Below are 71,465 nucleotides of genomic sequence, written 5' to 3' on the forward strand. Positions count from 1 at the left end.
AGAGAGACAGAGAGAAAGAGACAGAGAGAAAGAGACAGAGGCAGAGAGAAAGAGGCAGAGAGAAAGAGGCAGAGAGAAAGAGGCAGAGAGAAAGAGGCAGAGAGAAAGAGGCAGAGAGACAGAGAGAAAGAGACAGAGGCAGAGAGAAAGAGAGACAGAGAGAAAGAGGCAGAGAGAAAGAGGCAGAGAGAAAGAGGCAGAGAGAAAGAGGCAGAGAGAAAGAGGCAGAGAGAGAGGCAGAGAGAAAGAGGCAGAGAGAAAGAGGCAGAGAGAAAGAGGCAGAGAGACAGAGAGAAAGAGACAGAGGCAGAGAGACAGAGGCAGAGAGACAGAGGCAGAGAGAAAGAGGCAGAGAGAAAGAGGCAGAGAGAAAGAGGCAGAGAGACAGGCAGAGAGACAGAGAGAAAGAGGCAGAGAGACAGAGAAAGAGGCAGAGAGACAGAGAGAAAGAGACAGAGGCAGAGAGACAGAGGCAGAGAGAAAGAGGCAGAGAGAAAGAGGCAGAGAGAAAGAGGGAAAGAGGCAGAGAGAAAGAGGGAAAGAGGCAGAGAGAAAGAGAGAAAGAGTCAGAGAGACAGAGAGAAAGAGGCAGAGAGAAAGAGGCAGAGAGACAGAGGCAGAGAGACAGAGGCAGAGAGACAGAGGCAGAGAGACAGAGGCAGAGAGAAAGAGGCAGAGAGAAAGAGGCAGAGAGAAAGAGGCAGAGAGAAAGAGGCAGAGAGAAAGAGGCAGAGAGACAGAGGCAGAGAGAAAGAGGCAGAGAGAAAGAGGCAGAGAGAAAGAGAGAAAGAGGCAGACGGAAAGAGGCAGACGGAAAGAGGCAGACAGAAAGAGGCAGACAGAAAGAGGCAGACAGAAAGAGGCAGACAGAAAGAGGCAGACAGAAAGAGGCAGAGAGAAAGAGGCAGAGAGAAAGAGGCAGAGAGAAAGAGGCAGAGAGAAAGAGGCAGAGAGAAAGAGGCAGAGAGAAAGAGGCAGAGAGAAAGAGGCAGAGAGAAAGAGGCAGAGAGAAAGAGGCAGAGAGAAAGAGTCAGAGAGAAAGAGTCAGAGAGAAAGAGAAAGAAAGAGGCAGAGAGAAAGAGGCAGAGAGAAAGAGGCAGAGCGATAGAGAAAGAGACAGAGAGAAAGAGGCAGTGAGAAAGAGTCAGAGAGAAAGAGTCAGAGAGAAAAAGACAGAGAGAAAGAGAAAGAGACAGAGAGAAAGAGGCAGAGAGAAAGAGAGAGAGAGACAGAAAGAGAGAGAAAGAGGCAGAGAGAAAGAGGCAGAGAGAAAGAGGCAGAGAGAAAGAGACAGAGAGAAAGAGGCAGAGAGAAAGAGGCAGAGAGAAAGAGACAGAGCGAAAGAGACAGAGAGATAGAGACAGAGAGATAGAGAAAGTGACAGAGAGAAAGAGGCAGAGAGACAGAGGCAGAGAGAAAGAGGCAGAGAGAAAGAGGCAGAGAGAAAGAGGCAGAGAGAAAGAGAGAAAGAGGCAGACGGAAAGAGGCAGACGGAAAGAGGCAGACGGAAAGAGGCAGACGGAAAGAGGCAGACGGAAAGAGGCAGACAGAAAGAGGCAGACAGAAAGAGGCAGAGAGAAAGAGGCAGAGAGAAAGAGGCAGAGAGAAAGAGGCAGAGAGAAAGAGGCAGAGAGAAAGAGACAGAGAGAAAGAGGCAGAGAGAAAGAGGCAGAGAGAAAGAGGCAGAGAGAAAGAGACAGAGCGATAAAGAAAGAGAGAAAGAGGCAGAGAGAAAGAGGCAGAGAGAAAGAGTCAGAGAGAAAGAGTCAGAGAGAAAGAGAAAGAAAGAGGCAGAGAGAAAGAGACAGAAAGAAAGAGGCAGAGAGAAAGAGGCAGAGAGAAAGAGGCAGAGAGAAAGAGAAAGAGACAGAGAGAAAGAGGCAGTGAGAAAGAGTCAGAGAGAAAGAGTCAGAGAGAAAGAGACAGAGAGAAAGAGGCAGAGAGAAAGAGGCAGAGAGAAAGAGGCAGAGGCAGAGAGATAGAGACAGAGCGATAGAGAAAGTGACAGAGAGAAAGAGGCAGAGAGAAAGAGGCAGAGAGAAAGAGGCAGAGAGAAAGAGAGAGAGAGAAAGAGGAAGAGAGAAAGAGACAGAGAGGCAGAGAGAAAGCGGCAGAGAGAAAGAGGAAGAGACAGAAAGAGAGAGAAAGAGGCAGAGAGAAAGAGACAGAAAGAGAGAGAAAGAGACAGAAAGAAAGAGACAGAGAGAAAGAGAGAAAGAGGCAGAGAGAAAGAGGCAGAGAGAAAGAGGCAGAGAGAAAGAGGCAGAGAGAAAGAGGCAGAGAGAAGAGACAGAGAGAAAGAGACAGAGTGAAAGAGACAGAGAGAGAGGCAGAGAGAAAGAGACAGAGAGAAAGAGGCAGAGAGATAGAGAGAAAGAGGCAGAGAAAGAGGCAGGGAGAAAGAGGCAGAGAGATAGAGAGAAAGAGGCAGAGAAAGAGGCAGGGAGAAAGAGGCAGGGAGAAAGAGGCAGAGAGAAAGAGGAAGAGAGAAAGAGGCAGAGAGAAAGAGACAAAGAGAAAGAGGCAGACAGAGAGACAGAGAGAAAGAGGCAGAGAGAAAGAGGCAGAGAGAAAGAGGCAGAGAGAAAGAGGCAGAGAGAAAGAGGCAGAGAGAAAGAGGCAGAGAGAAAGAGACAGAGAGAAAGAGACAGAGAGAAAGAGACAGATAGACAGATGGAAAGAGAGAAAGACAAAGCAGGTAAGAGGCACAGAGAAAGAGGCAGAGAGAAAGAGGCAGAGAGAAAGAGAAAGTGAGACAGAGAGAAAGAGGCGGAGAGAAAGAGACAGAGAAGTGTCTCTCGCACCTGAATGGATCCCCTGCATGGGTGCCAAGTTTAGTTGTTTCATGAAAAATAAGTATTGATGTTCTTGTGAAGAAAACTGCAGTATAATATATTTGTTTAAAATAATGTATTTCAGCAAATGTTCAACAGTTCAGTTAATCAATTACACATCTCTAACATTGTATTCAGTCTTGCATTCTGGCTATTCTGTGTTTACTTGATTTCTTTCCCCCACCCCTAAACTCATTGCCTAATTAAAGCCAATTACAAGCTCCACACAAACTGATATTCACTACAACACAAATGATTGAAACATGTCGTAGATAAACAAATTATTATTTTGCTACTACCAAATAAACACATGTAAATTTTACACTGGCTTGGCCCATGCTCTGACAAAAGGTCCGTTTTGATAGTTGACCAACAGGCAAATAATTGGTTGATGCTGCCTGAGATGGTCAGGGGGATGACTGTGTCAAACAGCTTGTGCTCCTTTACTCTGCAGATCATTCTTTCAACATGTACTCTCAGCCTGGCAATGGATTGGGTCTCCCTAACCTCATGCGCTGGCATCTGTGTGCGTCTTGACAGAAATGCTGGCCGGTAGACCTTGCACGGAACAATGTCATCTACGAGAAAGCCCTTATCCACCATAATGGCCATGTCATGGGGGAGTAAGGAAATAATTCCAGACTGCTTGAAGATCTCCTTGTCAATCACAGATCCAGCACACAACGATGACATAAAAGTGACAGCTCCATGTGGTGACATTCCCAACATGCCCTTAAAGGTACAGTGTGACTTGTAGGAAGAAAACACCTCACTCTGCAGTAGTAGTGAAGATGTTGTCTGGCAGCGGAGTTCAGTGCAGTCGATCACTACCTGGGTGTCTGGATAGTCCTTGAACTCGGGTGGCAGGTGGGCTTTGATGGTTTCCCTGGGGATCCATATCCGTGCTGATCCAAGCAGACAGTAGAGGAAGTTGGCCCAAGAGATGATAATCTCACTACCAATGGGCCAAATCCTTCTGCTTCAGACCCAGCGACAGATGAGTCATAAACAAGAAGAACTCGTCGATTGATGGCAGTGTCTGAACGTAAAGAAAAATGTTTTAGTACAATATAGTCCTTATATTCGGTCCATAACAAAAAGTAAATCATGTTTTGAAATTACAGTAAGATCAAATAATATTCTAAGTATTTAATGAAGTTGTCCCTTACCGGTTTTCTTCGAGTAACACTTGTTTCAGATGGATTGGTGCTTGTGACTTATAAACTTGGTCTCTGCTGCCCGCTCAGTCAAGTGCCAGAAGGCCATCAGGTGAGTGTAGATTGCAAATCTAAAGACAGACCCAGAGTATTTGAATACCAAAAAAGCTCATTACTATTATTGCCCATCTTCTCTAAGCATCAAGTAGCACTAGACATGACCAAGCTGCTATTGTAGCCTGTTTTACTTGTTACTGCAATTCTACTGTAATTCATAGCAGCTATCATCACAGCAGTGAATTTGTTTTAAATGTTCCATTAGTTAACCTGGGAAGTGGACTAAGAACCAAATCTTATTTGCAGTGACGACCTGGGAGCATTTTTGGGGGTTAACTGAAATCTAATGTAAAGACAATTTACAGTTGAAGTCGGAAGTTTACATACACTTAGGTTGGAGTCATTGAAACTCGTTTTTCAACCACTCCACAAATTTCTTGTTAACAAACTATAGTTTTGGCAAGTCGGTTAGGACATCTACTTTGTGCATAACACAATACATTTTTCCAACAATTGTTTACAGACAGAATATTTCACTTATAACTCACTGTATCACAATTACAGTGGGTCTGAAGTTTACATACATGAAGTTGACTGTGCCTTTAAACAGCTTGATAAAATCTAGAAAATTATTCCATGGCTTTAGAAACTTCTGATAGGCTAATTGACATCATTTGAGTCAGTTGGAGGTGTATCTGTGGAAATATTTCAAGGCCTACCTTCAATCTCAGTGCCTCTTTGCTTGACTTCATGGGAAAATCAAAAGAAATCAGCCAAGATCTCAGAAAAAAAAATTGTAGACCTCCATAAGTCTGGTTACTCCTTGGGAGCAATTTCCAAATGCCTGAAGGTACCACGTTCATTTGTACAAACAATAGTACGTAAGTATAAACACCATGGGACCACGCAGCCGTCATACCGCTCAGGAAGGAAACGAGTTCTGTGAACGTACTTTGGTGTGAAAAGTGTAAATCAATCCCAGAACAACAGCAAAGGACCTTGTGAAGATGCTGGAGGAAACAGTTACAAAAGTATCTATACACACAGTAAACCGAGTCCTATATCGACATAACCTGAAAGGCCGCTCAGCAAGGAAGATGCCACTGCTCCAAAACCGCCATAAAAAAGCCAGACTACAGTTTGCAACGCACAAGGGGACAAAGATCGTACTTTTTGGAGAAATGTCCTCTGGTCTGATGAATCAAAAATATAACTGTTTGGCCATAATGACCATCGTTATGTTTGGAGGAAAAAGGGGGAGGCTTGCAAGGCAAAGAACACCGTCACAACCGTGAAGCACGGGGGTGGCAGCATCATGTTGTGGGAGTGCTTTTATGCAGGAGGAACTGGTGCACTTCACAAAATAGATGGCATCATGAGGAAAGGAAAATTATGTGGATATATTGAAGCAACATCTCAAGACATCAGTCAAGAAGTTAAAGCTTGGTTGCAAATGGGTCTTGATGACCCCAAGCATACTGCCAAAGTTGTGGCAAAATGGCTTAACGACAACAACGTCAAGGTATTGGAGTGGCAATCACAAAGCCCTGACCTTAATCCTATAGAACATTTGTGGGCAGAACAGAAAAAGTGTGTGCAAGCTAGGAGGCCAACAAAACTGACTCAGTTACACCAGCTCTGTCAGCAGAAATGGGCCAAAATTCACCCAACTTGTTGTGGAAGGCTACCCGAAACATTTGACCCAAGTTAAATAATTTAAAGGCAATGCAACCAAATACTAATTGAGTGTAAACTTATGACCAACTGAAAATTTGATGAAAGAAATAAAAGCTTAAATAAATAATTCTCTCTCCTATTATTCTGACATTTGACATTCTTAAAATAAAGTGATGATCCTAACTGACCTAAGACTGGGAATTTTTACTAGGATTAAATGTCAGGATTTGTGAAAAACTGAGTTTAAATGTATTTGGCTAAGGTGTATTTAAACTTCCGACTTCAACTGTGCATTCAATGTGCCTACTTACGCTAAGATACGCTAGCCTAGTTTTAAATAACAATGAACACGTTCTTAAAGGTAAGATGGACTTTGGGATAATAATAATAATTCATAGTAAATAAAACAATAGTAATGCTGGATAACAATAAATCGTTACTGTACCTTGTGTAAAAACGCATATCCTCGTCAGAACCAGAAAATCGCACCAAAGCCGTGTTGGGCGGTCAGTTTCTCCAGCTTGGCTCGAAGCTCCTCAATTTCTCTTACGTGCTCATGATTTGCCATTAGGGCCGTGTCCAGGGCTGCGGGTTCAGGGCTGCACAGTAATCATGTGTCTGGACCTGATCAGAGGTGGCACAGTCCATAGGCAGTGCACCTTGTTCTTCATCCTCCTCAGTCGGAGCAGGAGGTTTCAGTCTTCTTTCTCAAACACCAGGTCTCTTTTCATTGTGCCAGTTCCATGAGAAGACTGTAGGAACAAAACCTATTTTTAGGAATTGTCGCTCCCCAATTTTTCCTTCAACAAAGTCACTCTCATTAGCACCTCATTCGCGGGGCTGTAATTTAAACGTAGCCATTGCAAACTATTTCAGTCAGAAATGCATCAACAACAGTTAGATAGCTATCAAGCTAATGATAAAAACAATAGCAGAAATCGCTGCAGGAAGTCATCAACCCTGTAGGAAGTAAATTAGAACATTGGAGGCGGTATAATGCACAGAGCCTATTGATTGTCTCATCTCTCTTCAGTCACGTGCCACATCCTGTTGTTATGTGAACGACTGGCTGAGCCTTGGATACATCCAGTATTGCCCCAAACGCGCATTACTTGTTCACTTACAGCCAGTAGTGATCATAACACCCCCACCCCCCTTGTTGAGGCTGGGCAGGGAGTGTTGAAGCTGGGCCTGGTGCTGCCCCTGTTGAGGAAGGTCTAAGGATGTTGAGGCTGGGCCTGGGACTACCCTTGTTGAAGCTGGGCTGAGGGTATTTAGTCTAGGCCTGGCACAACCCCTGTTGAGTCTGGGCTGAGGCTTTTGAGGCTGAGCTTGGTGTGTGGAGGCTGGTCCAGGTGCTGCCCCTGTTAAGGCTGGTGCTGGTGGCCCTGTTAGGCCCTGTGTGCTGGGGCCTAAGGCTCTCCTGCCCTGAAGGGTGAAAGGAACCACTTACTGTACATACAGTACACATATATAGCAACACAAGAATATAGATGAAGAGAGTAAGCAGTACCTGAACATATAGAAAAGCAGGTAAGCACTCCGGGCTCTGGTCCTCAGCACAGTGGCTTCATTGGACATTGACACTTGGCTGTCATTACAGCAGAACCAGTTTCCACTGGCATTCAAGATGTCACTAATGTAGTGCCCTGTGGAACAAAGAAGACAGACTCGAGGTCAAGGGTCAGGCTCTTGTGGGTAATGGAGTGTGTTATAACAGTTAAACAGTTCATTTGGAAGGTATTTTATCTGTTACAAGTGTCAAGTTTGGAAATCAGAGATAAACACATACACGTAGCATGCCTCCCCATTCCTTTGAATTAAATTGCGCAAACTCTAAACATATAGCAGTGCTTGTCGGGATGGCACTTCGCTCTGAAGCCTTGCTCGCTTGGTGTAAGAGGCTATCGGAGGGTCTAATTATCCCCTACACCAGGGTTCCCCAACTGGCGGTCCGTCGGATGAATTTGGCCCACAGGTGATTTTATTTGGCCCACCCCATGTTTTATGAGCAAACAATTGTAATTGTTAAAAGACTGTAAAAACACCAGCAAATCAGTTCCAAGTGATTTTCATTTTGGAAATCTGATCCAAAGTCTTCCTACGCACAATAAAGAGATATACGTGACTGTACACAAATGTAAGCAAGGTTTGAAATTAGTCAAATATATGATATCTGTTTGGGCTTCTTACGGTCAATTTGCAGTCTACAAATTATTATTATCCCCGGCCTTCAACCCTCGATCATTTTCACTCCCTCAGCTTTGGGATACTTGTTTAAACGGCAGAGGCGCACGTGAATACGCAAATTGAAAGTCGAGGAGAAAGGAGTGATTTGGGATTCAGCCTATGCCATATGTACTGTTTATCTGCATGTGTGTGTTTTAAGGTATTTACTTACCGGAGTTTGCGGAGCCTCCCAAATGAGAGACTACGCCAGTCAGCTGGTAGTAGCCAATCACTGACTTCACTGGCTGCAGCTTCTGTAAGAAAACACGTGATCATTGGATTCTCATTTCCCCTACAGTCCACCACACTGTCTACAGTCCACTACACTACTCGTCTACTGCAGGTCTACTATATCATGCACTCCTCATAACTATCTCAGTGTTCTGTCATAACTTATATTTCACTGGTTTCACTCTCTATCTCTCCTCACCACTGAGGCTGTCCACAGCACTTTCCCTAGGTCCTGGTCATTTGAATCTGAGGGGTCAAATATACATATAAAGAGCTGTGAAAACGTGGTCGCTTGTCTGAATTGCTCTGGTCTAAAACAGCTTCCGTACATCACTGAAGATGTCTGAGAAACATTTTAATTTGCAGCTTCTAGCTTCTCTGTCTGCAGGACCGTTTTGGGAGTGGGTGGCTTGTGTGGTGTTGGAACAAGAATAAAGTTGTGATGCCATGACCTACCTGAACAGCAGATGGCGCTATATTTGGCCTCTCCGAGTGGGTTGGGGACTTGGCTGGCGAGGGTCTGGGGGATGGACACCTGGATATTGGGGGTCTGGTTGGTGAGGGCCTGTGGGCTGGCACTGTGCAGGGGTGGCACCGTGTCCCCACAGAAGTTGGAGAGCCTCAGCTCTGAAGGAAACAAAAGAGGAGCCTCCAGCTTCTCCAACCCCCCAGGTCATCCAAACCTCTTCAGATGCAGAACCAGCACACTGCCCAGAGACAGAGACAGACAATGAAACCAGTCAACAAATAACAGATGAGTGAAATTTGTTTGGTGGTGCTCATCCCTAAGTCCTACAATCTAATGCTCAGGACACAATGACCACACATTTCATTAAATACTGCCAGTTCTATGAGAGGTTATAAAGGGGCAACTCACAGAGGCAGTGTGTGGAACTGCTCCACCTTTGAGGCGTGGAGGCCCTTGCAGCCCGCACATGTGAATTCAACCTTTTCTCCCTGGGTTAGAAACAAAAGCATTACAAAATGAGTGACACCACTACAATAATAAGATACCGTATTCTGAGACAGTGGGCAGCTTGCCCTGGGTGTTAGTCTCTACACCCAGGGCTAAACCCTACGTGCTGACTTTGAAAGTGAGTGCTAGGCTGCTTAGCAAGGTGCACTCAGAGCTGAGTCCAATGAGAGGTGATTGTAGTCCTCTCTGGTGGACGACTCACGCCCACAGCTTCAGAAGCAGGACAAAGAGAAGAAAAATGCATCAGGTTTCTGTTTCAGGTCTTTGCAATGTTATGCCATGTGTTTTGTAATATCATTTGAAGAAAGATCATGTTACCAGTAGATACATTACAACCAATGGGAGCTCTTACCTGGTACATGTGCGCACTGAGACAAGCTGGAACTCCAGCTGGGAAACAGGGCAGGTATAGTTCACCCCGAGTGTCTTCAGTATCATGCCCTCCTCCTTCAGCTGGCACAGCATATTCACAAGTAACTCGTGTGCGTCCTATGATGAGAAAGAAAAATACCAAGATAAAATCTAATTATTGAGAGAAAATGAACCCCTGCAAAAAGAGTGCATGTTCAGAAGAGAGTAGTGCCTCAGTTACCTGTTGCGTGTCCCCCAGATACTTCAAATCATATCCCGACAAGGAGTACTTGACATGAGGAGTACTTGACACCTCCACATGAGGTCTGCTTTTGAGGCCTGGTTTGCGCCACTGTCAGGTAGACCCGAACGGTGCACATCAGACAGACACCTGTAGGGGAGAAAGAGAGTAAATTAGCAGCTGACTGGATGGTGTCAACCTACTGGCTTACGGCTGAAGAGGCAGATGAGTATATCCATATATTTTATATCTAGTGGCACCCCATCATTAGAAATTATTAATTCGATTCAATGCAATATCACCTTTGAGGACTGACAATGAAGCAAAACAAAAATGTTGTTTATTCTCCTAAGATATTTGGTTTGGATACTGCTCTCATTTCCAGAGCATTTTAAAAGCTACCAAATGTCCCATACTAATGTGGAATGTTCAGTCAATGACCTGTATGGGTAATGTAGTCATTCTACAGTTTCCACATTGGCCTACAAATATCTACATCATAATCATTGTGTCATTGTTGTTCCTCTGGGTTATGAAGATTCCCGAAAACAAAACAAAAATGGAAATAAATAAATAAATGCAGCGGAATATGAAGTGGTTAAGGTTAGGGAAAAGGTTAGCAAAAATGCTTTCCTAACCTGCTACGAATATCACTTTCTATAGAAGTGGCATGAAGAGTGTGTCCCTCCTTGAATTTATGAACACAAATAATGGGTGGGTGCGGGTGTGTCTGCTTTTGAGCCTTCCCTTACCTGAGCAGGTTGGAGAAGGGGGAGGAGCTCCAGAGTTGTTCCTGGCGTAGGATTTCCTTTGAGAAGGAAGGCAGGACCAGGAGGCACTGCAGGGTGGCGTTTAAGAAGCAAGTGTTGCCAATGTTAGGCAACCTGTGAAGAAGAACCAGCCATCAGTACACACATAGAGATACAATATCCTAGAAACATTGAGTGGCCTATGTCATAAACCTTCATAACTCTAGAAAGTGCTGACAATGGCAGCCATCTTGGTCAGGGATAAGTTCTATGTCACTCTATGAGTACACAAAGAAGTGGATGTCCTTTAGACCAAGATGAACATAATTCATGGGTTTATAAATATCTAATAAAACGGACATGCTTGATAGTAAGCCCCATCCCCATAGTATATCAGACATTGACCTCTAAACAATAAAGAGCTTATTTTCAATGCATCTGCATTGTGTTGTGGTTGCATTTGCAGTGTGTTTTGGTTTACCCAAGAAGTTCCATGTTGACCAGGGCCCCCGGTTCTCCTCTGGCCCCCGGGGTCTCCTCTGACCTTCTGGTGGCTGAGCTGGCCCTGGGAAGAGTCTGGCTTCTGGCACCTGAGCCTGACCTCTGGGGCCTTGGGATAGAGTGGTCCTGAAGAGACAGAGGTATGAAGGAAGGAGAGAAACAGGTGTAAAGCTTTCAAAGCAGAGATAGTATCACTCTACACAGTATCTCTCGTAAATACTACACTGTACTATAAACACAGTCCGAGTAGTCATGCATGTTTTGATGTCCATATAAATGCAGTGTACTAAGTAGACCAGGGCAATAGGTTAGTATTCTATTTATCCACTAGATGTGATTAGAAGAGCCTAAAACTACAGTTTGAGGAAAGTAACTTTCTGGGACTGTGTTATCAAGCGTCTCAGAGTAGGAGTTTGATCTAGGATCAGTTTTTCCTTTCAGATCATAATAAATCAGATTATTATGGATAGAGAGGACCTGATCCTAGATTAGCGCTCATACTCTTGATTAACACTGGCCCTAGTCTTGTAGCTCTAAAGCCAACTCTTCAAGGGGACTCTAGGATGGCACTGTACTCGTTTTATTTTTGTTTGAATTACCTGACTGTTGCGCCCTCTTGGCTGGTGTCTCCATGACCGTCCAGGGGGTTGGTAGGAGAGGGAGAACTAGGGCAGGACACCACTGGAGAGAATTTCACTGGGGAAGGGTGTTTGGCAGGTGACCTGGGGAGAGAGGGCTGTTTAGCAGGAGAGCAAGGCTGAGAGGAACAGTTAACAGGAGAGAGAGGTGGATAGAGGGAGGAGAGTTGGTCAGAGGGTGAGGGGTCAGAGGTGGCGGAGGCATTCCGTTCAGAACGGTCAGTTGGAATTGGAGAGGAAGTGCTACTCCTCTTCTTATTTCTTGTCTTCTGCTCCACATCAATTGAATTGGCTTTCTGCTGTTTTTTCTGTTGACAAGAATATGTGTAAGTGCAAAATAATTTTTCCCCGATCCCCAGCCAATGTAGAAAAAAAAATGTGTGTGGGGGGGGTCATATTAATAGGAACAGGTAGGCCTAAATTAGAGGAACTTAACTATCTATCCTCAACCTCAAATAACACAGTATAGACAAGTTACATTGAGTGACATTTGCAAAAGCTGAACTTCATATACATTTCATGTACACTTTTTATGTATTCGTCCATCAGAATCTACTTTTACTTCATTCTTCTCACTAGGTCTAAGAGAAAAATACTACTCCAGAATTGAAGTAGTTGTTAATTGATTAAATGACCTGATTTCATACCTTTTTGCACCAGCAGAAACAAGCCATGTCGATAACCAATTAAGACTGATACATATCCACATTACATCATTTTTCAAATTGGCTTTAAGACCATTGTGATGTCATCGGTCATGTATGACACCACCGTCTGGCAACCCAATCTAGAATTGTTTAAAATATAGAGTTCAATTATCAAATATGTTTTATTGAAAGCAAAGTTCTGCAGTATACATACAATATTGTAGATATGCTCCATTGTTTTCTTGTTCCTTTTTTTACACACAGTTTTTATATATTGTTTAATTGAACATGCCACCACAATAAATGCATTTTAAGTGCCTACGTCTTCCTTGTTTTTTGATAGCTTCCATGTTGTTTGTGGGGTGGTCATCGGTTTATTGAAAGGCTAAATGCTTTTTCTCATATTCCCCAGCAGATGGACAAGGGTTGGTCAAAAGAATGTGAACAGGTGATAGAGATTCAGCCTAAACCTCAAATAACAATCCAGATTGGTTAGGGACAGTTTTCCATATTCAATCTTGCCCCGAGGGCAGCTCTGCCTCAAGGGCAGAATGAATGTGATTGGTTCAATTAAAGCTCAATTGTCACTGGCAATCTGATGGAGCTTAAGAATTTTGAAAAGACTAAATGGCCAAATGTTGCACAATCCAGGTGTGGAAAGCTCCTAGATTTACTCAGAAATACTCACAGCTGTAATCGCTGCCAAACGTGCTTCAACAAAGTATCGACTTAGGGGTGTGAATACTCAAATTGAATATTTAATTTTCAATACATTTGCAAACATTTCAAAAAATATGTTTTAACTTTGTCGTTATGGGGTATTTTGTATAATTGGGTGAGAGAATAAATATATTTACTCAATTCTAAATGCACGCTGTAACACAACAAAATGTGGAAAAAGTCTAGGGGTGTGAATACTTTCTGAAGGCACTGTATGTGAAGATGAATCCACTAATTAAGTTACTCTGGTTAGGAGCGTCTGCTAAATAACTCAAATGTAAACGTAATAGAAATTAATTGTAAATAATGTATTGTGTCACGGAGTCAATTATTGTAAATAAGAATATAATACCATGATTAAAGATAGTCATGAATGAATCGTGAATAACGATGAGTAAGAAAGTTTGAGGTATAAATATCATACCCCCCCAAAAATGGTAACCTCCCCGATGTAAGAATATTTTAAGATAATACACAACGCAGAGGACTAGAGGTCAATAGGGAATTAACGATCAATGGAAATAGTTGTTTTTCAGTTGAACATCTGTTTAGAATCTGTGTAGGAATTTCAGTCCTGTACTCATAGCTACATGTGTCAAGTTGTCATTGGTCCAAATACATTGAGCCTGAAACAGGATACTTGTTATTTGCAGGAATGCAATCTGGTGAGGGCCCAAAAAGGTGACTTTCATTTTGTTGCACTGAAACATGCAAAAGAAATCCCTGCTAGTGTCACGCCCTGACCTTAGAGATCCTTATTATTCTCTACGTTTGGTTAGGTCAGGGTGTGACTCGGGTGGGGAAGTCTATGTTTTCTGTTTCTTTGTTTTTGGCCGAGTGTGGTTCCCAATCAGAGGCAGCTGTCTATCGTCGTCTCTGATTGAGGATCATACTTAGGCAGCCCTTTTACCCACCATTAGGTTGTGGGATCTTGTTTTCTGTTTAGTTTCTGTAGCCTGACAGAACTGTGCGCTTTGGTTTTTTTGACATTGTTATTTTGTTTGGTGTCATCAATAAAGATACGATGTACGGCTACCACGCTGCGCCTTGGTTTCCTTCTACCAACGAGAGCCGTTACAGCTAGGGAGAAGTGCAGGTTTTAACTAATTAAACAACAAAGAATACGATCTACATGATAATTCTCCATGTGTAAAATAAAAATTGTTTAATGTGAAACTACAGAAACTCAAAGCTAAAAAATATATATAAAGAAAGCAGTCCAATGTTATTTGTAACCTTGACTTTACTGCAAATGACACTCAAGTCTCGAGAAAAAACAATACACTAATATTACAGTTAGCCATGACAGCCTTTATAATGCAACACTTATGACCACACACACATCTAAATATTGCACTTGGGAAAAAAAACATCTTAATAACCCTTGGATGCAATGCTGGTCAAAATTACCATTCCTAATGTTTTCTTTGCTGTATTAACCACCCCCCCCCCCCAAATGACATCATCTAATATTCCAGGAAATCCTTAAATAATGTGTCTTTAATGTTCTAACATCCTAGTTTTGTTTTTTAATTTCTTATTTTTTAAGTAAAAAGAGTTTTTGCATCACTACCCCAAGTTTTAAAATGTAGGGTCAAATATGACCAATATGTATTTCCTATGGAATTCACTGCATTGCGTCGTCAAACTGACCTTTCTTTTTGCTACAAAAATAAAATCCAAGTAATTAATATAATATTTATTAAATATCTTGTTTTTAATGTTCATTAATCACAGTTTTCATTTCTCCTTTTTAACTAATTGAGTAAAAGGAGTTTCATTAGGAGGCTCATAGGAATGTTGCCAGATATACAACCAAAATGGTTTTACAGATGCCAATCTGAGGTATCCAATTCAGATGACACAGACTACAGTTGAAGTCGGAAGCTTACATACACCTTAGGCAAATACATTTAAACTCAGTTTTTCACAATTCCTGACATTTAATCCTAGTAAAAATTCCCTGTTTTAGGTCAGTTAGGATCACCACTTTATTATAGGAATGTGAAATGTCAGAATAATAGAGAATGATTTATTTCAGCTTTCATCACATTCCCAGTGGGTCAGAAGTTTACATACACTCAATTAGTATTTGGCAGCATTGCCTTTAAATTGTTTAACTTGGGTCAAACGTTTCAGGTAGCCTTCCACAAGCTTCCCACAATAAGTTGTGTGAATTTTGGCACATTCCTCCTTACAGAGCTGATGTAACTGAGTCAGGTTTGTAGGCCTCCTTGCTCACACATGCTTTTTCAGTTCTGGCCACAAATTTGGAATTGGAAGTATGCTTGGGGTCATTGTCCACTTGGAAGACCCATTTGCGGCCAAGTTTTAACTTCCTGACTGATGTCTTGAGATGTTGCTTCAATATATCCACATAATTGTCCTACCTCATGATGCCATCTATTTTGTGAAGTGCACCAGTCCCTCCTCGCAGCAAAACACCCCCACAACAGGATGCTGCCACCACCGTGCTTCACGATTGGGATGATGTTCTTCGGCTTGCAAGCCTCCCCCTTTTTCCTCCAAACATAAAGATGGTCATTATGGCCAAACATTTATATATTTTTTTCATCAGACCAGAGGACATTTCTTTTTTATGGTGGTTTAGGAGCAGTGTCTCCTCTTCCTTGCTGAGCGGCCTTTCAGGTTATGTTGATATAGGACTCATTTTACTGTGGATATAGATACTTTTGTACATGTTTCCTCCAGCATCTTCACATGGTCCTTTGCTGTTGTTCTGGGATTGATTTGCACTTTTCGCACTAAAGTACGTTCATCTCTAGGAGACACAGCTTATCCTTCCTGGGTGGTATGACGGCTGCGTGGTCCCGTGGTGTTTATACTTGCGTACTATTGTTTGTACAGATGAACGTGGTACCTTCAGGCATTTGGAAATTGCTCCCAAGGATGAACCAGACTTGTGGAGGTCTACAATTTTTTTTCTGAGGTCTTGGCTGATTTCTTTAGATTTTCCCATGATGTCAAGCAAAGAGGCACTGAGTTTGAAGGTAGGCCTTGAAATACATCCACAGGTACACCTCCAATTGACTCAAATGATGTCAATCATTTTGGGGTATTTTCCAAGCTGCTTAAAGGCACAGTCAACTTAGTGTATGTAAACTTCTGACCCACTGGAATTGTGACACAGTGAATTAAGTGAAATAATCTGTCTGTAAACAATTGTTGAAAAAATTACTTGTGTCATGTACCAAGTAGATGTCCGAACTGACTTGCCAAAACTATAGTTTGTTAACGAGAAATTTGTGGAGTGGTTGAAAAACAAGTTTTAATGACTCCAACCTAACAAGCTGACCAGACCGGACACGTCTCGTGTGCGAGCGTCGCAAAATAAATTTAGAAATCCATGTTATTCAATTATTGCACCCACACTGCTCACGTGCGCCACTGAGCGTCTGCGTTGCCAAGGGCTAAAATAGAACTCCTTTCTATTTCTGTCACAGATCGCGCTGAAAGTCCTGCCTCTCCCATCTCCTCATTGGTTTATAGAAGCAGGTACCCACGTGCCATCTCTTCATTGGTTATACCCACTTGGGTGACTGAAAGACGAACTGCAAGGTAGAAACTCCAGTCCAGTTGGTGACAGAATGCAACTTAAATTGGTTGCTAACCGCCATATATCAAGTCTGGAAGTTCCGCCTCCCATTAATTCATTGGATCTCACAACAAACATACGTCCCATACTTTCTGTAAACAAAAGCCAACGTGGGTGCTTGAAAGATGGACGAGGAGAGATTTTTCGTCGAAGTAGAGAAGTACTCACTTTTATATGACCCGTCTTCAAAATTCAACAAGTATCCAACTAATAAAGATGCGTTATGGAGAGAGATTGCAAAGACCATGCACATTTCAGGTAAAGTATAACAACCCAATGTTCATCCTTGGTATAAAACGAACTAGCTAGCGTTAGCTGAATGTAAATGCCATGTGTGCTGTATGCTTTTTATAATACAGAAATGGTGGAATTGTACAATAGTTTTAAAGTGTAGAATGAATACACAAAACAAATGAAGATGTCAAAGTTGAACTTAAGTCAATTCTGCCTTCCACAGAGGTGAAATACTTAGTAAACTTTTCTCTGACAGAAACTGCCTCCTGACCTGCTCTGTTGGCCTGGATGGCTATGCCTCTCATGCCTCATCCCTGCCCCACCCTGCTGTAGCCACATTTCCACATCACAAGGCTTTGTGAGGAAGTTGTGGAGGATGCACATTGCATCTTTCCTAAATCTTCACCCCCAAGCAGAAAGGCATCTTGGGGCACCTGCAGGGTTTTTGATGCCATTGCCCTTCCAAGTGGGGAGTTGGCATAGACTTCTCCGTCACTCTTTCTCCCAAAATCCCCCACTTGAATAGCTGTGAAGCGGTAATTGGCATCCACAAGGGCGAGTAACACCACAGAGAAGGTTCCCTTATAATAAAAAAAACGGCTCCCTGAGTTTGGTTGTTTGGTGATCATAATATGTTTTCCATCAACCGATCCCAAACAATTGGGAAAGTCCCATTTTTCATGAAACTCTTGAGAAGTTTATCTCCAGGCTTCCTCAGTGGGTCGTGGCAGATGGATCGCCAGCATCTTCCTCTCTATGGCCTCACAGGTCTCCATAATGCACTGCGACACTGTCTCGAATCCAAGACGATAGGTGAAGGCCAGGCTGCAAATAGTGTCTCCAGATGCCAAATACCTTTTTTCAGCTCAAGAGGCAACCTCAGCCTTGAAAATGCTGATTCGCCTCAGCCACAACCTATGGAACCCGATGACGCTGAAGACGACGTGGTGTCCCTGAGCCATGACCCTGTGCTTCAGATGCCTGAACAACAGGCAAGACCAACCACTACAGGCACAGCTCAAGACTGGCAGCCAAGAAAAAGAAAACAGAAAGTCAACTATCAAGATGTGGATGAAGAGCTGCTTGCATTTGTCAGGAAGCCAATCCCTTCTGCTGTTACCTCAGAGGAGGAGGCATTTGTGCTCAGCTTTGTACCAGAGCTGAAGAATATAGGAAGAAACAAGGGACGTCTGAAAGTGCAATTACTGTCATTGATTGTAAACTGGGATGACCAGTATGCAACACCTCTGCTACCACCGCCACCACCACAATGGCTCTTTGATGCTCCACATGGAAGAGCTGGACTGCGGCCTATGATGTACGGCCAGCCCAGGCATCAATACTCCTACTCACCAGGATCTAGGTCTCCAACACATAACTGGGATGACCAGCAGGCAACACCACTGCCCACAAGCACTCCGCACGGAAGAGGTGGACCGCAGCCAATCATGTACGATGAGCCCAGGGATCAATACTCACCAGAACCTAGGTCTCCAACATATAGCTGGGATGACAGTACATTCAGTACATTCTCTCAAGAGAGCTAGGACAGAGACTCCCAATCACATCAATAATCATCTCCGAAAAGGCAGAACCCAGCCCTGCGCATACTTAGGCCCATGTTCTGTTTTAGTGTTTTAAAAAGGGAAACATTTATGTATGCACTATTTGCACTTTGTTGTTGCAGTTATATATGCATTGTACCTTGCATTTAACTTTTTTTTAAAAATTTAAAAAATGTTGCTATTCATATTGTTATTGGGAGGGATATGCCGTATTTGTTTACAAGTTTTGATGTGACGGGTTAATGTCACCTACATGTTCACCATGCCTTGATGTGACTGTTAATGTCACCTACATGTTCACCATGCCTTGATGTGACTGTTAATGTCACCTACAACAGATGCACCATGCCTTGATGTGACTGTTAATGTCACCTACAACAGATGCACCATGCCTCGATGAGACTGTTAATGTCACCTACAACAGGTGCACCATGCCTTGATGTGACTGATTATGTCACCTACAACAGGTGCACCATGCCTTGATGAGACTGTTAATGTCACCTACAACAGGTGCACAATGCCATGTTGTGACTGTTTGTCACCTTGAAAAATAATAAATAAAAGACTAAACAAAGAACAGTGTGTCTTACTTACCTTGAGTATAATGAAGACACTATAACTGGTCATCTGCTTCCTAGTTGTAATGGAACAAAGCCCTACATCTGTGGAGCATCATGATCACAAGTTTGCTGGAGTTTCTTTACATCCATGCACCTGCTTACACAATACAACCTTTTCCAATAACTAACCTTAGAGTGACAGCTAGTCTTTGCTTAGGCTCTATTGGGGTCCTGTAGTTGGTCGTCTGCTTGGTGAGGTCTGGGCTAACAAAAGACAGAAGAGTCTCCATCTCTTCTGCACTCATCCGGAAGTATCGGTGATGTCGGGCAGGGTCCAAGAGCAGCTCCTGGACAAGGTGGTAGATGCTTCCTTCTCAACACCTTCTCTCACTCCTTCCCTGTGCGCCTCAATAATACAAGGGCGACCAACTTCTGTTTTAGCAGGTGGTGTCTGTTAATCCATGCTGTTTAGAAAAGCATACAGTATTGTTTCTTTTTAGTTGTATAATATTACAGTTTCTTATTTCATGAGCTTTCATTCAGTAAATGCATTGTTTATATCTCATACCAGAGTGGTTTGGTTGTAAGGTGAAAGAGACTGGCTAATTACAGTAATCAGCCTGCCATCATGTATATTATTGGCATAATGGAGTCTGAGAGGAAAGTGCCTAAATGTGTAAAACAATTTGCATTTATTGAATGTATTAACTCCTGTCCTGGCATCACTATTGTACAATGTGCAATCATGTACGTACCCATGTTATCACTCCTCAATCGCGGTGAAATCAGAAGAATACATTTCAACAGGGTCACTGGAAAATGCAGGCAAGAAAAGGAGCTAAAAACAGCATTCCGTCCCCAAAATAATATAGTTGGTTCAGAGTTTGTTATGATATTTTAACCTACTTTTCGTGATCGCGTGTGGTGTGGGGGGACAAAATCAATTTGCAAACGCACTTGCGCGGCCGGTTTGGGTTCCGTGTAAGTGTATGGAAACTTCAGACTTCAACTGTATGTGCCTGTGGGTCAAGTTGGAGTTGCACCTGGTAGTCCAGCTGTCCTAGATGATTCTACAGATGTGGAGGACTCCTCAGAGAGTGAAAACCAGTCAAATAGACTGAGTAAAAAAGGGTCTTACTGGACTGAACCCCACCAAAAAAGGCAGGACCAGAAGCCATAATATCCTGAGGAGCTGCCAAGGGCCTGCTCCAGGGTCAACAGTTATGTCACCAAAAGTTGCCTGAGAACTGTTGATTAGTGACAACAGCATTGAGGAGGTCCTAAAGAGTACACATTTAGAAGGACAAATAATAGTAACAGCAAAAGGGACAGTGGCAAGAGGTCAACAAAAGAGGTACTAAAGGTCTTTATTGGCATGGAAAAAAGGTGGGGTGTCTCCACAGGAGCTATTTGTGGATCCACTGCAGAATCCAATGTATAAGGCCACCATGTCGGTCGGAAGATATAAGGATATCTGTCGCTACCTGAGGCTTGATGACAAGAGGAACAGAGTGTTCAGAGAGGCAACGAACCACCTGGCAGCCTTCCGGTATGTGTGGGACCTTTTCCTAGAAAACTGTAGAGGAAGGTTCATCCCCAGCGACTGAGCCACAGTGGATGAGGAGCTTTCCTCCAGACATGACGCTTGACATTCCATCCAAAGAGTTCAATCTTGGTTTCATCAGACCAGAGACTTGTTTCTCATGGTCTGGGAGTCCTTTAGGTGCCTTTTGGCAAATTCCTAGTGGGCTGTCATCTGCCTTTTACTGAGGAGTGGCTTCTATCTGGCCACTCTACCAACCATACCTGATTGTTGGACTGCTGCAGAGATGGTTGTCCTTCTGGATGGAAGCTTCTCCCATCTCCACAGAAGAACTGAGGCAATGGAAAGATGTGGGTTGATGAAAGAGAACCAAGCCACCACCACCACTCAGAGCAGCCAAGGCCAGAAGAGGAAGAGGTGCCAGCTCTGCCCAAGCGCAAAGGATAGAAAAGTCAGCTGCTGGTGTTCTCAGTGCAACACATCCGTCTGCAAAGAGCAGTCACATGCTTGTGGTTTGTAACAAATGCATGGACTAAGACAGCATAAGTAAGCATCACACACACTTTGTTCCTTTTAGTGTTCACGTTTTCTAAATTCACAATTGTTAGTGTTGTCGTTTATATTGATGATGAACTTTGGATTTTCAAATAAATGTTTTGAAATATTATAAAACATGCTTAAGATGGTTTTATTTTGTTGCTCACACTAAAAAGGTTGAATGTGAAAATATGCTAATATTTTCAATAGCTGTTATGCATTTTCATCATATGTTATCATTGAAATGTGTATCAAAATGTTGAAAAGTGACTAAAAACATTTAAAACAATAAAATAATGATTGAAGAGGTCCAAATCAGCACTCAAAATAATTATGTTCCAGCGACCCGGCGGCATATGCATTCTTGGGGCGCCATGTTTACTATGCATCCTAGGGTTAAAGTAGAAATAGAATGAAACAGACAGGCATTTTATTTTTGATCTATTATAGTAGACACCGAGCAAGTGCACAAGGCTGCATGTGTGCAAAAATAACTTTCAGAGTAAAATAAAAAATAAATACAAATAATCACACAAAAGTGTTACTGTCAAGTTCAACACAACAAAAGCCATATCTTTGGGCTACACTGCACGTAATAACATTGTACAATTTCTGCCTGTGGACATCTGTTCTACAATGTGCAGCAGAGCATGATACCCTGTGTTGGCATAATTTATCTCTTTCAGGCAGAAGGTACACCTGGCATACCTCTTTTAATCCACTGAGAGTGAAAGTGTATGGCGTTTCTTTCACCTCTATTGGCATCCAGCATAAACCAGGCCCAGCTCCAGCTACACTTGATCCCTGAATCCACTTCAATCCACAAGCAACGCCTCATTTTCACCTAATTCTCTCATTCTGAAAATTAACCATATACTGTCGAGGGAAAACATTAGTTCACAGATAGTAGTTAGTTCGTTAGCTAGTTAACATTTCACACAGACTGTCAGGGTCCAGTAAGCAACTAACGTTTTATAACTTGAGGAACGGCAAGGAGTCGTATAACGTTACCAATTAATACTATAGCGAATTGGTTAGGGAACTAACGTTAGCTCATTTGATGTTGTAACGTTAGCTAGCTGTCTGTCTTTAATTAGCCAGCTAAGTTTCAAACAATAAACTCAATTATTTGATCAGCTAAGTTTGCTAATGTTGCTCAACATTTCTCTGGCTAGCTAACGGAGAATTCGATCCAGCTACAGTACTATAGCAAGATACAATGCTAACAATACTTGTTTCACCACACTTTCTCCCTCACCTCAAACTTTCCAAATGCCAGTTGTTTTTCGGTTACAGCTCATGAAGTACGCTTCATCACCTTCTCACCCCGGTCTCCGTGATCTCACCTACCTCTTCGTTATCGTTCAGCGGACGCGCTGCTGTAACTGGCGAACTGCTTTTGCACCCTACTGCTCTCTTTCTGCAACTAGAAAATCGCCCTTATATCGGACGTTCTGAACACACTTCATACCGGCGTCAGTCTAATTGTTATCGACGATATAACATTACTACCACTGTGTCGCAGTTTTTTACTAGTTGTCTTCAGGACTTGCCTCAAATTAATATTCATCATGTACATCGAATTGTTAAATCAGCCTCCTAGACTCCAGCTAACAATAATTAAAAAGGGTTCAAGATGTATATAGGAAGCTACTTAGATAAGTATGTAGGTAAATAACGTTACCAAGTCAGTGACAGATATAACATAACGTTAGCTAGCGACAATCATATTAGCTAGCTAATTTAACTATTAACTGTAGCTAGCTAGATAGTTACTTCGTAAAATGATGTAACGTTGACAGAATCTACCTGAGAACGTGTGTATTTTCGTTAGCTTGGTTAAGTTATGCTTGCTAGTGTTATATAAATATTCATACACATAGCTCATATAAACAAAGACATTCCGTCGTAAGAACACATACACCCAGCCATAAGACTGACCCCCTCTTCCTTATATAAACACACATTTCATCTCCCTCTAACTGGCCTGTCCCAAGAGCAAAGAACTTTTGCTGTGCACCAATGGGGCCCGCTCTGGCTAGAGCAAGGCCCGCCTCCAACCCTCCGACCAGTCAAGAAGACCGAAACGACAAGACTCCACCTACTTTATTCTATGTATAAAAATGTATGTAACCATTGTATAGGCCTCTTTTTCACCTGGCTCCTTGCCGAGTTATGTGAACTAGGTCCGTGCACGTAAAACTGCGGGACAAGATATCTCTGACTCATTAAAACTGTCTTTTGTTACAACTGAAATCCACTCTGTCCAGCGTCCGTGATTTGGTCTCAACTCTCCAGTATTTGAACACTAACAGAATTGGTAGCAGAGGAAGGTTGTTCTTGAATTCGATCTATTATAAGTTAGTGTGAGAGGACGAGACTGATCACGGCTAAAAAATCAGACGGAAGAGTGACTTCCCCAGCCATTCATCTTGCCTCAGGAAATCTGATCGGAGCGCTCTATATAAAGGTGAGCAGAGCCCGTTATATCGAAATCTGCATATTGTATTATAGCCTAAACCAAATTTTGATCAGAAAGTACTGGGCGTGAGTATGAATCGGTGCCCAAATTTTTACATAAGAACCTAAGACATTGATCGGGGAGATCTTGTTTTGCTCGTTTTTATTTTTTATTTGTATTTTTATTTTTTAGCAATTGGCCTATTATTAGAAGTGTAGTATGCATGTAAAAGTTCCTATTAAATAAGTGCTTACTGTTTAATTGGTTGTGTTTAGAAGTGTAGTATGCACGTAAAAGTTCCTATTGAATAAGTTCTAAACTGTTTAATTGGTTGTGTTTAGAGATTTAGTTAATTAATAGATCGACTGAATCTGCATGTAAAAGATCCTATTGAATGAGTTGTAAACTGTTTAATTGGTTATGTTAGAGGTGTAGTCGAATAGATATAGGATATGTAAGTTTGGCCTTCCACAAGACAGAGATCGGGAATGATGTGGCTATTGCACATCAAACAATAAACATAATATGAACCAGAGTTGACATTCCATGATTTGGAGATGGGGGAAATTAAATTGACAGAAACGTTTGTCGCGGAGTAGGTTGGGATACGTAACTGGGCTATTAGGCACACAAAGCCACCTTAGTATCGAATGGCCGTGCAATTTTGATTGACAGCCGGGCTGGAATACTGATTTTCGTTTTTTTCATTCCTGTTGATATTGCCTAAAGTTTAAAATTATTCTGACAATTGCTATAGAATCGCTCGAATTTACTGATATAAGTTCATAAAGGAATTTACTGAATTGTTTACAGAAAGTATTTAAATAATTCACTGAACAACTCTTAGTTGTCTAGAAATTCTATCTATATTTCCTAAAGAGCTAGAATTACTCTGAAAATTGTTATAGAACCGCATATATTCACTGATATATTGTTCCAAAAGGAAATCGCATAATCATTTATAGAAAATACCTAAACGAATCGCTGAACAAATTCAAATAAAATACGGGAGAAACAGACACGTGGCGGGCGTCACATACTGATAACCCCCTTTGTCTCGACCAGGGACAGGCTAAGCATACAACGATAGAAATAAACACCACATAGTAAGGATTGAATATACCTAAATAACGCATTATACACATTATCAGACGAACTAGATAAAATGTCTGCAGCTACCACGCCCAAACTAAAATTCAATGATTATTTAGATCAGAGTATGATTGATAGAGCGGGAGGTAAAAAAACAGTATGGGAAAGTGGAGAAAGTGTGGAAAGGATTACGGATAAGATGGACACAAGCAGGTTATTTTAGCGGAGGACCACCTACAGGGGGGAAACTCCAAGATATGCAGACATAATTAGAGGACGCAGTAGAGCATGCAAAAGCGAGTGAGGCGGAGAGAAACAACATACACAGGTTCAAAAAAGTAGGTACAAGAGAGAGAGAGAGAGCAGAGGGGGAGCTCAAGATAGGTACATGGGCCATACAGGAGAGTAGGAGGGTGCTGCCCAAAAACACACCAGACATGATGGGCGTGGCTATTGTGGCGTCGGGGGATGTTAAAGCTCCGCCTGAGAACTTGCCCACGGCTCCCCCTGTGGCCGTTTCTCCCTCACTATATCCACAATTGACAATGGAGGCAGTTCAGCCCCAGCCATACTCAAAGGGACAAAATCACCGGAGCCCGTCACACAACCCATTCCTGCCCAGGGCACCTCCCACAATACAGGCTCCAGTTCTGAGAATAGACCAAGGGGAGTTAAAAGGAGAAATTACCCTGGGGATAACGGCTGGCCATATGGTATGTGAACAGTTCGAAACTGGGATTCCAGGAGCAGGAGACCTCCCCCAGGAACGGAGGCCGCAATGCTCCTCTGTGAACTCTCTCACCTCTGAAACCAGAGGACACTTACAAACAAGATTAGATTCAAACCACTTCTATCAGACGGATAGGGAGGACTGTCATCAGAACATGGATATCGAAAACGAAGAAGAAATTGACATGGTGCTCACCCCAGCTCCGATGGGAGCTCCAAACGTGACTAAGATGCAGGAGCTGCTGAAATCATCAATAGCTCGAGCTAAGGAACTCAGGGAGCTAATAGCTAACCAAGATAACAACAGAGAGGGATCCTACCGTGTGGAAGGCATAATGAGAGGAACAGTAACCAAAGTTACCGAATCAATGGGGTCCGAAACACTCCGTCGGTCCTCCAGAATTGCTGATAGAAGAGAGCGAGAGCAGGAGATGGCAGGACAGTACCCCCTGCGACCGACACCAGGTGATGCACACACTGTGGAGTACCAGCCCTGGAAAATGACTGATTTAACAACACTGATGGGACAGATGCCTAGCCTACATGGAGGAGCTTCAGCGTGGCTACTTCAACTGCAGACACTTACGTCAGGCCTGCAACTCTGCCTAGGAGACATGAAAGCACTTCTAGCAAGAGCCACCGACCACGGAACCATGGAGGCCCTCATGACAGCAGCTGACCTTGGATGGCGGGCCCCAACACTGCCCATAGACCACTTCCGTACCAGATTATGGGAAGTTCTACGGAGAGCATACCCTACAGAAAGAAACCATGCCACCTTATCCTCCTTTACAATCAACCCAGGTGAGCAACCTGCAGCATACCTGGACAGGGCTAAGACCACATGGAGATCGGTCCACGAAGAACCATTCGATCACACTGATACCACACTCAGCATGTGGAAGGAAATGGTGGTCAACGGGTGTCCCGGAGATGTTAAAACCAAACTCAGAGGAACGGTAGGGTTGTTTGCACTTCCTCTGACCCAATTCAACACTCATGTGCACCACCATGTGACCCAGCACAACAAGGAAAGAGGGGGTGCTGAGAGCCAGGTGCAGTCCCTCCAGGTACAACTCCTGAAACTCCAATTGAAGGAAGCACAACAAGGAGAAAAACCTAAGAAACAGATGGTGGCGGAAGAAACGAAGGAGACGGGCACCAAAACAGACATCTCTCAAATAGTGGCCCAGACTATCTCCCAGATGATTCAACAGCAGGCTGGTCCTCAACCAGCCAACCCGGGGCCTTGGTATCCCCCGCAACCACAATTTGCATACCAGCCGCAATGGATACCAGGCCATCCAAAAAGAGGGGTTTGTTTCAACTGTAGAACTCCAGGGCACTACTCACGAGAGTGTCCATACCCACTCACACCACAACAACGCCAGTGGAACTCTACGAGAGGTCCATATGGGAAGGAAAGGGGTGGAAATAGACCTCAACAGTACGAACATCAGCAACCAGGACCCACACCCATGCATCAGCAACCCGCATACAACCAACCGCAGTTCCAGGGAATGACTGGGAGCACCATCCCCTGGTCATAAAATTGCCCACCACCCACGGCAGAAGAAGGAAACAGCAACTCCCAGACGGTTCACATGTCACCCTTCAATCAGCCATCAACCCTCAACCAGCATCGGCCAAATTAGCTGAAATCATCGGATTGACGCAGGTCCTCATCAGAGGAAAAGGAAAGACTGAATATTTATACAGACTCAGCCCATGCCCATGAAGCAGGCCACACTGATGGACCCAGAACTTTTATGAGAAACACATGGCCCCACACACGAAGGCAAACTAAAGACCCTCCAAAAAGGCCTCGCACATCTGGTGGCACCCTCACATAAAAAATATGACTGACTTATTTTATGACGATGATTTATTTTGTGACGAATGCAATGGTTGTGACAGACACAACCCAAAGAAACCATATCAAACACCAATGGGCTCATACGTAATACCTAATGCATGTTTTCAGGATATTAGTATAGACTACACCGACATGGGCCCCGAAAATGTATCTAAAGGCAAACTCTATCTCCTAGTCATAGTAGATAGGTTCTCCAAATGGGTAGAGGCAATAATAACAAAAGGGGAGGATGCTAGGTCAGTCTTTAAGTGGCTACAAACCAAACTAATACCCAGGTATGGCATCCCAAGACAAATCAAATTTGACAAATGGCTTACATTTAACAAACACCTGAGACAGGTGGAAGAAAGATTTGGCATAACCCACAGATTTGGATCTGTGTACAGGCCCCAATCCCAAAATCTGGTGGAACGTCAAACCAAAAGCAAAAGCTAAGATAGCTAAAGTATGTGCCTCATGGGATAATGACTGGTAGAGTCATGCATGGTCCACCAAGGGAGGGAGGTCATATGCCCGCCCTTGATGTACAACAAATTGTAATGTCTAATTATGTGAAAAAACTGACGGTTCTCGCTGCAGCACTCTCTACCCAGGTTCACAAGGTCCAGGAGGGGGAGCTGCCGGGGGACACGCCACTACTGAAGGTAAAGGTTGGTGACGGGGTGAGGGTTACAGTCCACAAGAGAAAGTGGCTGGAACCCAGGTGGACTGGACCGTACGAAGTGAAGGAGGTTACTTCACACTCAGTCCAGGTCAAAGGTAAATCAGGCACACCTTGGCACCGCCTTACACATTGCACCCCAGCCCCAATTCCTTCTAGAACACTGACTGAAGTCAGAGCTGATTTGAGCGGCCTAAATTCGATTCCAAATGAAGACACTCCTTCCTCAGGTGATGCGGCATCAAACTCCGCCTCCCCTGAGAAGGGAACCTCGCCCAGTTAGAGGGAAATTTCTCCCTCTCTGGGTGAGGCTGGGGATATCTGGTCCCTTATTTGTGATATTCCTACTGATATTTGGAGTAACCCTAGGACTTTCACATGGTTAATTGAACAACTATTTCACCCTGCCACATCACATACACCAACCCCTACACATGTCCCTAACTCCTTTCCTGATATCACTCCCTCCAATCACTCCCGTCCCAAACGTAGCACTACACCTACAGACCCACCATGCAAACCAGACAAGGTTAGGAGCACCACCTTATGTATACCCACGATTGCAACCGCCACCTTTCTGCTATAGTTTTCACGTCTAATAGACGTGAAGAGGGGGATTTGTTATATAAATATTCATACACATAGCTCATATAAACAAAGACATTCCGTCGTAAGAACACATACACCCAGCCATAAGACTGACCCCCTCTTCCTTATATAAACACACATCTCATCTCCCTCTAACTGGCCTGTCCCAAGAGCAAAGAACTTTTGCTGTGCACCAATGGGGCCCGCTCTGGCTAGAGCAAGGCCCGCCTCCAACCCTCCGACCAGTCAAGAAGACCGAAACGACAAGACTCCACCTACTTTATTCTATGTATAAAAATGTATGTAACCATTGTATAGGCCTCTTTTTCACCTGGCTCCTTGCCGAGTTATGTGAACTAGGTCCGTGCACGTAAAACTGCGGGACAAGATATCTCTGACTCATTAAAACTGTCTTTTGTTACAACTGAAATCCACTCTGTCCAGCGTCCGTGATTTGGTCTCAACTCTCCAGTATTTGAACACTAACACTAGCTATATTTGCTAGCTAAAAATAATTGTTATTCATGTCTTCTAAACATTATCTAACGAAGACACATTGACAGGGGAGATTACCGTGAGGGCTGCCCGTCACAGGTCCATGAGGAAGAGTGAAAAGCCGCACAGCATGAGAGTAGGGAAAGGTTATAGATGGCTACTAGGGACCTTGTTAAACATCTCCTGTGGGACACTGTCATCATGGTCAAAATGTGTTGGAGACAGTGTCAACGTTTAATCTTATCAATAGATAGATAGATATTAATGATGGGTCCCAATCTAGAATTGCCCACAGGTTATTTGGTAAAGATCTGTTGATGCAGTGTTTGGTAATTGTGTTACTGAGACACAATGTATTCCTGTATAGTTAAATGAGCCCCTAGTTAAGAAGACCAGACACTACTGTTTATTGTTATTTATGGGCCGCATCATTCTTGTTTCTCACTTCAGTCTTTCATCACACTTATCTTCACAGATGGTGTTAAAGCACTCCGTACCAGGGATCGTGGTCCAACGCCACTGCTCCTGTGTTGCAGGAAGTGCTGTGTGCAATCATCTGGTGGCCCTTCTTTACCAGACAGCGCACTACTCTCAACTAAACATTCCTGCTGCACCACCAGTTCACAGCTGCACAGACACAGAACAGCGTTGGCACGAGCCAAGAACACTTGTGAGTCTATCAATATCCATAAAAAAATGCACCTGAAAATTATTCAGCCTATGTAACAGTAAATCCTTGTTAATTAGGGTGTGAAGCCAGGTCCGGTTGATGGGATAGAGTTCCGTAAACCTACTAACTCGTGTGCTGATGGAATAAGGTAAGTCGGAGGTTCCTAGAATGGAAACATTTCGAAAACATTTTCTTGTGATTTTTGAAAATCTATAAATCTGTATATTTTAATCCATTTTATTTAAACTTTTGGGCTTGTGCTGTTTCTGGAAAAGTCTGTGTCTACTATGAGTCTATGTCATAGTAATCTCTCCAACCTGATGTTAAGGTTTTAAAATGTTTTGCAGAAGTTGTCTCTACAAAGCACTCCATGGATATATGCCTGACATGGACCTTCTCCGCATCTCAGAAACGTATGCCAACTTTTCTCCACTTACTGCCCCTCTTGTGACAACAATGGAAATGTCAGCTGATGTGCCCCTGGTTGAGTCCGCCTTTGGGCCAGTGCAAGCTGGCAGTGTGCTATCCTATCAACTTCCACAGCCAAAGACCCGTGAAATTGTGAAAATTGTCGATGCCCCTTCTCCACTAATACTTCCGTTAGATGGCAACAGGCTTCAGTCTTCCCAGTGTGCTTACGTCCTTAGCCATCAGGGGCAGTTCCAGGTCAAGGCATTAGAGACAACCTACGAGATGTCACACAAAGTCGAGGTTGCTACAAGGGAGCAGAGCAGCAGCCCGGAATGGCATCAGCTCAGGAAAATGAGAATAACATCGTCTCGTTTCCGAGAGGTTTGCCATGTCCGGGGAGAGACCTCAGCGGGCCGCCTAGCTGAGCGGATGTTCAAGGGATCTGGTGTGCAGACCGTGGAGATGAAGAGGGGGCTAGCGATGGATCCAGTGGCTGTACAGGAGTACTGCACACTGAAGAATGTTAACTTCTTTCGATGTGGCTTCGTAGTGCACCCAGATGCACCGTGGTTAGGATCCTCTCCAGATGGCATCATATTTGATCCCAGTGTGAGACCACACTTTGGACTCTTAGAGGTCAAGTGCCCAAATGTACAAAGTTATGTTGACTGCCTTTACCTGAGGATACAGAATGGAGAGCTGAAGTTGAAGAGATTTCATGCTTACTACTGGCAGGTGCAAGGTCAAATTCTTCTCACAGGTTGTAGCTGGTGTGACTTTGTCATCTGTGCACAGGAGGACATCCTAGTTGAAAGGATATCTAAAGATCTACAGGTTTCAAAAACTATAAGAGAGAAGGTTGAACACTTTTATTTTTACCACTACTTGCAGAAGTGTCTCTCGCACCTGAATGGATCCCCTGCATGGGTGCCAAGTTTAGTGGTTTCATGAAAAATAAGTATTGATGTTCTTGTGAAGAAAACTGCAGTATAATATATTTGTTTAAAATAATGTATTTCAGCAAATGTTCAACAGTTCAGTTAATAAATTACACATCTCTAACATTGTATTCAGTCTTGCATTCTGGCTATTCTGTGTTTACTTGATTTCTTTCCCCCACCCCTAAACTCATTGCCTAATTAAAGCCAATTACAAGCTCCACACAAACTGATATTCACTACAACACAAATGATTGAAACATGTCGTAGATAAACAAATTATTATTTTGCTACTACCAAATAAACACATGTAAATTTTACACTGGCTTGGCCCATGCTCTGACAAAAGGTCCGTTTTGATAGTTGACCAACAGGCAAATAATTGGTTGATGCTGCCTGAGATGGTCAGGGGGATGACTGTGTCAAACAGCTTGTGCTCCTTTACTCTGCAGATCATTCTTTCAACATGTACTCTCAGCCTGGCAATGGATTGGGTCTCCCTAACCTCATGCGCTGGCATCTGTGTGCGTCTTGACAGAAATGCTGGCCGGTAGACCTTGCACGGAACAATGTCATCTACGAGAAAGCCCTTATCCACCATAATGGCCATGTCATGGGGGAGTAAGGAAATAATTCCATACTGCTTGAAGATCTCCTTGTCAATCACAGATCCAGCACACAACAATGACATAAAAGAGACAGCTCCATGTGGTGACATTCCCAACATGCCCTTAAAGGTACAGTGTGACTTGTAGGAAGAAAACACCTCACTCTGCAGTAGTAGTGAAGATGTTGTCTGGCAGCGGAGTTCAGTGCAGTCGATCACTACCTGGGTGTCTGGATAGTCCTTGAACTCGGGTGGCAGGTGGGCTTTGATGGTTTCCCTGGGGATCATTATCCGTGCTGATCCAAGCAGACAGTAGAGGAAGTTGGCCCAAGAGATGATAATCTCACTACCAATGGGCCAAATCCTTCTGCTTCAGACCCAGCGACAGATGAGTCATAAACAAGAAGAACTCGTCGATTGATGGCAGTGTCTGAACGTAAAGAAAAATGTTTTAGTACAATATAGTCCTTATATTCGGTCCATAACAAAAAGTAAATCATGTTTTGAAATTACAGTAAGATCAAATAATATTCTAAGTATTTAATGAAGTTGTATCACACTAAGTTGACTGTGCCTTTAAACAGCTTGATAAAATCCAGAAAATTATTCCATGGCTTTAGAAGCTTCTGATAGGCTAATTGACATCATTTGAGTCAGTTGGAGGTGTATCTGTGGAAATATTTCAAGGCCTACCTTCAAACTCAGTGCCTCTTTGCTTGACTTCATGGGAAAATCAAAAGAAATCAGCCAAGATCTCAGAAGAAAAATTGTAGACCTCCATAAGTCTGGTTCATCCTTGGGAGCAATTTCCAAATGCCTGAAGGTACCATGTTGAAGGTATCATGTTGTGGGAGTGCTTTTATGCAGGAGGGACTGGGACACTTCACAAAATAGATGGCATCACGAGGAAAGGAAAAGTATGTGGAAATATTGAAGCAACATTCAAGACATCAGTCAAGAAGTTAAAGCTTGTTTGCAAATGGGTCTTGATGACCCCAAGCATACTGCCAAAGTTGTGGCAAAATGGCTTAACGACAACATCAATCAACGTTAAGGTATTGGAGTGGCAATCACAAAGCCCTGACCTTAATCCTATTGAACATTTGTGGGCAGAACAGAAAAAGTGTGTGCAAGCTAGGAGGCCAACAAAACTGACTCAGTTACACCAGCTCTGTCAGCAGAAATGGGCCAAAATTCACCCAACTTGTTGTGGAAGGCAACCCGAAACGTTTGACCCAAGTTAAACAATTTACAGGCAATGCAACCAAATACTAATTGAGTGTATGTAAACTTCTGACCCACTGAAAATGTAATGAATGAAATAAAAGCTTAAATAAATATATCTCTCTCCTATTATTCTGACATTTGACATTCTTAAAATAAAGTGATGATCCTAACTGACCTAAGACTGGGAATTTTTACTGGGATTAAATGTCAGGAATTGTGAAAAACTGAGTTTAAATGTATTTGGCTAAGGTGTATGTAAACTTCCGACTTCAACTGTGCATTCAATGTGCCTACTTACGCTAAGATACGCTAGCCTAGTTTTAAATAACAATGAACACGTTCTTAAAGGTAAGATGGACTTTGGGATAATAATAATAATTCATAGTAAATAAAACAATAGTAATGCTGGATCACAATAAATTGTTACTGTACCTTGTGTAAAAACGCATATCCTCGCCTGAACCAGAAAATCGCACCAAAGCCGTGTTGGGCGGTCAGTTTCTCCAGCTTGGCTTGATGATTTGCCATTAGGGCCGTGTCCAGGGCTGCGGGTTCAGGGCTGCACAGTAATCATGTGTCTGGACCTGATCAGAGGTGGCACAGTCCATAGGCAGTGCACCTTGTTCTTCATCCTCCTCAGTCGGAGCAGGAGGTTTCAGTCTTCTTTCTCAAACACCAGGTCTCTTTTCATTGTGCCAGTTCCATGAGAAGACTGTAGGAACAAAACCTATTTTTAGGAATTGTCGCTCCCCAATTTTTCCTTCAACAAAGTCACTCTCATTAGCACCTCATTCGCGGGGCTGTAATTTAAACGTAGCCATTGCAAACTATTTCAGTCAGAAATGCATCAACAACAGTTAGATAGCTATCAAGCTAATGATAAAAACAATAGCAGAAATCGCTGCAGGAAGTCATCAACCCTGTAGGAAGTAAATTAGAACATTGGAGGCGGTGTAATGCACAGAGCCTATTGATTGTCTCTTTTCTCTTCAGTCACGTGCCACATCCTGTTGTTATGTGAACGACTGGCTGAGCCTTGGATACATCCAGTATTGCCCCAAATGCGCATTACTTGTTCACTTACAGCCAGTAGTGATCATAACACCCCCACCCCCCTTGTTGAGGCTGGGCAGGGAGTGTTGAAGCTGGGCTTGGTGCTGCCCCTGTTGAGGCAGGGCTGGGGGTGTTAAAGCTGGGCCTGGTGCTGCCCCTGTTGAGGAAGGTCTAAGGATGTTGAGGCTGGGCCTGGGACTACCCTTGTTGAAGCTGGGCTGAGGGTATTTAGTCTAGGCCTGGCACAACCCCTGTTGAGTCTGGGCTGAGGCTTTTGAGGCTGAGCTTGGTGTGTGGAGGCTGGTCCAGGTGCTGCCCCATTAAGGCTGGTGCTGGTGGCCCTGTTAGGCCCTGTGTGCTGGGGCCTTAGGCTCTCCTGCCCTGAAGGGTGAAAGGAACCACTTACTGTACATACAGTACACATATATAGCAACACAAGAATATAGATGAAGAGAGTAAGCAGTACCTGAACATATAGAAAAGTAGGTAAGCACTCCGGGCTCTGGTCCTCAGCACAGTGGCTTCATTGGACATTGACACTTGGCTGTCATTACAGCAGAACCAGTTTCCACTGGCATTCAAGATGTCACTAATGTAGTGCCCTGTGGAACAAAGAAGACAGACTCGAGGTCAAGGGTCAGGCTCTTGTGGGTAATAGAGTGTGTTATAACAGTTAAACAGGTCATTTGGAAGGTATTTTATCTGTTACAAGTGTCAAGTTTGGAAATCAGAGATAAACACATACACGTGGCATGCCTCCCCATTCCTTTGAATTAAATTGCGCAAACTCTAAACATATAGCAGTGCTTGTCTGGATGGCACTTCACTCTGAAGCCTGCAGCCTTGCTCGCTTGGTGTAAGAGGCTATCGGAGGGTCTAATTATCCCCTACACCAGGGTTCCCCAACTGGCGGTCCGTCGGATGAATTTGGCCCACGGGTGATTTTATTTGGCCCACCCCATGTTTTCTGAGCAAAAAATTGTAATTGTTAAAAGACTGTAAAAACACCAGCAAATCAGTTCCAAGTGATTTTCATTTTGGAAATCTGATCCAAAGTCTTCCTACGCACAATAAAGAGATATACGTGATTGTACACAAATGTAAGCAAGGTTTGAAATTGATCAAATATGATATCTGTTTGGGCTTCTTACGGTCAATTTGCAGTCTACAAATTATTATTATATTATTATTCTAATAATAATAATTAATTATAATAATAATAATAATTATTATTATTATTATAATTATTATTATTCAATCCTCGATCATTTTCACTCCCTCAGCTTTGGGATACTTGTTTAAATGGCAGAGGCGCACGTGAATACGCAAATTGAAAGTCAAGGAGAAAGGAGTGATTTGGGATTCAGCCTATGCCATATGTACTGTGCATCTGCATGTGAGTGTTTTAAGGTATTTACTTACCGGAGTTTGCGGAGCCTCCCAAATGAGAGACTACGCCAGTCAGCTGGTAGTAGCCAATCACTGACTTCACTGGCTGCAGCTTCTGTAAGAAAACACGTGATCATTGGATTCTCATTTCCCCTACAGTCCTCCACACTGTCTACAGTCCACTACACTACTCGTCTACTGCAGGTCTACTATATCATGCACTCCTCATAACTATCTCAGTGTTCTGTCATAACTTATATTTCACTGGTTTCACTCTCTATCTCTCCTCACCACTGAGGCTGTCCACAGCACTTTCCCTAGTTCCTGGTCATTTGAATCTGAGGGGTCAAATATACATATAAAGAGCTGTGAAAACGTGGTCGCTTGTCTGAATTGCTCTGGTCTAAAACAGCTTCCGTACATCACTGAAGATGTCTGAGAAACATTTTAATTTGCAGCTTCTAGCTTCTCTGTCTGCAGGACCGTTTTGGGAGTGGGTGGCTTGTGTGGTGTTGGAACAAGAATAAAGTTGTGATGCCATGACCTACCTGAACAGCAGATGGCGCTATCTTTGGCCTCTCCGAGTGGGTTGGGGACTTGGCTGGCGAGGGTCTGGGGGATGGACACCTGGATATTGTGGGTCTGGTTGGTGAGGGCCTGTGGGCTGGCACTGTGCAGGGGTGGCACCGTGTCCCCACAGAAGTTGGAGAGCCTCAGCTCTGAAGGAAACAAAAGAGGAGCCTCCAGCTTCTCCAACCCCCCAGGTCCTCCAAACCTCTTCAGATGCAGAACCAGCACACTGCCCAGAGACAGAGAGGAACAAACAGACAATGAAACCAGTCAACAAATAACAGATGAGTGAAATTTGTTTGGTGGTGCTCATCCCTAAGTCCTACAATCTAATGCTCAGGACACAATGACCACACATTTCATTAAATACTGCCAGTTCTATGAGAGGTTATAAAGGGGCAACTCACAGAGGCAGTGTGTGGAACTGCTCCACCTTTGAGGCGTGGAGGCCCTTGCAGCCCGCACATGTGAATTCAACTTTTCTCCCTGGGTTAGAAACAAAAGCATTACAAAATGAGTGATACCACTACAATAATAAGATACCGTATTCTGAGACAGTGGGCAGCTTGACCTGGGTGTTAGGATCTACACCCAGGGCTAAACCCTACGTGCTGACTTTGAAAGTGAGTGCTAGGCTGCTTAGCAAGGTGCGCTCAGAGCTGAAGTCCAATGAGAGGTGATTGTAGTCCTCTCTGGTGGACGACTCACGCCCACAGCTTCAGAAGCAGGACAAAGAGAAGAAAAATGCATCAGGTTTCTGTTTCAGGTCTTTGCAATGTTATGCCATGTGTTTTGTAATATCATTTGAAGAAAGATCATGTTACCAGTAGATACATTACAACCAATGGGAGCTCTTACTTGGTACATGTGCGCACTGAGACAAGCTGGAACTCCAGCTGGGAAACAGGGCAGGTATAGTTCACCCCGAGTGTCTTCAGTATCATGCCCTCCTCCTTCAGCTGGCACAGCATATTCACAAGTAACTCGTGTGCGTCCTATGATGAGAAAGAAAAATACCAAGATAAAATCTAATTATTGAGAGAAAATGAACCCTTGCAAAAAGAGTGCATGTTCAGAAGAGAGTGTTGCCAATGTTTGGCAACATGTGAAGAGTGGCCTATGTCATAAACCTTCATAACGCTAGAAAGTGCTGACAATGGCAGCCATCTTGGTCAGGGATAAGTTCTATGTCACTCTATGAGTACACAAAGAAGTGGATGTCCTTTAGACCAAGATGACCATAATTCATGGGTTTATAAATATCTAATAAAACGGACATGCTTGATAGTAAGCCTCATCCCCATAGTATATCAGACATTGACCTCTAAACAATAAAGAGCTTATTTTCAATGCATCTGCATTGTGTTGTGGTTGCATTTGCAGTGTGTTTTGGTTTACCCAAGAAGTTCCATGTTGACCAGGGCCCCCGGTTCTCCTCTGGCCCCCTGGGTCTCCTCTGACCTTCTGGTGGCTGAGCTGGCCCTGGGAAGAGTCTGGCTTCTGGCACCTGAGCCTGACCTCTGGGGCCTTGGGATAGAGTGGTCCTGAAGAGACAGAGGTCTGAAGGAAGGAGAGAAACAGGTGTAAAGCTTTCAAAGCAGAGATAGTATCACTCTACACAGTATCTCTCGTAAATACTACACTGTACTATAAACACAGTCCGAGTAGTCATGCATGTTTTGATGTCCATATAAATGCAGTGTACTAAGTAGACCAGGGCAATAGGTTAGTATTCTATTTATCCACTAGATGTGATTAGAAGAGCCTAAAACTACAGTTTGAGGAAAGTAACTTTCTGGGACTGTGTTATCAAGCGTCTCAGAGTAGGAGTTTGATCTAGGATCAGTTTTTCCTTTTAGATCATAATAAATCAGATTATTATGGATAGAGAGGACCTGATCCTAGATTAGCTCTCATACTCTTGATTAACACTGGCCCTGGTCTTGTAGCTCTAAAGCCAACTCTTCAAGGGGACTCTAGGATGGCACTGTACTTGTTTTATTTTTGTTTGAATTACCTGAATGTTGCGCCCTCTTGGCTGGTGTCTCCTTGACTGTCCAGAGGGTTGGTAGGAGAGGGAGAACTAGGGCAGGACACCACTGGAGAGAATTTCACTGGGGAAGGGTGTTTGGCAGGTGACCTGGGGAGAGAGGGCTGTTTAGCAGGAGAGCAAGGCTGAGAGGAACAGTTAACAGGAGAGAGAGGTGGATAGAGGGAGGAGAGTTGGTCAGAGGGTGAGGGGTCAGAGGTGGCTGAGGCATTCCGTTCAGAACGGTCAGTTGGAATTGGCGAGGGAGATGAAGTGCTACTCTCCTTCTTATTTCTTGTCTTCTGCTCCACATCAATTGAATTGGCTTTCTGCCGTTTTTTCTGTTGACAAGAATATGTGTTAGTGCAAAATAATTTTCCCCCAATCCCCAGCCAATGTAGAAAAAAAATGTGTGTTGGGGGGGTCATATTAATAGGAACAGGTAGGCCTAAATTAGAGGAACTTAACTATCTATCCTCAACCTCAAATAACACAGTTTAGACAAGTTACATTGAGTGACATTTGCAAAAGCTGAACTTCATATACATTTCATGTACACTTTTTATGTATTCGTCAATCAGAATGTACTTTTACTTAATTCATCCCACTAGGTCTAAGAGAAAAATACTACTCCAGAATTGAAGTTGTTGTTAATTGATTAAATGACCTGATTTCATACCTTTTTGCACCAGCAGAAACAAGCCATGTCGATAACCAATTAAGACTGATACATATCCACATTAACCCATTTTTCAAATTGGCTTTAAGACCATTGTGATGTCATCGGTCATGTATGACACCACCGTCTGGCAACCCAATCTAGAATTGTTTAAAATATAGAGTTCAATTATCAAATATGTTTTATTGAAAGCAAAGTTCTGCAGTATACATACAATATTGTAGATATGCTCCATTGTTTTCTTGTTCCTTTTTTTACACACAGTTTTTATATATTGTTTAATTGAACATGCCACCACAATAAATGCATTTTAAGTGCCTACGTCTTCCTTGTTTTTTGATAGCTTCCATGTTGTTTGTGGGTTGGTCATCGGTTTATTGAAATGCTAAATGCTTTTTCTCTTATTCACCAGCAGATGGACAAAGGGTTGGTCAAAAGAATGTGAACAGGTGATAGAGATTTTAAACTTCCGACTTCAACTGTATATCGACAGAACTTGAAAGGCCGCTCAGCAAGGAAGAAGACACTGCTCCAAAACCGCCATTAAAAAGCCAGACTACGGTTTGCAACTGCACATGGGGACAAAGATCGTACTTTTTGGAGAAATGTCCTCTGGTCTAATGAAACAAACATACAACTGTTTGGCCATAATGACAATCGTTATGTTTGGAGGAAAAAGGGGGAGGCTTGCAAGGCAAAGAACACAGATAACATGATGCTGCCCCGCCCCGTGCTTCATGGTTGCCGTGCATCATGTTGTGGGTGTGCTTTGCTGCAGGTGGGACTGGTGCACTTCACAAAATAGATGGCATCATGAGGGAGGAAGATTAGGTCGACATATTGAAGCAACATCTCAAGACATCAGTCAGGAAGTTAAAGCTTGGTTGCAAATGGGTCTTCCAAATGGACAATGACCCCAAGTATACTTCCAAAGTTGTGGCAAAATGGCTTAAGGACAACAAAGTCAAGGTATTGGAGTGGCCATCACAAAGCCCTGACCTCAATCCTATAGAAAATTTGTGGGCAGAACTGAAAAAGTGTGTGCGAGTAAGGAGGCCTACAAACCTGAATCAGTTACACCAGCTCTGTCAGGAGCAATGGGCTAAAATTCACCCAACTTATTGTGGGAAGCTTGTGGAAGGCTACCCGGAATGTTTGATTATTATTTTGACATTTCACATTCTTAAAATAAACTGGTGATCCTAACTGACTTAAGACAGGGATTTTTTACTGGGATTAAATGTCAGGAATGGTGAAAAAACTGAGTCTAAATGTATTTGTCTAAGTTGTATGTAAACTTCCGACTTCAACTATATCAATCACATCTTTGCTAATGCTGTTGAACTTTGTTCTAAGCTATATCTGTACCCATTGGATGCAGTGATCACAGTATAGTGGCTATATCCAGGAAACCCAACAGCTGGGCCTAAAATAGTGTATAAGGGATCATACAAAATATTTTGCTGTGACTCTTATGTGGATGATGTTAAAAATATTTGTTGGTCTGATGTGATTAATGATGAGCATCCAGACGCTGCACTTGATGAATTTATGAAATTGCTTCCTATTATTGATAAACATGCACCTGCTAAGAAACTGACTGTTAACACTCCATGGATTGATGAGGAACTGAAAAACTGTATGGTTGAAATGCATGGGGAAAAAGGAGTGGCTAAGTCTGGCTGTACATATGACTGGCTTACTTACTGCAAATTAAGAAATTATGAGACTAAACTCAACAAAAATAAGAAACTTTATTTTGAAGCCAAGATCAATGATATAAAGAATGAAGGAAAAAAACTTTGGAGTACTTTAAATGAAATTATGGGCAGAAAGACAAATTCAACTCCATCTTTCATCGAATCAGATGGCTTGTTCATCACAAAACCATTTGATGTTACAAATTATTTGAATTATTATTTAATTGGCAAAGTGGGCAAACTTAGGCAGAAAATGTCCACGACAAACAGTGAGCAATTATATTCATGCATAAAAAAACTAAGAATGAAAGAAAAGCAGTGCAAATTTGAATTTTGTAAAGTTAGTGTGGGAAAATTATTGTTAACGATCAATAATGACAAACCTCCTGGTATTGACAACTTAGATGGAAAACTACTGAGGATGGTGGCTGACACTATAGCCACTCCTATCTGTCATATTTTTAATATGAGCCTCGAGGAAAGTCTTTGTCCTCGTGCCTGGAGGGAAACCAAAGTAATTCCGCTACCCAAGAGTGGTAAACAGGCCTTTACTGGTTCTAACAGCAGACCTATAAGCTTGCTGCCAGCTCTTAGCAAACTGTTGTAAAAAACTGTGTTTGATCAAATACAATGTTATTTCTCTGTAAACAAATTAACAGACTTCCAGCATGCTTATAGAGAAAGGCACTCAACATGTACTGCACTGACACAAATGACTGATGATTGGTTGAAAGAAATTGCTAATAAGACGATTGTGGGATCTGTCCTGTTATATTTCAGTGCAGCCTTTGATATTATTGACCATAACCTGTTGTTTAGAACTTAAGTGCTATGGCTTTTCAACCTCTGCCATATTGTGAATTCAGAGCTATCTACAGTGCCTTGCGAAAGTATTCGGCCCCCTTGAACTTTGCAAACTTTTGCCACATTACAGACTTCAAACATAAAGATATAAAACTGTATTTTTTTGTGAAGAATCAACAACAAGTGGGACACAATCATGAAGTGGAACGACATTTATTGGATATTTCAAACTTTTTTAACATATCAAAAACTGAAAAATTGGCCGTGCAAAATTATTCAGCCCCTTTACTTTCAGTGCAGCAAACTCACTCCAGAAGTTCAGTGAGGATCTCTGAATGATCCAATGTTGACCTAAATGACTAATGATGATAAATACAATCCACCTGTGTGTAATCAAGTCTCCGTATAAATGCACCTGCACTATGATAGTCTCAGAGGTCCGTTAAAAGCGCAGAGAGCATCATGAAGAACAAGGAACACACCAGGCAGGTCCGAGATACTGTTGTGAAGAAGTTTAAAGCCGGATTTGGATACAAAAATATTTCCCAAGCTTTAAACATCCCAAGGAGCACTGTGCAAGCGATAATATTGAAATGGAAGGAGTATCAGACCACTGCAAATCTACCAAGACCTGGCCGTCCCTCTAAACTTTCAGCTCATACAAGGAGAAGACAGATCAGAGATGCAGCCAAGAGGCCCATGATCACTCTGGATGAACTGCAGAGATCTACAGCTGAGGTGGGAGACTCTGTCCATAGGACAACAATCAGTCGTATATTTCACAAATCTGGCCTTTATGGAAGAGTGGCAAGAAGAAAGCCATTTCTTAAAGATATCCATAAAAAGTGTTGTTTAAAGTTTGCCACAAGCCACCTGGGAGACACACCAAACATGTGGAAGAAGGTGCTCTGGTCAGATGAAACCAAAATTGAATTTTTTGGCAACAATGCAAAACGTTATGTTTGGCGTAAAAGCAACACAGCTGAACACACCATCCCCACTGTCAAACATGGTGGTGGCAGAATCATGGTTTGGGCCTGTTTTTCTTCAGCAGGGACAGGGAAGATGGTTAAAATTGATGGGAAGATGGATGGAGCCAAATACAGGACCATTCTGGAAGAAAACCTGATGGAGTCTGCAAAAGACCTGAGACTGGGACAGAGATTTGTCTTCCAACAAGACAATGATCCAAAACATAAAGCAAAATCTACAATGGAATGGTTCAAAAATAAACATATCCAGGTGTTAGAATGGCCAAGTCAAAGTCCAGACCTGAATCCAATCGAGAATCTGTGGAAAGAACTGAAAACTGCTGTTCACAAATGCTCTCCATCCAACCTCACTGAGCTCGAGCTGTTTTGCAAGGAGGAATGGGAAAAAAAATTCAGTCTCTCAATGTGCAAAACTGATAGAGACATACCCCAAGCGACTTACAGCTGTAATCGCAGCATTAACAATATGAAAAACCCAGGTGGAGCGCACTCGCCCCCTGTTGGATTTTTGAAGTGTTACAATTGGCAATTGCCATATGGCATTTGCCAAATACTTTGCACGAATCAACGCCGCTTTGGGTGGTATTGGACATCGTGTATATCTTGCCATTCATTTTTGTACAATTCAGGGGGGTATTCCCTTACTTAAGTATTAACTTAAGGGGGCTGAATAATTTTGCACGCCCAATTTTTCAGTTTTTGATTTGTTAAAAAAGTTTGAAATATCCAATAAATGTTGTTCCACTTCATGATTGTGTCCCACTTGTTGTTGATTCTTCACAAAAAAATACAGTTTTATATCTTTATGTTTGAAGCCTGAAATGTGGCAAAAGGTCGCAAAGTTCAAGGGGGCCGAATACTTTCGCAAGGCACTGTATCTAATAGAACTCAACAGGTTTTCTTTAATGGAAGCGTCTCTAATGTCAAACATGTAAAGTGTGGTGTACCGCAGGGCAGCTCTCTAGGCCCTCTACTCTTTTCTATTTTTACCAATGACCTGCAACTGGCATCAAACAAACCATGTATGCTGATGATTCAACCATATATGCATCAGCAACCACAGCTAATGAAGTCACTGAAACCCTTAACAAAGAGTTGCAGTCTGTTTTGGAATGGGTGGCCAGTAATAAACTGGTCCTGAACATCTTTAAAACTAAGAGCATTGTATTTGGTACAAATCATTCCTTAAGTGCTAGACCTCAGCTGAAACTGGTAATGAATGGTGTGGCGGTTGAACAAGTTGAGTAGACTAAATTACTTGGCGTTACCTTAGATTGTAAACTGCCATGGTCAAAACATATAGATTCCATGGTTTCAAAGATGGGGAGAGAGAATAAAGAGATGCTCTGCTTTTTTGAAACCACACTCCAAAAAGCAAGTTCTGCAGGCTCTAGTTTAGTCTAATCTTCATTATTGTCCAGTCGTGTGGTTGATGCTGCAAAGAAAGACCTAGTTAGCAGCTGGCCCAGAACAGAGCGGCACATTTTGCTCTTAATTGTAATCAGAGGGCTGATATAAATAACATGCATGCCAGTCTCTCTTGGCTAAGAGTTGAAGAGAGACTGACTGCATCACTTCTTCTTTTTATAAGAAACGTGTTGAAAATCCCAAATTGTTTGCATAGTCAACTTACACACAGCTCTGACACACACACTCTTAACCCACCAGACATGCCTCCAGGGATCTTTTCATAGTCCCCAAATCCAGAACAAATTCAAGAAAACGTACAGTATTACATAGAAACCTTATTGCATGGAACTTCCTTCCATCTCATACTGACTGCTCAGATAAACAGCAAACCTGGTTTCAAAAAACAGATATAGCAACACCTCGTGGCACAACGCCTCTTGACCTAGATAGTTTGTGTGTATGCATTGATATGTAGGCTATGTGTGCCTTTTTTTTTTATAAATGTATGCAGTTCTGTCCTTGAGCTGTTGATGTCTAATGATGTTCTGCATTATGTCATTCTGTATTATGTTTTGTTTGGACCCCAGGAAGAGTAGCTGCTGCTTTTGCAACAGCTAATGGGGATCCTAATAAAATACCAAATAATCACCCACCATAATAATAGATTATTACGTTGCTTGTGAGCTCAATAGGTTATTATATATGTTTTCAAAAAAAGAGTGTGGATCATCATTATTTGGCCCACATAGATTAGTTAGCCAGATCTGTTTTTGGTCCAATAGCATATTTTAAAAAATCAATATATTCCTTGCGGATCTGTTTGCACAGTTTGCAGAATTGGATCAAAATTAGTATTAATTAGTTTAATCACCCCTTTTGAGTATCTTTGACAATGACAAAAATATATTTCTCCTTCACAGTCCTTTTTCCACCCAACCTCATCTATATTTGTAGAATGAGTTTCCTGTAAACAATAGATATTATATTCTTTCTCTTTTAGCCATGTAAAAATTGATATTTTTTTATGATCTGCTAAGCCATTACAATTATTAAATACTTTTTAATTCAATAAATTCATTAAGTAAACTGATATTCCAAATCACATGGAAACCACATTTGATACCATTCCATTTATTCCATTCTAGCCATTATAATGAGCCGTCCTCCCCTCAGCAGCCTCCACTGATGTATATGTTGGGTTTCTTTAATGTCCTCGAGTATGGTCAGTTCTCTTGAGATCATTGTTGATCTCTCATTATTAGTGGTAGGGGTTGGTCTCTTCTTAATAGTTTTCCCTTGGTGCGCCAAGTTACAGAGTTAATTGTTACATGATTCATTTAAATCACTTTATCAATTAAACATAGTTAATTGATTTGATAAGATAACAGTCATCGCATTAATGGTAGTCATGTCACGATATCAGGCATATAATACTCCAAATGGTCAAAATGTCCACTTGTCACATATGATCATAGGAAGTCAGGTTCTGAAGACAAAAGTCAGTGAAACATGTCCAGATGGCCTATATAATGACTATAAATGTCAATATGTTAAGTCCTGGGCATGCTGTTACATTGCTGAAATGCAATGTAACAGTAATGTAACTGCCCAATTGTCTGGCTTGTTGAACTCTGTACGTGGTTTCTCTTTCGCTCGTTGGTGTTGAATTCAGCCTGCTCATTTGGTGATGGTAAATCACTGCATAAATATATTGGAAATGGACAGTGTCCATTGGCCACATGATATATTGCCAGTGCAAATAGTTGCAGTATTAAATGTTGGCACTGGCCATATATCATATGAACACTGTTCATTGACAATTTATTAAAATGGGCATTTACGAACATGAATTGGACATACAGTTAAAGGGATTAAACAAATAAAGTCCGCTACTGGGACACTACTGTATATGATATATTGCAACTTCATACTTCCCTTTTAGGATATGAAAGGCACCTCGTACTCATTATATCGATAGCCAAGATGGTGCCGACAGAGATGGTCGCCCCGCTTCAGGTCCTTAGGAAACTATGCAGTAATTTGTTTTTTTCATGTATTATTTGATTATTTATTTATTTATTGTTAGCAAAGAAAATCTCAAGTGTTATTACATACAGCCGGGAAGAACTATTGGATATAAAAGCGACATCAAATTCCCAACATTACGACCAGGAATATAACTTTCCCGAAGCGGATCCTTTGTTCGGACCTCCATCCTTGACATGGGTTCTTATCCCAGAGGCCGATCCAAAAAAAAGCGGTCGCCGCAGGAGAGGCAGACGGAGCGGCCTACTGGTCAGACTTAGAAGGCGAGCACACCATCCCCCGCTTCCGAGCATATTGTTCGCCAATGTCCAATCTCTGGACAACAAGGTGGACGAAATTAGAGCACGAGTTGCCTTCCAGAGAGACATCAGAGATTGTAACATTATCTGTTTCACGGAAACATGGCTCGCTCAGGAAAGGTTGTCAGAGTCGGTACACCCACCCGGTTTCTTCACCCATCACACCAACAGAAACAAACAACTATCTGGTAAGAAGAAATGCGGGGGTGTATGCCTTTATGATTAACAACTCATGATGTGATCATAACAGCATACAGGATCTCAAGTCCTTTTGGTCACCTGACCTAGAATTCCTTACATTCAAATGCTGACCGCATCATCTACCAAGAGAATTCTCTTTGATTAAAGTCACAGCCCCCCCCCCCCTCCCCCTGAGAACAAGGCTTCCTAAATTCTATCAGCATATCAGTATAGAGGCCTCCCGGGTGGCGCAGTGGTCAAGGAGACTCTGTGCCACCAGAGACTATGGGTTTGTGCCCAGGCTCTGTTGTAACCGGCAGCGACCGGGAGGTCCGTGGGGCGACGCACAATTGGCCTAGCATCGTCCGGGTTAGGGAGGGTTTGGCTGGTTGGGATATCCTTGTCTCATCGCGCACCAGCGACTCCTGTGGCGGGCCGGGCGCAGTGCGCGCTAACCAAGGTTGCTAGGTGCACGGTGTTTCCTCCGACACATTGATGCGGCTGGCTTCCGGGTTGGATGCTCGCTGTGTTAAGAAGCAGTGCGGCTTGGTTGGGTTGTGTATCGGAGGACGCATGACTTTCAACATTCGTCTCTCCCGAGCCCATATGGGAGTTGTAGCGATGAGACAAGGTAGTAGCTACTAACAATTGGATACCACGAAATTGGGGAGAAAAAGGGATAAAAAAAATAAAATAAAATAAAAAGCATATCAGTATAGAGACGAAGTAGAGTTGCGGCTCAACGGCTCAAACAAGAGACATATGTGGCAGGGTCTACAGTCAAGCAAAAATTACAAAAAGAAAACCAGCCCCGTCCCGGACATCAAAGTCTTGCTCACAGACAAATTAAACAACTTCTTAGCTCGCTTTGAGGACAATACGGTGCCACTGACACGGCCCGCTACCAAAGTCTGTGGGCTCTCCTTCACCGTGGACAACGTGAGTAAAACATTTAAACGTATTAACCCTCGCAAGGCTGCCGGCCCAGACGGCATCCCTAGCCCTGTGCTCAGAGCATGCGCTGACCAGCTGGTTGGTTTGTTACCAGACATATTCATTAAATCCTTATCCCAGTCTGCTGTGCCCACATGCTTCAAGATGGCCACCATTGTTCCTGTTCCCAAGCTAAGGTAACTGAGATACCTTAACTGAGATACCTGCCCCCTATCGCCCAGTAGCCCTCACTTCACTTGTCATCATGAAGTGCTTTGAGCGACTAGTCAAGGATCATATCACCTCCACCCTACTTGATACCCTAGACCCACTCCAATTTGCTTACCGCCCCAATAGGTCCTCAGACGAAACAATCGCCATCACACTGCCCTATCCCACCTGGACAAGAGGAATACCTATGTAAGAATGCTGTTCATTGACTACAGCTCAGCATTTAACACTATAGTACCCTCCAAACTCGTCATTAAGATCCCTGGGTCTCGACCCCACCCTGTAAATACTGGGTCCTGGACTTTCTGGACTTTCTGACGGGCCGCCCCCAGGTGGTGATGGTAGGAAACATCTCCACCTCGCTGATCCTCAACACTGGGGCCCCACAAGGGTGCGTTTTCAGCCCTCTCCTGTACTCCCTGTTCACCCATTACTGCGTGGCCATTCACGCCTCCAACTCAATCATCAAGTTTGCAGACAACACTACAGTGGTAGGCTTGATTACCAACAACAACGAGACTGCCTACAGGGAGGAGGTGAGGCCCCTTGGAGTGTGGTGTCAGAAAAATAACCTCTCACTCAAAGGAGATGATTGTGGACTTCAAGAAACAGCAGAAGGTGCATCCCCCCATTCACATCGATGGGGCAGTAATGGAGAAAGTGGAAAGTTTCAAGTTCCTCGGCATACACATCACAGACAGCGTGGTGAAGAAAGTGCAACAAGAAAGAAATTTGGCTTCTCACCTAAAACACTCACTAACGTTTACAGATGCACAATCTAGAGCATCCTGTCGGGCTGTATCACCTGGTACGGCAGCTGCTCCACCCACAACTGCGAGGCTCTCCAGAGGGTAGTGCGGTCTGCACAACGCATCACTGGGGGCAAACTACCTGCCCGCCAGGGCACCTACACCACCCGATGTCACAGGAAGGCCAAAAAGATCATCAAGGCCAACAACCACCCGAGCCACTGCCTGTTCACCCCGCTATCATCCATTAGGCAAGGTCAGTACAGGTGCATCAAAACTGGGACCAAGAGACTGAAAAACAGCTTCTATCTCAAGGCCATCAGACTGTTAAACAGCCATCATCACTAACATAGAGTGGCTGCTGCCAACATACAGACTCAAATCTCTTGCCAGTTTAATAAATGTAATAAATAGATTTAATAAAGGTATCACTCGCCACTTTAAATAACGGCCCTTCAATAATGTCAACATATCCTACATTACGCATCTCATATGTATATACTGTATTCTATACCATCTACTGCATCTTGCCTATGCAGCATGGCCATCGCTCATCCATATGTACATATTCTTATTCATCCCTTTACATTTGTGTGTATAAGGTAGTTGTTGTGAATTTGTTAGATTACTTGGTAGATTTTACTACACTGTCGGAACTAGAAGCACAAGCATTTCGCTACACTCTCATTAACATCTGCTAACCATATGTATGTGACCAATAAAATGTGATTTGATTTGATATCTGGTGGGGTACCAGTGCCCCTGAACAAGTGGCAAAAGGAATGTGTAAATAGCATGCATGGAAGCAGAGTTAGGGCATAACATGTGAACCAATGTTATCCTAAGGGAGAATCTCTGTGTGCAAAGCTGTCATCAAGTCAAAGGGTGGCTATTTAAAGAATCTCAAATATAAAATATATTTTGATTTGTTTAACACTTTTTTGGTCACTATATGATTGCATATGTGTTATTTCATAGTTTTGATGTCTTCACTATTATTCTACAATGTAGAAAATAGTAAAAATAAAGAAAAACCATTGAATGAGTAGGTGTTCTAAAACCTTTGACCGGTAGTGTATGTCATTAAGTCAAAAAATTGTTGTAGCAAACGCAGATTACTCCTTCAACCTAATTTGAACCAATTTGGAATTGTGATATCGACTCAGTCACATCCCCTTCATTTTTTTCCAACTATTACATGAAAAACATCCACTCTTTATATTCTATTCTTAACACTACAGCCAACAGTAGTTACATTTTATTACTGATGCATAAATGTCAACTGGCATTTGGATTGTCAATGTTTTTTTACTTTAACTTTTTGCCTTTATGAATTGTTCAAACTAAATTTTTCATTCTCCATGTTATTGATTTTTTTTCTATTAATTTACAGTTAATAAGTTTAAACAACAATCTTTACATGAACAATTTTAAAAAATACATTCTGTGAGTTAAATATGAAATAGTTGTATCTCTGTGTTTATTCTGTAGTCTAGGTTCAATCTTCATGTAGGTTCAATCTAATAGGGAGAAATGTGTCATTTATTTCTATTTCATTGATATTAATTTTAGCAAGACCACACAGTGTGTAGGCTATATTCCTTCTCATTTAAATCCATAGGACATTCTATCTCTGGGTCCCTATTCACATGTAGGCACAAGACCTCTATCGGTAAACATTAGTAATACATAGTAGTAAAGATGACCTACCAGTTACATGCAGATCCACACTTGTTTCTCATGTATAATATACTTTTCTGTGATTGTACATAGGTCATGTTTAATGCCTATTTCACAATAGTTTATGGCTCCTTCATGTAGATGAAAAGAATAGAAAAGTATTGCCAAATAATGTCTTCAGTGTCAAGCAGAAAACCACTTCACATAAACTTTGACATTAGATTAAGATCAGCCCAGTGTTTCCCAACCCTGGTCCTCGAGTACCCACAACAGGACTTGTTGTGTGGGTCGCTATGTCAACTTCCTGGTCATCTAACAATAGATGTTGTGGTTGGAAACAACATCCTGTACCTCACAATGGGGAAGAAAACAGTGTCTTTGAGAAGACCTATGTGTAAGAGATATGTGGACTAATAACAACAAGATAAGGCATGTAAAATAAACTGTCTGTAAAATGTAACTCAGCAAAAAAGAAACGTCCTCTCACTGTCAACTGCGTTTATTTTCAGCAAACTTAACATGTGTAAATATTTGTATGAACATAACAAGATTCAACAACTGAGACATAAACTGAATAAGTTCCACAGACTTGTGACTAGCAGACATGGAATAATGTGTCCCTGAACAAAGGTCAAAATCAAAAGTAACAGTCAGAATCTGGTGTACTGCATTAATTCTTGCTTCTACTTGAGACGCATATGTCCCAAGTAGGCACCTGGAAATGCAAATGCGCTACGCTAAATGCTAAATGTACTCGTTAAAACTCAAACCTTGATCAAAATTCACAAGCAGGGTATTGAATTAAAGCTACACTCGTTGTGAACCTAGCCAGCAAGTCAGATTTTTAAAATGCTTTTCGGCGAAAGCATCAGAAGCTATTATCTGATAGCATGCACCCCCCAAAATGCCAGCTCGACACGTAAACAACAGATTTTGCGATAGCCGGCGCTACCCAAAACGCAGAAATAAAATATAAAACATTCATTACCTTAGACGAGCTTCTTTCTTGGCACTCCTATATGCCCCATAAACATCACTATTGGGTCTTTTTTTCGTTTAAATCGGTCCATATATACCCAAAATAGCTTTGTATGGAAGCTGTGTCATTCAGAAAAAATCATCGTTTTTAAACGCTGCGTAATTTTTTAAAATTAAAAAAGTCGACGATAAACTTTCACAAAACACTTCGAAATCCTTTTGTAATCCAACTTTAGGTATTAGTAAACGTTTATAATCTATCAAAATGATTACAGGGCGATGTCTCTTCAATAGGTCCTCACTTCAAAAACAATGCCATCTGATCTCTCCCTAAACTGCATCCGGGTGAAGACTGGAAAACTGGAGGTCAGACAGATGTATTTTCCAACAATTAATTCAATTGAAAATTAGTACAATGGCGCCATCGTGCGGAATTTGTATGAGGTGCAGGCAAATTCCCGTTAAATTCTGTTCTCTTTTAACAACTGGTGGAAGTGACTTATGGAAATTATTTTTTGCTTTCAGAGAGCAGTTTTTCTTGCGTTTTTCAATGAAACACACGCTCTGTTATAGTCACAGCCGTGATTTAACCAGTTTTAGAAACTTCAGAGTGTTTTCTATCCACACATACTAATCATATGCATATACTATATTCCTGGCATGAGTAGCAGGACGCTGAAAAGTTGCGCGATTTTTAACAGAATGTTCAAAAAAGGAGGGGGTAGGATGAAGAGGCAAGTACTGCAATGTATCTCCTCCTCATGGACTGCACCAGCTTTCCCAGTTCTTGCTGTGAGATGTTACCCCAATCTTCCACCAAGGCACCTGCAAGTTCCTGGACATTTCTGGTGGGAATGCCCTAGCCCTCACCCTCCGATCCAACAGGTCCCAGACGTGCTCAATGGGATTGAGATCTGGGCTCTTCGCTGGCCATGGCAGAACACTGACAGTAGTATGCAGTATGGCTGGTGGCATTTTCATGCTGGAGATTCATGTCAGGATGAGCCTGCAGGAAGGGTACCAAATGAGGGAGGAGGATGTCTTCCCTGTAACGCACAGCATTGAGATTGCCTGCAATGACAATAAGCTCAGTCCGATGATGCTGTGACACACCGCCCCAGACCATGACGGACCCTCCACCTCCAAATCGATCCCGCTCCAGAGTACAGGCCTCGGTGTAACGCTCATTCCTTCGACGATAAACACGATTCCGACCATCGCCCCTGGTGAGACAAAATCGCAACTCGTCAGTGAAGAGCACTTTTAGCCAGTCCTGTCTGGTCCAGCAACGGTGGGTTTGTACCCAATTGGTGATGTTGTTTCAGGTGATGTCTGGTGAGGACCTGCCTTACAACAGGCCTACAAGCCCTCAGTCCAGTCTCTCTCAGCCTATTTGCGGATAGTCTGAGCACTGATGGAGGGATTGTGTGTTCCTGGTGTAACTCGGGCAGTTGTTGTTGCCATCCTGTACATGTCCCGCAGGTGTGATGTTCGGATGTACCGATCCTGTGCAGGTGTTGTTACACGTGGTCTGCCACTGCGAGGACGATCAGCTGTCCGTCCTGTCTCCCTGTAGAGCTGTCTTAGGCGTCTCACAGTACGGACATTGCAATTTATTAGTCCTCATTCCTCCTTGCAGCATGCCTAAGGCACGTTCACGCAGATGAGCAGGGACCCTGGGCATCTTTCTTTTGGTGTTTTTCAGTCAGTAGAAAGGCCTCTTTAGTGTCCTAAGTTTTCATAACTATGACCTTAATTGCCTACCATTTGTAAGCTGTTAGTATCTTAACAACCGTTCCACAGGTGCATGTTCATTAATTGTTTATGGTTCATTGACAAGCATGAGAAACAGTGTTTAAACCCTTTACAATGAAGATCTGTGAAGTTATTTGGATTTTTACGAATTATCTTTGAAAGACAGGGTCCTGAAAAAGGGACGTTTCTTTTTTTGCTGAGTTTATAAGGAATTTGAAAGGATTTTTACTTTTACTTCTGATACTTAAATATATTTGAGCAATTACATTTACATTTGATACTTAAGTATATTTAAAACCAAATACTTTTAGACTTTTAATCAAATAGGATTTTACTTGGTGACTTTCATTTTTACTTGAATCATTTTCTATTAAGGTATCTTTACTTTCACTGAAATATAATTGGGTACTTTTTCCACCACTGATCTGTGCTACAAAATGAGTGACAACAAGTTACAAAACCTGGACAGATAATTTCAAGTCATCAGTCTCAAGTCAAAGTCTAGAAACAGCAGGGGTTAAAACTGTAGAAACCAGTTCCTATATTTGAATACTAAAATAGGAATTTTTCAAACAAAGCTATGCTACATTTTTATCTCTGGGACCCTCAGGATGACACACGGAGCAAGATTAATGTATAAAACTAGTTGCTATGATAAAAGGTTTTTTGTTGTTGTGCACTCTCCTCAAACAATAGCATGTTATTTTTTTCCCTGTAATAGCTACTGTAAATTGGACAGTGCAGTTAAATTAATAATAATTGAAGCTTTCTACACATATAAGACTGGACTATGTTCTGGAAAGTTGGATTTTATGTACAACGTCATTCTAGTCACATTAGCGCACGTTAGCAACAACCGTCCCGGTATAGGGACACCGATCCCGTAGAGGTTTTTGACCAGCATGGCTACCACAGCATTCTGCAGCGATACGTCATCCCATCTGGTTGTACTTAGTGGGACTATCATTTGTTTTTCAACAGGACAATGACCCAACACACCTCCATGCTTTGTAAGGGCTATTTCACTAAGAAGGAAAGTGATGGAGTGCTGCATCAGATGACCTGGCCTCCACAATCACCCAACCTCAACCCAATTGAGATGGTTTGGGATGAGTTGGACCGCAGAGTGAAGGAAAAGCAGCCAACAAGTGCTCAGCATATGTGGGAACTGCTTCAAGGCTGTTGGAAAGGCATTCCAGGGGAAGCTGGTTGAGAGAATACCAAGCGTGTGCAAAACTGTCGTCAAGGCAAAGGGTGGCTAATCTCAAATAGAAAATAACACTTTTAACACTTTTTTGTTGCTACATGATTCCATATGTGTTATTTCATCGTTTTGATGTCTTCACTATTATTCTACGATGTAGAAAATAGTAAACATAAAGTAAAAACCCTTCAATGAGCAGGTGTGTCCAGACTGTATTTACATATAAATATATACATTTACAAAAAAAGTATATGGGGAATTGAAAATGCTGCAGACAATTACCTTGATGGAAGCTACAATATATCTGCAATGTTAAAGCTAATCTATCCCCCAATTATTTTTAAAGATATGTGTGACATGTTGGGGGGGGTCAAAGAAGCCAACATCCTGTTGACACCACCCTGTTATATACTCGGCGGTTGGAAATGTGTGTTTCACACATTCATGGTAAACCTACGCACAAAAGTACAATTATAGTCTGCAAGGATGAGTTACGATACACACTGTACAGTCACATTTCTCATAATCATTTCCATTTCTCAGTAGTTACAGTAACTTCAAAATTAAGTTTGTGAGATGCTTTCAGTAGTCAAAAGCGGTCTAATGTTGAGTAGTAGTACTACATTAGGAAATAGTGTTTTAGTGTGGATGACAAGTACAACACCGTATGCAAACTGACATGGGTTAATTGGCAGCACTGACACATGTGACTTGTTGTCATTCCACCATATTCCCAGTCTACTTCTGACCCCAGCCTGTGAAAGACAAATATAAATAAATCTGTAATGCAGTATATGATATCACATATATCACAATTTATATATACTGAATATAAAATATAAATGTAACTATTTCAAATATTATGCTGAATTACAGTTCATATAAGAAAACCAGTCAATGTAAATAAATTCATTAACCCCTAATCTATGGATTTCGCATGACTGGGCAGGCGTGCAGTCATGGGTCGGTCTTGGAAAACTCATCCACTTGGGAGCCAGGCCCAGCCAATCAGAATGAGTTTTCCCCCCACAAAAGGGCTTTATTACAGACAGAAATACTCCTCAGCACTCCCCCGCAGGTGAAGAAGCCGGATCTGGAGGTGCTGATTACCACAAGTGTTATCATCTTTAAGAGAGTGCTTCATCTTGAGTGTACTATCTTACAAAGAGTGTTTTCGTCACGTGTGTTATCCTAAGGAGTGTTCAAATACGAGTTTTCTATCTTACAAGTGTGAATATACTTTAAAGTTTGCATGTTTTCTCCTAGAAGTGCTTTACATGCCAGGCTATGTTCTTATACATATTCTCGTCCTGGTGCTAATTCATTGTGTGTGCTCTGTAGACCCTAGTCCTAGCCGGTGGGGGGATACTAGTGACTCTTTATAAATTGTAATGTATTGCTCTTGTTGTAATAAACCATGGCCCTTTTGTTAAACCTATTGATGTCAATTATTTGACGTACATGTGTTTAACTTGTCCTCAGGACCTCCCACAAAAAGGTGGCGTTGTACAGTTCACGCAATCATACACAGCATTCCATGTGTTGCTTTTAACCACCTCATAAGATTGAATTATAAAAATTGTACAAATTAAACTATAGATATATATGAAATAATGACACAATAATGATGAGAGATTTGTTCAACATAACCCAACATGTCTTTAGGCAACATGTCTTTAGGCAACATGTCTTTAGGCAACTGCATATTTGATTAGGTATACATTTTAAAATAAAATAAAATATTTGCGTAAGAATGGAGCAGAGTAGTTGAAGATAGTTACAAAATATACAAATACATACTTTGTATTTATTTAATCATATACAGAATTAAACTTTATTAATCATGAATAAGCAGTGGTCAAACCCCAATTCTTCCAAATAAATCCAGAACAACATGTGCATGCAACAAGTACATAAAACATGTTAGTCAAAAAGCCATACCTTTTCATTTGTAGATCCAACAGGCACCGATAGAGGAGTGCAGGGCAGCCATAGCAAAGATGACATAAAGGGGACAGACAATATAGCCACCATCACTGATCATAGTAAAGGGTAGCTAAAGACAGGAAGAGCATCAATAGACTGAGAAGGGGAAGGTGTCTTTGACCCCCTGGATTGATCTGTTTCAAGGAAATACACTGAATACACAATTGAATTGATTGTCTTGTCTCATAAAGCTATTCATAGAAATAGTGTGAAAGCTTAAAGGTCCAGTGCAGCTGTTTTTATCTCAATATCAAATCATTCCTGGGTAACAATTAAGTACCTTACTGTGATTTTTTTGTCCATTAAAATGGACAAAAATAATTTAAAAAAATAGCTACTTCGCAAAGGGCAATTTCTCAAGCAAGGATTTTGCTAGGAATGTCTAGGAGTGGGGAAGAGATCTGAAAATTGCGCATTTTGTTGTGTTACAGCCTGAATTCAAAATTGATGAAATATTTGTTTAAATCTGACTCATCTACACACAATAACCCATAATAACAAAGTGAAAACATGTTTTTAGAAATGTTTGCAAATACATTGAAAAATAAATACAGAAATATCTCATTGACATAGTCTCTAAGAGCTTTCCACACCGATTGTGCAACATTTGCCCATTATTCTTAAAAAAATTATTCAAGCTCTGTCAAATTGATTGTTGATCATTACTAGACAACCATTTTCAGGTCTTGCAATATGTATTTTTAAGTAGATTGAAGTCAAAACTGTAACTCGGCCACTCAGGAACATTCACTGTCTTCTTGGCAAACAACTCCAGTGTAGATTTGGCCCTGTGTTTAAGATTATTGTCCTGCTGAAAGGTGAATTAATCTCCCAATGTCTGGTGGAAAGCAGAATTAACCAGATTTTCCTTTAGGATTTTGCCTGTGATTAGCTCCTTTTTTATCCTGAATAACTGCCGAGTCCTTAACGATTACAACATCTGCTAACCATGTGTACCTGACCAATAAAATTTGATTTGCCATAATATGATGCAACTACCACTATGATTGAAAATATAGAGAGTGGTACTCAGTAATGTGTTGTATTGGATTTGCCCAAAACATAACACTTTATATTAAGTTAATTGCTTTGCCACATTTTTTGCAGTTTTACTTTTGGAATATTTCTATTCTGTACAGGCTTCATTTTCACTCTTGTCAATTGGGTTAGTATTGTGGAGTAACTACAATGTTGTTGATCCATAATCAGTTTTCTTCTATCATAGCCATTAAACTCTGTAACTTTTAGTCAACATTGACCTCATGGTGACATACCTGAGTGGTTTCCTTTATCAGGACAAGACCCAGATGCAGACAGTTTGAATCACAGATGTTTATTACAAAACAAGGGGCAGGGAAAAGGTAAGTAAAGGCAAGCAAAGAGTTGTAAATCCAAATCAGAGTAAGGCAGGTACAGGATGGCAGACAGGATCAGGACCGGCAGAAAGGTCAGAGCTGGGAAGACTAAGAAGAACTACTGCACAGGAAACACGCTGCTAGGACTTGACGGGACACAACGAACAGGCAACAGACAAACAGAAAAAGCAGGTATAAATACACAGGAGATAATGGGGGACAAAAAGTGAGAGACCTGGTGGGGGGTGAAGCTAAGCATCACAGGTGAAACAGATCAGGGTGTGACATCCTTCCCCTTCGGCAACTGCGTAAGGAAGGACAGCTTTACCTTTGTAGTGACTGGGTGTATTGATACCCCACCCAAAGTGTAATTAATAACTGCTCTAAGGGATATTCAATGTCTACCAATAGGTGCCATTCTTTGCGAGGCATTGGAATACCTCCCTGGTCTTTGTAGTTGAACATATTTGAAATTCACTGCTCGACTGAGGGACCTTACAGAGATGAGGTATTCATTCAAAAATCAGAGCGAGTCCATGCATCTTATTATGTGGCTTGTTAAGCACATTTTTACTCCTGAACTTATTTAAGCTTGCTATAACAAAGGAATTTAATACTTATTAACTCAAGACATTTCAGCTTTTCATTTTTTGTTAATTTGTAAAAATGTCTAAAAACAATACCGCTTTGGCATTATGGGTGGTTGTGTGTAGGCCAGTGACCAAAACAAATCTATATTTAACCTATTTTAATTCAGGCTGTAACACAACAAAATGAGTTTAAAAATATCAAGGGGTGTGAATACTTTGAAGGCACTGTATATACAGTAGGCCTACTAGTGATTGCCATTGGCAGTAGAACAAAAATATAGCAAGCCAAAGTTGCCTAATAAGTAAAGTGCTCTGTGCATTCTCAGATCACCTTGTCAACAACATATCAACAATGTGCTAACAAAAACAAAAATCATCAACGTCAACATCAACATCTCTAGCCACTTTAATAATTAATAATTGGATGTAATAAATGTATCACTAGTCACTTTAAACAATGCCACTTTATATAATGTTTACATACCCTACATTATTCATCTCTTATGTATATATTGTACCCTATACCATCTACTGCATCTTGCCATCTTTATGTAATACATGTATCACTAGCCACATTAAACAATGCCACTTTATATAATGTTTACATACCCTACATTATTCATCTCATATGTATATACTGTACTCTATACCATCTACTACATCTTGCCTATGCCACACGGCCATCGCTCATCCATATATTTATTTGTACATATTCTTATTCATTCCTTTACATTGTGTGTATAAGGTAGTTGTTGTGTAATTGTTACTTGTTATATATTACTGCATGGTCGGAACTAGAAGAACAAGCATTTCGCTACACCCGCATAAACATCTGCTAACCATGTGTATGTGACCAATAAAATTTGATTTGAACATCACTATGTATGACGCTACAAGCTTGGCACACCTGCATTTGGGGAGTTTCTCCCATTCTTCTCTGCAGATCCCCTCAAGTTCTGTCAGGTTGTATGGGGAGCACAGCTATTTTCATGATTCTCCAGAGATGTTCGATCGGGTTCAAGTCCGGGCTCTGGCTGGGCCACTCAAGGACATTCAGAGTCTTGTCCCGAAGCCACCCCTGCGTTTTCTTGGCTGTGTGCTGACAGTCATTGTCCTGTTGGACGATGAACCTTTGCCCCAGTCTGAGGTTCTGAGCGCTCTGGAGCAGGTTTTCATCAAAGATCTATCTGTACTTTTCTCCGTTCATCTTTCCCTCGATCCTGACTAGTCTCCCACTTCCTGCCTCTGAAAAACATCCCCACAGCATGATTCTGCCACCACCATGCTTCACCGTAGGGATGGCGCCAGGTTTCCAACAGACGTGACGCTTGGCATTCAGGCCAAAGAGTTCTAGGTTTCATCAGACCGGAAAATCTTATTTCTCGTTGTCTGAGAGTCCATTAGGTGCCAAGTAGTCTGTCATGTGCCTTTTACTGAGGAGTGGCTTCTGTCTGGGCACTCTACCATAAAGGCCTATTTGGTGGAGTGCTGCAGAGATGGTTGTACTTCTGGAAGGTTCTCCCATCTCTACAGAGGAATTCTGAAGCTCTGTCAGAGTGACCATCAGGTTCTTGGTCACCTCCCTGACCAAGGCCTTTCTCCCCCGATTGCTCAATTTGTCTGGGCGGCCAGCTCTAGGAAGAGTCTTGGTGGTTCCAAACTTCTTCCATTTAAGAATGATGGAGGCCACTGTGTTCTTGGGGACCTTCAATACTGCCTACATTTTTTGGTACCCGTCCCCAAATCTGTGCCTCAACACAATCCTGTCTCAGAGCTCTACGGACAATTCCTTCGACCTCATGGCTTGGTTTTTGATCTGACATGCACTGTCAACTGTGGGACCTTATATAGACAGCTGTGTGCCTTTCCTAATCATGTCCAATCAGTTGAATTTACCACAGGTGGACTCCAATCAAGTTGTAGAAACATCTCAAGGATGACCAATGGAAACAGGATGCACCTGAGCTCAATTGAGTCTCATACCAAAGGGTCTGAATACTTATGTAAACAAGGTATTCAGTTCATTTTTTTTGTATATATTTGCAAACATTTCTAAAAACCATTTTTTTCACTTTGTCATTATGGGGTATTGTGTGTAGATTGATGAGGGAAAAAAGCAATGTAATCAATAATTTTAGCTGTAACGTAACAAAATGTGGAAAAAAGGAAAGGGGTCTGAATACTTTCCGAATGCACTGTACATATGACCCCTGGGCTAAAGCTCTGTTGTAGCACAAGCAAGGATCTGGCACCCTCTTGTGTCTCTCTGAATAAACAGCAAGCTGCATACCATTTTGGGGCACCATTTGGATAATGTCAGACAAATTCAGAACATTCTTACTGAAGGTATTCGACTGGACTAAGAAGAGCCACTCTAGTTTTGGAAAGCCCTGTCTTAAAACTGTCAATTAATCCTTTGATTAAACTGACATCATGGATGGGACCATGTTCATGATCTATAATAGTTACTATAATGGAAAGTAATTGCAATCTTTAATGATGTGTAACACCTTTCAGAAACATTTGCTAGTAGCCTAGTATGTGAGTAGAGACTTCCTGTTATTTGTGATGCTCCCCTGGCTGGTCGGAAAGTATATTTTGGCTTGTGGTTTCACACATTCCACAGTCACACATTCAACAACAGATGACCATTAACATATCATAGACATTTCTTTTAAAAATACCACATCTAATGAATATGTTCCAAGATTCCACTGAGTTTGTTTTATATACATTGCTATAAAATAAATGATCAACTGCATTTTTTAACAGACAACAATCACTGGATTGTAGAAGACAACAGATGTGTGGTGACATAATAGTACAATCTAAGTATACACTGACTAATGAAGTAGCTGAAAAGTATAGCGGTACAAACACAGGTCACGGCAGAATGCTGTAGATAACCAATGCATTATTGGACTTCATAGGAAGAAACAGTACATGTTACAGGAGAAAACAGAGGTGGGACCAAGTCACTATAATTCAAGTCACAAGGTTCAAGTCTTAAATCGAGTCCCAAGTAGAACTGGTCGAGTCTTGGGTCAATTCTCAAATCAAGTCCAAGTTGTGCATTCTAAGAGCAAGTCAAGTTTTTTCAAATCAAGTTAAAAAAAATCTATACAGGCAATGACTTATTCAGCTACAAATCTTTGTCTATCTTTGTCTATTTATTGAGGCTACCAGACAGCCCGTTTTATTATTTTGTCTACAACGCATTGATGGTGTAATAATGAATTGTGACAACAAATTCCAAATGCAAGCTTCATATGTAAATGATCAATTCCAAGCAATGTTGACATACTAAAAAAACAGTAGTCTTATGCTAGTAATTATTGCTTGATGCCCCCATTGCTGCTGAGCTTCCAGAGTAAACGGTTCATATTCTTGATTACCAAACAGTTTTTGGAGCTGCATAATAATTTATGGTAATCATCTCTCCCTACAATTTCGACGTTTGCGCTGCACACGATCATATAGCTAGCTAGCTGTACAGCAAATCAGCAATCTGTTCTGCTAGGTCAGTAGCTTTCAAATCAAAAAAAGGTGTGGTTCAAAACACCCGAACACCGGTGCACAATAGCTGCACAAATGTAATTACAGCCATAAACGTCATGCGTTTTCAAAACGCAAGATACAGAAATAAACTGCGTTTTACACCTGCATTTTGAGCTGCATGTCATTAATGTAAGCAGTCAATATCTACTTGGGATATCTTGTCACATTGTCCATTCTCTGGAGTTCAATCCCATAAGTATTGAAGGTAGTGCGATTTGTTACTGCTATCTTCAGACATATAGCCAGTAGCACCACTGTGTTATGCACGTGAGTGAGGACCCAAAAGCGGTTTAACAAAAACAGAGTCCTTTAATGTCAAAACACAGGTAAGACATAGATCCTCTTCAAATGTATATGATGGCAAAATAAACAACCCGCAGAGAGGGCGACAAATGAAACATAAAGTCCTTCTGAATATCACAGAAGAGTTCCCCTTCTAGCAGCAGAGGAGAATAGCTGGGTTAGAGTCCCCTTCTAGCAGCAGAGGAGAATAGCTGGGTTGTAGAGGACAGAGGTACCTGATCACACGTAGCATCAGATGAACAGGCAGATTCCGACAGGACAGGACAAGGCTGAAGCAAACGAGACGATAGTTTGGTTCTGGCATGAGAAACTCAAACGGGAATCTGACAAACACAGAAGCAGGAACAGAGAGAGAAATAGAGACCTAATCAGAGGGAAAAGAGGGAACAGGTGGGAAAAGGGTGAACGAGGTAGTTAGAGAAGATGAGGAGCAGCTGGGGGAAGGAGAGGAAGAGAAGGTAACCTAATACGACCAGCAGAGGGAGACGGAGTGAAGAGAAAGAACAGGAACAAGACATAATATGACAATACATGACACACTGAGCCTATATAATTATGACCCACTCAAACTAGGCCTATCTGAAATATGAAAATGATCCATGACATCACCAGGTAGCCTATTGTTGTGACAAAGATGCGTCCGTAGCAGATTGATAGATGATACTTTATACGGATAATATTGACTTAGGTTGGCCACTCTGTTTTTTCCAGGCAAAACCAGACAAAATTGAACAAGCTCTTGCTAGTCACTAATGTGTAGCACTATATGTGCGACCACCTTTGCGCGGCAATGCTGATGACTGGTCATTGGTCAACAGTAAAGACGTCCTACTTTTTAGTTCTGAAGCACAGATTAGATGTTTTTGACACAATAACTAGCACATGAATGCCACATCTGTACCAGTGGTGTAAAGTACTCAATTAAAAATACTTTAAAGTACTACTTAAGTCGTTTATTTGGGTATCTGTACTTTACTTTACTATTTATATTTTTGACTACATTTACTTCATTACATTCCTAAAGAAAAGTATGTACTTTTTACTCCATACATTTTCCCTGACACCCAAAAGTACACATAACATTTTAAATGCTTAGTAGGACAGAAAAATGGTCTAATTCACACACTTATCTGGTCAACCCTACTGCCTCCGATCTGGCGGACTCACTAAACACATGCTTCATTTGTAAATTATGTCTAAGGGTTGGAGCATGCCCCCGGCTATCCGTAAATAAATAAACAACAAGAATGCTTAATATAAGGAATTTGAACAAACTTTTACTTTTACTTTTGATACTTAAGTATATCTAAAACCAAATACTTTTAGACTTTTACTCAAGCAGGATTTTACTGGGTGACTTTCACTTTTACTTGAATCATTTTCTATTAAGGTATCTTTACTTTCACTAAAAATATAATTGGGTACTTTTTCCACCACTGATCTGTGTCACAAAATGAGTTACAAAGTTACAAAACCTGGCTAGATCATTTCAAGTCACCAGTCACAAGTCAAAGTCAAGTCTTGATGCTCCAAGTCAAGTCTCAAGTTATTTTATTTGTGACTTGAGTCAAGGTCATGTGACTGGAGTCCACACCTCTGGGAGAAAATCTAACCACAACAATACAGTGCCAGATCAACAATATCTGTACCAGCAGGTATACAAACTTATAGAAATATCACATCAGCATGTTCCAGCTACAACTGCAGCTGCTAAAAAATACATAGGATCACACTAGTTAGGTGTGTTCTTTCCTTTGCCTCTGCGATCTCCATTTGAGAAATGTAAGGCGCTGTAAAGTACTCCTTCCTCCCCTCCCTGTTAAAATTAATATAGCATAGGTTTGTGTATTCTACCATTACAGTACATGTTTAAACATATATACAAAATTCAAGGCCTTTGCATTTAACTGTTAAATAGACCTAGCCATTAGCTAGGATACAAAACCTTATTGATGTGGACCGAGCCTAGTTTTTGGACAGTACAGTTTAACATTGTGATCAATTAACAAGATCAATGATCAATTTACCAGTAATGTGTTTGCTTGTCCTGTTGTATTCTGTGCTGCTCTGCATGTGCACATTGTCTGTTTGTATTGTAATTTCATTTGTTTTAAATGAGCTGCCCAGGGACTGCAGTTACAAGTTCGTCGGCTGGCTAAAACTGGCACTTTTACAATAATGTTGATTAATGTGCACTGTCCCTGTAAAACTACATTTAGTAAAGTAAAAGTAAATACCTACATACCTGCACATCGTCATTCCGTCGCTGATCTATTTTCCATCTCTCCTGTTCGTTGTTTCCTGTGGGTACAAAGAAGCTATTTCAAAATGTGATTCAACAATTTTCATACATTTTCATTTCTGTCAAACAACTGATATACTCTATACTTATTCAGTGGGGCCGGAATTATTGACACCCTTGATAAAGATGAGCAACATTTACTGAATCAAATTTTAAAAATCTAATATTGAGCTATATTGTATGCAACAACAACAAAAACTAACCCTAGTACAATTGTTCAGGGAAAGAGATTTTGTTGATTTTTTTTTAAACCTTTCAAAAAAAAATATATGAGTTGGAGAACACATTGAGAGGGATCTTAGACCATTCATCCATACAGAATCCTTTATGGAGAGAATCCTTTATTGATATCCTTTGACTGTGCTTATGGACTGCGCTTATGGACTGCACTCTTCAAATCCAAACATGTCTTTTGTAGCCAGTTAACTATTTCTTTGTGGATTTTGATGTGTGCTTGAAGATCCACTTGCAGCCAAATTTCAGCCTCCTGGTAGAGGCAACTAGGTTTTTGGCTAAAATGTCTAGGTACTGGGTAAAGTTCATGATGTTGTTGACCCTAAAAAGAGCCCCAGGACTAATGGAAGCAAAATTGCCCCATAACATCGAAGATCCACCACTATATTTTACAGTAGGTATGGGGTTATATTCTGCTCATGCATTCTTATTTTGATGCCAAACCCACCACTGGTGTGCGTGGCCAAAGAGCTCTATTTTCATGTCATCGAATAAATGTAAACGCCTAAACAGTATTGGCACTTGGATTGGAACCGGTGCTTTGGTCAGATGACATGAAAATAGAGCTCTTTGCCCACGCACACCAGTGGTGGGTTTGGTGTCAAAATGAGAATGCATAAGCAGAAAAGCTCCCCATACCTACTGTCAAATATTTTGGTGGATCTTTGATGTTATGGGGCACACATGAAAATCCACAAAAACTGTTAATTGGCAACAAAATCAACATTTTGCAATGGCCATCTCAGTTTCTGGACTTGAAACCCTTTTGAAAACTTGGTTTGAATTAAAGAGGGCAGTCCATAAGCGCAGACGAAGGATATCAAGGGTCTGGAAGGATTATGTATGAAGGAATGGTCTAAGATCCCTCCCAATGTGTTCTCCAACTCATAAAACATTTTAGAAAAAGGCTCAATGCCGTTATTCTCGCAAGGTGAGTCATTGAAAGGTAGTGAAAATATGGGTGTCAATAATTTTGATCCCTGCCTTTTTGAGAGAGCAAAAAATTACTGAGCAAATGGTATTAGCATAAAATAACATAATTTCCCATTTTTTTGCATACTGTACAATATATCTCAGTATTTGAATTATTCATTTTATTTAGTCAGTTTTGCTCATCTTTATCAAGGGTGTCAATAATTTCGGACCCAACTGTATATATGAATAATATTGGTGTTAGGGTATAGTAGTAAAGTAAACTTATAGTTAGTTATATTGATTAACCAGTTAACAACAACAACAAAAATATTTTTACATATTTGGTTAAAAAATATCTAAATAATACATAAAGGTTGTTTGAAGTTTTGAGAATGATTTTTTGCCTTTTCCGTGAAAAATCCAGGTACAAATAAAGGTGAGCAGAGCAGCTACTGCAGCACTGAGAGAACACAAACTGCCCGTCAGCACCCAGCATTGCCCAGAAGACTCAGGAAGACACATTGAAGACTCATCCAGTTTCTCTGTGTAAATGCAACACAAAATTCACAATATTCATGCCTTTGTCTATAATTGAGAGAAGCAAACATGAAACCATAATGGGATGCTGAAGAAAACATACCTTCATCACTTTTAGATGCAACACTGGCATTCTTATATGTAAGAACGTGACCCGATCCAAAGACGGTCCCCCCCCCCCAACTCCTGAGGTACAATAGCAAAGACCCAGTCATGTTGCAGATGGTCAGACTAATTGAGCTGTTGTCTTCAAATTTTGTGGTGAATCCAGAGGTACTGCCTCGGTAGAATTTGTTTAGAACATCCTTTTGCCTTGATTGATGTCTTTGGGCTGAGATGATGATGAAGGGAAGCTTGTTGCTCTGTTGTCCATACCACACTGTCTGGTTCTTGTGCTTAACGCTGCAGGACAGAGTGACGTTGTCCCCATGTTTGACGACTCTGGTCATAGTTTGAACGGAGGAATCCTGTGGCCTGGAGGACACTGGAGAGACTGGGAGAGAACAGTTATGATAGAGCCTACTGAAAAAACTGTCAAAAGCCATTTTGTATATCATTGTTTTCAGGTTAGGCCTCTAACATCAAAACAACTCTAAATCTCACATATTTTTGGTAACAATTTACTAAACGCAGACAGGCCTAATGTGGTCAATATACCTTGTAAAATGTGTTATAAGTACCCATAATGTACTATTATCTTGTAATAATCCTGAATAAATAACAACTATGTTCAGTTCATTGGATAATTGCCACCTACAAATGCATCATAAGATAAGACATTATAAGACATTATAAGGGTTTATACATGCTGATACCAAGTAATAAATAATTAGGTCAATACAGGATTAGGATTATAGCCGTGTAGATAGGCAGGGTACTTACAATGTAGGACAATCAGGACAATGAATATTCTCCCCCTATTTACAGATGTTAACTGTGAGGTGAGTGAGACACTTGCGTTTTCTACCCAAGGGCCTTTCATTATGGTTACCATACATGGACAGATACACAGAGCAGCTAAGTTATTGCTTCACTGTAAGAAATGCCACCTCCTCCTTTACGCCCTGCCTGATTAAGAGTAGATTCATACAAAAAGCAAATGCCAACCACCAAAGTCTTACGTTTTGCTAATGAACCCAGCCAAACCAACCAAGATCACTGGACGTACTCCATAATTGACGCTGATGGCATAGCTGAAATATGTAAGTGTGCCATGTTTTAGAACACCCTTGTGGACATACCAATTTAAAAATAATGGCATTATATATTTTACTGAATTACTTTTCAGCAAGAACCCCTCCAAAGAGCATCTTCTAAATGATTTTCTGCCTCACAAAAGCAGCCATCCTGCCATCCCACCACCGGCTGTACCATTTAGATAGTGACATGGTGCATAGACAGATGATAAACAATACATTTGTTAGACCATTGTAGCTAAAGTATTAACTCTCTGTGTCATTAACTAAGACCATGTCATGTTTTACCCCTCAGTCAGTTGCAGAGCTAATAATAGGTCAAATAATGGTAAAACAGTGACCTCTATCAGTGTTTTTTAGTTTTGCACAGATGTTTCATTGCAATACAGGGTAAAGCATCAAATCAAACTTTATTTGTCACATGCGCAGAACACAACAAGAGTAGACCTTACCATGAAATGCTTACTTACAAGCCCTTAACCAAAAGTGCAGCTCAAGAAGAGTTAAGAAAATATTTACCAAATGAACAAAAGTAAAAAATTATAAAAAGTAACACAATAACGAGGCTATAAACAGGGGGTATCGGTACTGAGTCAGTGTGCGGGGGTACAGGTTAGAGGTAATTTGTACATGTAGGTAGAGGTGAAGTGACTATGCATAGATAATAAACAGCGAGTAGCAGCAGTGTACAAAACAAATGGAGGGTGGGGGTCAATGTAATAGTCTGGTGGTCATTTGATTAGTTGTTCAGCAGACTTATGGCTTGGGGGTAGAAGCTGTTCAGGAGCCTTTTGGTCCTAGACTTGGCGCTCCGGCACCGCTTGCCGTGCGGTAGCAGAGAAAACTGTCTATGAGTTGGGTGACTGGAGTCTCTGACAATTTTATGGGTTTTCCTATTATATAGGTCCTGGATTGCAGGAAGCTTGGCCCCAGTAATGTATTGGGCCGTACGCACTACCCTCTGTAGCGCCTTACGGTCAGATGCCGAGCAGTTGCCATACCAGGCGGTGATGCAACCGGTCAGGATGCTCTCAATGGTGCAGCTGTAGATGTTAATGGGGGCCTGTTCGGCCCGCCTTTTCCTGTAGTACATGATCAGCTCCTTTGTTTTGCTCACATTGAGGGAGAGGTTGTTGTCCTGGCACCACACTGCCAGTTCTCTGACCTCCTCCCTATAGGCTGTCTCATCGTTGTCAGTGATGTTGTGTCGTCAGCAAACTTAATGATGGTGTTGGAGTTGTATTTGGCCACACAGTCGTGGGTGAACAGGGAGTACAGGAGGGGACAAAGTACACACCCCTGAGGGCCCCCAATGTTGAGGATCAGCATGACAGACGTGTTATTGCCTACCCTTACCAGGATCCAGTTGTAGAGGGAGGTGTTTAGTCCTATGGTCCTTATCTTAGTGATGAGCTTCGTGGGCACTATGGTGTTGAATGCTGCGCTGCAGTCAATGAACAGCATCCTCACATAGGTGATCCTTTTGTCCAGGTTGGAAAGGGCAGTGTGGAGTGCAATTGAGATTGCATCATCTGTGGATCTGTTGGGGCGGTATGCAAATTGGCGTGGGTCTAGGGTATCCGGGAGGATGCTATTGATGTGAGCCATAACCAGCCTTTCAAAGCACTTCTTGGCTACCAACGTGAGTGCTACGGGGCAGTAATCATTTAGGCAGGTTACCTTCGCTTCCTTGGGCACAGGTACTATGGTGGTCTGCTTGAAACATGTAGGTATTACAGACTCAGTCAGGGAGAGGATGAAAATGTCAGTGAAGACACTTGTCAGTTGGTCCGCGCATGCTTTGAGTACACGTCCTGCTAATCCATCTGGCCCCGCGGCTTTGTGAATGTTGACCTGTTTAAAGGTTTTGTTCACATCGGCTACCGAGAGCGTTATCACACAGTCATCCAGATCAGCTGGTGCTCCCGTGCATGATTCAGTGTTGCTTGCCACGAAGCGAGCATAAAAGGCATTTAGCTTGTCTGGTAGGCTCGCGTCACTGGGCAGCTCGCATCTGGGTTTCCCTTTGTAGTCCGTTGTATTTTTCAAGCCCTACCACATCTGATGAGCATCACAGCCGGTGAAGTAGGATTTAATCTTAATCCTGTATTGACGCTTAGCTTGTTTGATGATTCGTCTGAGGGCATGGATTTCTTATAGGCATCTGGATTAGTGTCCCACTCCTTGAAAGCGGCAGCTCTAGCCTTTAGCTCGATACGGATGTTGCCTGTAATCCATGGCTTCTGGTTGGGATATGTGTGTATGGTCACTGTGGGGACGACGTCACCGATGCACTTATTGATGAAGCCGATGACTAAGTTGGTATTTTCTTCAATGCCATTGGATGAATCCCGGAACATATTCACATATTCACATACTCGGTGAAACATAAGATATTACAGTTTTTAATGTCTCGTTGGTATGATAATCGTAAATCATCAATTTTAGCAAGTAGAATTGATGGCAGTGGGAGTTTACTCGCTCGCCTATGGCAGCCTAATCTGCGTCCTTTTTTCCTCTACCTTTTCTTCACCCAAATGACGGGGATCTGGGCCTGTTCTCGGGAGAGCAGTGTATCTTTCTCATCGGACTCGTTAAAGGAAAAAGCTTCTTCCAGTTCGTGGTGAGTAATCCCCGTTCTGATGGCCAGAAGTTGCTTCGGTCATAAGAGATGGTAGCAGAAACATTATGCACAAAATAAGTTAAAAAATAAGTTGCAAACAATGCAAAAAAAAATAAAATAGCACAATTGGTTACGGGCTTGTAAAACGTCAGCCATCCACTTCAGCGCCATCTTATCCCAACATTGAAGTGGACATTTACAGTGCATTCGGAAAGTATTCAGACCCCTTGACTTTTTTCACATTTTGTTACATTACAGCCTTATTCTAAATTTTATTAAATCCTTTTTTCCTCATCAACCTACACACAATAGCCCATCATTTCATTTTTTAAAAATGTAGAAAAAATAAAAAGTTAAATAATGCATTTACATAAGTATTCAGACCCTTTATTTGGAACTTGGCACCTTTGGCAGTGATTACAGCCTCGAGTCTTCTTGGGTATGATGTTACAAGCTCGGCAAACGTGTATTTGGGAAGTTTCTCCCATTCTTCTCTGCAGATCCTCTCAAGCTCTGTCAGGTTGTATGAGGAGCATCACTGCACAGTTTTTTCAGGTCTCTCTGGAGATGTTCGATCGGGTTCAAGTTCGGAATCTGGCTGGGCAACTCAAGGACATTCAGAGACTTGTCCTGTTGGAAGGTGAACCTTCCTGAGAGCTCTGGAGCAGGTTTTCATCAAGGATCTATCTGTACTTTACTCCATTCATCTTTCCCTCGATCCTGACTAATCCTGACTCCCACAGCATCCCCACAGCATGATGCTGCCACCACCATACTTCACCGTAGGGATGGTGCAAGGTTACTCCAGGCGTGACGCTTGGCATTCAGGCTGATGTCACCAGGCAGAACAAAAGTCAATCCTGCCAAAACAAAAAAATCATGCAGGTTTTTTGAACAGCTCTTACACTAAAATAGCATTATTATAATTTTCACAATTTCACAGTATTATTCCAACCTAGTGTGGAAATATATATAAAGCACAGGGAAATCACGTTTTTGACTGAACTGGGCCTTTAATTGAAAGCACAGTGCACAATTTAACATATAGCATCATTGACTACCATGACATAGGACACTTAAATAGGTCAGAAATATTGATTTCAACATGAATCTGTTAGTCCAGACCCCCCCTCCTACTCGTACTCAACCTTGTCAACCTGCACAGGCACCACAGGGTTAGTTATGATTTCAACAGGGTGGCAAGTGACTGTCGTGTTAGTTGTCTCAGTTGCACAGTCAATGATGTTGGTAGAACCAACTCTGTGGCAATACTACCCCAGCCTAACCCAAGAAATGACAAACGCTAACAAAATAGCCATTCAAGTCTTTGACTTTGCACAGCATTGAATGCCAAGCAACTTACTTTACAATGGGCCAAACTTTCACACAATCTCCCTCTCAAATCGGATCAATACATCAATACACAGCAAACACCCAATATGACAAGAGATCGATAATCAGCCAGCGAACAGAGCACGCCCGGTTTAAGTGTGCCAATCCAATAGATTATTAGCATCAACATCAATCTGTTGTACCATGTGATCGAGTCTACTGTTTTTGTCTACTAAATAACCTTGAGAATGACAGTGGCGAGATGTACCAGTGGGCCTAGGCTGCGCCAATAGCCTGCTCAGGAGACCTATTAACCACAGGGAAACAGGCCACTAGAACTACAGCAAACAGGCCATTAGAACTACAGGGAGTGGATACAGATAGTTCTCACAACCAGGCAGTCACACACAGTCAGGGCAGCGTTTAGTACCAAAAAAACATAATTAAATGGAAATGGTGCTGTGCTGAACGACCAGTTGAAAAACTAGAAGGTGTTGGGTTGTGGTTTGGGAAATGCTGCCAGCATAGTTGCTCCCTCTTTAAATACGTAATTTAATGAGTTTATTTTGCATGGCCCGCTGCTCCAGGTGGGTAAAGTTTTCACTTTAGGTGTAACGACCTTCTTCATCTGAGGAACAGGAAAGATCGGATCAAAATGCTGCTTGGTAAGTGTCCATGTTAATTTAATATCACTGAACGCGAAATACAAAATAACCAAGTGAAACAACGAAAATCGAAACAGTCCTAAAGGTGACACAACACAAAACAGGAAACAATTACCCACAAACACAGGTGGGAAGAGTCTACCTAAGTATGGTTCTCAATCAGAGACAACGATAGACAGCTGCCTCTGATTGGGAACCAGGCCAAACACAGAAATACAAAACATAGAACAAAAACATAGAATGCCCACCCCAACTCACGCCCTGACCAAACTAAAAATAGAGACATAAAAAAGGAACTAAAGTCAGGACGTGACAGTACCCCCCCCCCCAAAGGTGCGGACTCCGGCCGCAAAACCTGAACCTATAGGGG

The 71,465-nt window shown here is 41.9% G+C and overlaps 3 protein-coding genes and 1 pseudogene across 6 annotated transcripts; 1 reads left to right on the forward strand and 3 right to left on the reverse strand.

Moving 5' to 3' along the window:
• Positions 1 to 2,895: 2,895 nt before the first annotated feature.
• On the reverse strand, positions 2,896 to 12,315 carry LOC110493925 (ubiquitin carboxyl-terminal hydrolase 37-like; annotated as a pseudogene). Its single transcript, XR_016487613.1, has 14 exons — positions 12,289 to 12,315; positions 10,984 to 11,129; positions 10,506 to 10,637; positions 9,754 to 9,903; positions 9,514 to 9,650; positions 9,273 to 9,371; positions 9,063 to 9,142; positions 8,642 to 8,892; positions 8,127 to 8,208; positions 7,239 to 7,374; positions 6,850 to 7,153; positions 6,171 to 6,477; positions 4,004 to 4,122; positions 2,896 to 3,873 (listed from the first exon to the last, which is right to left on the reverse strand). The product of XR_016487613.1 is annotated as a ubiquitin carboxyl-terminal hydrolase 37-like (transcript).
• A 12,189-nt stretch (positions 12,316 to 24,504) lies between these two features.
• Positions 24,505 to 31,115, forward strand: LOC110493924 (uncharacterized). Of its 2 annotated transcripts, none has more exons than XM_090205146.1 (4): positions 24,505 to 28,769; positions 29,441 to 29,635; positions 29,713 to 29,783; positions 29,983 to 31,115. In XM_090205146.1, the coding sequence occupies exons 1-4, from the start codon at positions 28,758 to 28,760 to the stop codon at positions 30,995 to 30,997; spliced, it is 1,293 nt and encodes a 430-aa protein (XP_090061272.1). In that variant the 5' UTR covers positions 24,505 to 28,757; the 3' UTR covers positions 30,998 to 31,115. The 2 variants fall into 2 exon arrangements, with proteins under 2 accessions (XP_090061272.1, XP_090061273.1); XM_090205147.1 differs by having other exon boundaries at positions 28,637 to 28,769; positions 29,986 to 31,115.
• LOC110512119 (uncharacterized) lies at positions 31,044 to 55,578 on the reverse strand. Of its 2 annotated transcripts, none has more exons than XM_090205149.1 (13): positions 55,441 to 55,578; positions 37,848 to 38,200; positions 37,229 to 37,390; positions 36,689 to 36,825; positions 36,447 to 36,546; positions 36,238 to 36,316; positions 35,809 to 36,059; positions 35,294 to 35,375; positions 34,338 to 34,473; positions 33,903 to 34,252; positions 33,251 to 33,530; positions 32,285 to 32,472; positions 31,044 to 32,021 (listed from the first exon to the last, which is right to left on the reverse strand). In XM_090205149.1, exons 4-7 carry the CDS (start codon positions 36,799 to 36,801, stop codon positions 36,040 to 36,042), a joined length of 312 nt encoding a protein of 103 aa, XP_090061275.1. In that variant the 5' UTR covers positions 36,802 to 36,825; positions 37,229 to 37,390; positions 37,848 to 38,200; positions 55,441 to 55,578; the 3' UTR covers positions 31,044 to 32,021; positions 32,285 to 32,472; positions 33,251 to 33,530; positions 33,903 to 34,252; positions 34,338 to 34,473; positions 35,294 to 35,375; positions 35,809 to 36,039. The 2 variants fall into 2 exon arrangements, with proteins under 2 accessions (XP_090061275.1, XP_090061274.1); XM_090205148.1 differs by lacking the exon at positions 55,441 to 55,578 and adding an exon at positions 50,551 to 50,887.
• A 5,699-nt stretch (positions 55,579 to 61,277) lies between these two features.
• Positions 61,278 to 66,493, reverse strand: LOC149975886 (uncharacterized). Its single transcript, XM_090205150.1, has 4 exons — positions 65,383 to 66,493; positions 65,147 to 65,284; positions 63,537 to 63,592; positions 61,278 to 63,107 (listed from the first exon to the last, which is right to left on the reverse strand). The coding sequence occupies exons 1-4, from the start codon at positions 65,834 to 65,836 to the stop codon at positions 63,024 to 63,026; spliced, it is 732 nt and encodes a 243-aa protein (XP_090061276.1). The 5' UTR covers positions 65,837 to 66,493; the 3' UTR covers positions 61,278 to 63,023.
• Positions 66,494 to 71,465: the final 4,972 nt, after the last annotated feature.

This window comes from Oncorhynchus mykiss, chromosome 17 (genome assembly GCF_057628025.1).
Source record: "Oncorhynchus mykiss isolate SJ-2025 chromosome 17, ASM5762802v1, whole genome shotgun sequence".
Lineage (NCBI taxonomy): Eukaryota > Metazoa > Chordata > Actinopteri > Salmoniformes > Salmonidae > Oncorhynchus > Oncorhynchus mykiss.

Excerpts from the sequence above, each read along its gene's own strand:
- LOC110493924 (XM_090205146.1), top strand. Across the intron at positions 29,636-29,712 it reads GGCACGAGCCAAGAACACTT|GGTGTGAAGCCAGGTCCGGT; the intron begins GTGAGTCTATCA and ends CTTGTTAATTAG. Across the intron at positions 29,784-29,982 it reads TCGTGTGCTGATGGAATAAG|AAGTTGTCTCTACAAAGCAC; the intron begins GTAAGTCGGAGG and ends AATGTTTTGCAG.
- LOC110512119 (XM_090205149.1), bottom strand. The coding sequence starts at position 36,801 with ATGCTGTGCCAGCTGAAGGAGGAGGGCATGATACTGAAGACACTCGGG. Across the intron at positions 36,547-36,688 it reads TCAGTGCGCACATGTACCAA|CTGTGGGCGTGAGTCGTCCA; the intron begins GTAAGAGCTCCC and ends CTGCTTCTGAAG. Across the intron at positions 36,060-36,237 it reads CAGTTCCACACACTGCCTCT|TGTGCTGGTTCTGCATCTGA; the intron begins GTGAGTTGCCCC and ends GTCTCTGGGCAG.
- LOC149975886 (XM_090205150.1), bottom strand. The coding sequence starts at position 65,836 with ATGATATACAAAATGGCTTTTGACAGTTTTTTCAGTAGGCTCTATCAT. Across the intron at positions 65,285-65,382 it reads TGCATCTAAAAGTGATGAAG|AGAAACTGGATGAGTCTTCA; the intron begins GTATGTTTTCTT and ends GCATTTACACAG. Across the intron at positions 63,108-63,536 it reads GACGGAATGACGATGTGCAG|GGAGGGGAGGAAGGAGTACT; the intron begins GTATGTAGGTAT and ends TAATTTTAACAG.